The sequence below is a fragment of the Papaver somniferum genome, chromosome 6 (assembly GCF_003573695.1).
Source record: "Papaver somniferum cultivar HN1 chromosome 6, ASM357369v1, whole genome shotgun sequence".
In the NCBI taxonomy this organism is placed as follows: domain Eukaryota; kingdom Viridiplantae; phylum Streptophyta; class Magnoliopsida; order Ranunculales; family Papaveraceae; genus Papaver; species Papaver somniferum.
This window is the reverse complement of record NC_039363.1, coordinates 157080813-157133928: the sequence shown is the minus strand read 5'-3', so window position 1 is coordinate 157133928 and position 53116 is coordinate 157080813. Positions and strand designations below refer to the sequence as shown.

The window sequence follows — 53116 nt, the reverse complement described above, 5'->3', positions numbered from 1 at the left end:
GAATTGTGAGATTGGTGAAATGGAATCCTACAATTCATTTTTAGGATTGACTTCTTTGCTTGTGAATTTATTGGTTTTCTTGAGTTGGATAGTTGGAGTTAGTCTTATTCAACTTTCTTTTGTGCGTTTTAGCTTCATTTGAGACGATATGAAGATGTCTGGTCATGTTAGCAACAAGGCACACCAACTGACGTTTATAGTTAGTCAACCAGGACATCATTCTGAAGCATTTGAATTGAACTGACGAGTTCTTCTCTGCTCATCTTATCATTCAGGTGGCATACTTACTCTAAACTTCTTCCTGTCCAGTTGAAATTTCAAGGACTAAGGCCGGTTCCTATGGTAGCTGGAAAAAATTTCAAACTGCCATGCGAACTGGAGCGGCATCCAGTTCAAAATTTTGTGTTTGCGATGTGGTTTTGTAATAGTAATAGATGATTGGGAACTTTCAGCTAGAAATCAGTACAAATTGTTGCATCCCAAATGTACTCTACTCAGGAGGGTTGTATCAATCAATGTTGCATCCAAGTTGTGTAGTATTTTGGATGCAATTGGATATTGTTTGCTTTGATTGCTTCTCTTTGCATTCTTCTTTTGTTCAATTATATCATATGATGAAAACTATTTGTATCTTCTTGAACTTCGTTCCCTGAATCGTATATTATATCATGATGACTTTTATTTTGTGCAGAGAAACTTAGAACCATGGAAGGCATTAGCTTCAAAATGCCTTACACATTACTCTTCCTAAAATTGCGATGCCGAAAGAAAGCAAGTGACATAATTGGATCAAATTTTAGTTGGAAATGCTTAAAGACAGTGCTTGCAATCCCGATGACTTCTCCTCTCATTATTACTAGTAAGTTTCATTTTTCTCATTTTCGTGTTTTTGTCTATATTTCAGCTGTTTCTGATTTGATCCTTAATAACAGATTGCTAATAAGGATTTTTCTTTTTCCAATGAGTATTGATGTATTGTTCAACTTATTTAACTAGCCCGAGTATGTAATGTTTTGTGTGTACTCTAAGAAATTCTTGGTGATCTGAAACATAGAGCATGGGGGTGCTGTATTCCTTGCTGCTACATATAATTGAATTAGCATAAGATAGCGAAGAACAAAGACTTCTTATGATTTTCTCATTGTTCAGAAAATTTGTATAATCGATACGAAATTTATTCCAACTCTTTTCGTTTTTCTTGTTTCACAACTTTATAAGACTTCTGTTAGAGTAATGTGCTTGTATTACATTGCGGGATTCTGGGTGTAGCCTGTAGCGAACCTATCCTAAATGAACAACTTGTAATATCTTATATTGCATCCATTGAAAGTTAGCTAGGAGTTTCCAACTAGGCCATGTGAAAAGTTGACGCCACAGTGCACTAATGTCAATTGCACCAAACCTACTTAAATTCATTTTGCAATTCAGGGTTAAGTTTCCATCTTATTCATCTCAAACATATGATTTCTCCTGTAAATTGAATGTTTATTAATACGTCAGTTCTGTATTCAACAGGTGAATGCGAGACAAAAAGAAAAAGAAAAAGAATGATCTTATTAAATGCTGCTCCAATATGGTAAGAATAGTGAAAAGGGTAAGGCGCTAGAACAAAACACACCAAATAAAATTCAACATCTGGGGTTGTGTTGGATGATAATGTTCATTGTGTTATGTTTCACAGTGATTTGATCCATGAGTACGTATGTGAGATACTAAAATATGTGTTTTGATTCGGTTATATTCATGGATTCATCACTTCTTGACATGCAATTGAGTTTTTAGTTTATGAATCTGCAGTACGTATATGACGTACTGATAGAAACTTCTTTTGATTCTGTTTTGTTCACAGTTTTGCCACTTTTTTTTTGTTTGACCCATGAGTACGTGTGCGAAATACTGAAATAGATGGTAGCTTTGTTGATGTGTTTTAATATTATTATATTCTGATCACATTTACAGGTTCCATATGTCCAACGGATACACACTTTATATGTAAGCAGTGCGGCAGATATATACTCAGATTTGTAAGTAGTGCAGCAGATATGTACTCAGATTTGTAAAAAGTGCAGCAGATATGTACTCAAATTTTAAGCATGGTGGCAGATATGTACTCAAATTTGTAACACAAATTTAGCAGATATGTACTCAAATTTGTGGTATTTTATGTGTTTTAATTAAATTTGGACCTCCCGATAAATAAAATCTCGATTTGGTAGAAGTATGTTATTTCACACATATTTAATCAATAGGGTATATTAGTCATTTCCATGTTTTCAAAAAACTTTGGACCCTAGGATAAGAATAAAATCCGGTTGGACCCTCCTATAAATAACCTTATGGGCTTAGGACCAAACAAGAAATTTTCCTTCAGGAATTTCCTGTTTAGTCCATAAAACCCGACCCGGGTTAGTCTGTAGTCCATCCAGAAAAAACATTTAATAGGAGGTCCAAAAAAGTTCTGGTCTTTGCAAAAAGATCCGAGTAGCCTTTTTATTATACGTGTGAATACTAAAGAACCAACCTCTCTCTGCAATTCTTCCATTAAACAACTTTTCCCTATTACTTCCTTTCATTTTTTTTCTACCTCATCGTATTTAAGTAATCTTCTTAATCGGTCATCAACAAACAAAAGAAAAATCAACGACAAAACCCTAGATTTGATGAAATCATTACAAAAATCCGTTGAAACCATCACAAAATCAACTGAAAATAATCAGATCTAAACGAAAAATCGTATAAGATTGACAAAGTTGTTCTGATGGAGATTCATTTTGGATCTGATTTTATGATTCGTTTTCCTGTTACTCATAATTGTTTAATACTGGATTATTGTGTTTTGGCTCATATATGTCTAATACTTGTTGTAGTTAATGAGGATAATTTGATGATGCATTTGAAGTCTCTACCAGATTCAATTGGATGTTGCTTCTCTTTGGCAGAATTACAAGTAAATGGTTCAAAACAAATCCTTCTCTGCTTCTTCAGTTTTAAGTCATTCATTTTTCATTTCTATTTTTCTGTTTTGAGGACATATCAATATGTACTGCATACAAATCCCTAGAAGAAAAACTGCTGATTACAGAAGTAATTACAGAAAAATAACAATTACATGAGTAATTACATAAAAATATGTAGTGGTCAATGATAGCAAAAGGAATAAGTCCTAAAACTATGTTTTAACCTAAACCTGCAAGTATACAGGATCTAAAGTAGTGAGTGAGCAAATAAGGGGAAGTCCACAGGGACAAGGAGGGAGCTGGTGTTGTTTTCTAAATCTTTCTACTGATTTCTAAGTTTCCTAACTATTTCTAGTGACAGTGAATAAAAGCACTAGGGCATTTGAATCCACCTAATAATCCTAAGCTAAGGCAATACCTATTCAACTTATGTTCTTGTTCCTTTCCAGGGAAGGATAAAATGGATAATATGCTAACCATTCTCACTAACTCACCCCTAGCATAAACTGTCTTCTTACAGTACATCCTATCACAGGTTCATTTGATCAATTTAGCTAACTATCATCCCTAACAGGATAAAATGGATAATAATTCTAGCTATGTTATCTAATTCACTCCTAGCATGAACTGTCTTCTCACAGTACAACTCATCACAAGTGCATTTGAATGCTTTAGCTAGTAATCATCCTACAACAGTGAACATCATAAAAACATTAAATTGAACAGAAATTTTCTCAACATATGACTAAGGGTTTCATCTACACCCTAGCAAGAGTAATTAGAACATACTAGACATGGTGAACAAATACAATTGAAATTACTGAACTTGAAATTAAACAAGAAGTAACAGTAGAGAGCACTGTCTAGTCCAGGCCTCTAAGGTGGTGCTCTGGCTAATCCAGGCATGCCCATTACAACATCCCAAAGCATATATTTATACTCAATTACACTTTACAAGCAAAACCCCCAAAACAGTAAATTAGGGTTTCTGAAAATTGAAATTCAGTTTACCTAATCTTTGATAATGGCTTCTGTATGTCGACCCATCCCTCTATTTCTTCTCCTGATGCTACCCATGCCTTCAATTTGTGTTATATCTCAACCTAATTTACCAAACACACACGCCTAGGGTTTCTGAGAAGAGGCGAGTGAATTAGGTGAATTAGGTCTCTGAAATTAGAAGGGAATAGGTGATGGATGATGGGGTGATGGGGTTGTTGGTTATTTGAGAGCTCGGTGGTGGTTGTGGTGGTGGCAGAGAGTTGGTGATGGCAGAGTTTTCTCTGCAGACGATGAGGGAGAAGATGGAGTCGATAGAATTGGAGAAGGGTGCGTTTGTTTTGCGGGTATAGGTGTTAGGTGTTGTAGTGTTGAGCGGTTGTAGCAAACTCGATGTCCAGCGAAGATGATACGTTGGATGATCACATATGGATTGAATCGAACGGCTAAGATGGAACAGGCTTGCAGCGACCGTTGGATGCGTGATACAACAATTCTGACGGCTTAGATTGGAGTTAGGTACTATGATGTTTGACATGAGCTTCAAGATTTGATGCTCGGTGATGAGGCGACCGTTGGATGATGTGATGGATCCAATCTGACGGCTCTCATGGAAATGGGTATGGATATTGGAAATGGATTTGGGTAAGGGTTTTGGGCCTTGGGTATGCCAATCCCATATCTTCTTTAAGGACAATTCTTCCTCTTCAAGCCCACTTCTAGTTGATCCGGCTCTTGCAAACATCATTCTTCGCTGTCTTTCTGCGGGAGTCTTTGTCGTTTCTTTACTCTTTTCGCTCCGTGAGTTAACCAGGCTTTATTTAGTACCTAAAAATGCAAAATTAATTAATAAAAATATTTATTCTTGAAAACAATGAAAATACAGAATATGGGATAAAATGTAGAATTAATGCACAAAAGATGATTTAAATGCCAAGAAAAATATATAGAAATATGCACTTTTTAGAACTCATCAAATACCCCCACACCTGAATTTTACTTGTCCTCAAGTAAAACAAAACTAAGGAAATCCTAACTATACCACTGTCGCCGGTCTCTCGATTGCATTTAGCGAATGCAATAAGCCTTTTAAACCACTAAGTGTCCCTAGTGGACGAGTGAAGTCTCGTGAAGGTTTGCTTAGAACGTACCTACAAAGTTCTAGGCCAAAATATAAGCTCAGATTCCATGAAATGTGACATGTGCAAGACAGTAGAAGCTCACAGCAAAATGGAGATGTCAATCTAGCTATCAAAGGCACAATCCTAGCACTGCTAACAAATAAAGACATGTGATAAGAGTGTAAAGTGTATCTACACATGTGTAAAGAAAGATCGGATGTTATGACTACTAACCAAGAGATAGTTTCTCAGGCTAAGAACCGAGGTCGAAATCTAGCTAGGTGTCCGGACTTTACGAGAATTGTGAATGAGTTGGAGGTATTTCACAATTACTCGCGTTGTACATCAATGGCATACACCTTTCCTTGCTTATAACACAAAAACACAAAAGATGACTCTTTACATGACTCTTATTTACATTGACTACTCTCTTTTATTTTTGGAATAAGAGAGGATGGAATTGATAAATACTTGATTTTTTTTTTTGATAGTTTTCTGAATATATACATCGTTTTTTTTTTTGTTTTTTTTTGTTTTTTTTTTAACATGGTAACATTTTTGATACATATACAAAAGGAAACAAAAAATTACATGACTCTTAGCAAGAGGTAGCCCTTTTTGATGCACCCAGTTAAATTCGATGGTTGTCTTTCTTAATGTAACCTCCACCTTCTATCCCAACCAACCAAAGAACAAGCTAGTCAAGTTTCGTTCAGTATTCTAAAGTGATTGGCAACTAAAACTTCCGATAGAACACCTCAAGGATGAGGCTATACATGTATTGGTAGATCGTGCGCGTGCAAGTTTCTTATCACTATGTGAATTGTGCTAGAATCAGGGGTGCCTAAATATCTAGACTAAAAATCCTTATGTTTACATACATGCACATGAGTCAACATTTCAAGGTAAATGAGCTCCATTTTTATGTTTTTTTCAATTTTATATTTTTTATTTTCATTTTGGTTTTTTTTTCAAAAAGAAGGAGGAGTTTAGTTTTCAATTATAGCATGATATCACGGTATCTACTTTTCACCCCTAAACCTAAACTAAACATTGTCCTCAATGTTTCTAAAGATAAACAGATTTATAACTTGGACAAATCAGAAGAACATGTTGAGTTTTGAGAGAAAGGAAAGAGATTACCCGATTTGACGAAAGAAAGAACCGAACTCCATTGTTCATGGTTAGAATCCAACATATTTCAGCCGCAATCACCATGGAGTAGCAAAATATAAAGAAAAAGAAACATAAAATTCCACTAAAAACTACTTACCAGATTATATACAAGCATTTCACTATATACATAAAGTCTAAAGAGTTGAGGATCAACCCAAAAGACAAAGTGTTGAAACATAGACAGTTTCAAAACACCAACATTGGACTGAAAAGGGAGTGAGAGTGAAAAACCGAATGAATCACCCCTAAACCTGAATTTTTCAACAGATTTATTTTTAAGCACAAACTCTAGCAATTTTGGGGTTTCGGGATTCACCAGGTCTAACTCAAAATGGACTTTTTGCGGGATGGGCAAAGAAATGTATTCCAATTGTGGCTCCTTAAAGTATTGTATTTTGATGCAAAATAGTCCAAAAGGACTTGGGAGGCACACAATTCCAATCCTAGGTTGGGAATTTTCAGAAAAGTTGGTTTAAAAGTTTTGTTACAAACCAAATCTAGGTTGGGTGGAATAATCTCGATATGCGATTTAGGTAAGAAAGTTGGTACTTCTAAGTTATTTTCATGGATAAGATCAATAGTACCAACACATACTTCCCCTAAATCAGAAATTGGTAAATCATGCTCACATTCATCGAACAAAACATCAAGACCTAAATCGGTATCATGATTGTCCGTAGTACTCAAATCAACATCGGAAGAAATAACATTTTGTGACTTAGGCAAGGAATCAGACACATCAAATTTGTTTTCATGCATATTAAAATTAGTGTCTACAGAAGATTCGACTTCTCCTATGTCATGTTCATCTTCACAGAATAATTGTACAAGCCCCATATCAATATCAAGATCATATGAATTACAATGATTATTAGAAGAAACAACATTCATGAAGGTCGAGGGCGAGAAGCCATATGTTATTGAACCAAAAGGTTCCACAATATTTTCGGCAAAAACATGTTTTTCTAACATAACATCATCATAATCCTCATCATGGTAACATGCATATTGGTCCTCATTAAAAGTGATGGTGTCCTTAGTCTATTCATGTTCATCTAAATTAGGTTCATATTCAACATCATTTACATGAATGGGACTAGACGCTTCATTAGGGACAACATACATTTCCTCATGAATTTTCTTCTTTTGTAGGTGAAGCAAAATCTGATCTAACTTCGCCTGAATTCGTGATGTAGATCTATCAAAGTTTAGCTCACTGAGAGCTTCTATGGTGGAGTCTAAATTCATGGGAGTACAAAATTCTTCATGTTCAAATTGTGGTGATTGGTACATGTGTGCATGGTCATTAGGGTCTACAAAATATTGATCGCAACCCTCAAAGGATTGATTATGGTCCCAATGACTATCAGCCTCACAATCTGTGGGCATTTCATAAGTTGGATTTTCATGGTGTCCCCTAGATTGCCTAAATTCATGCAATATATAAAAATATTCATCAAGGTGGTCTAAACCACCACATAAGGTACAAGCATGCATTTCCGGTTGGCTAGGTTGATACATGGGTAAATAGTTATACGGGTTTGCATATTGAGGCTCATGACCTTGAAAAGGTCCATAATTATAATCCCTATAACTATTGACATCATGGTCTGTGGGTGATGAGTGCTAAAAAGTGCATATTTCTATATATTTTTCTTGGCATTTAACTCATCTTTTGTGCATTAATTCTACATTTTATCCCATATTCTGTGTTTTCGTTGTTTTCAAGAATAAATACTTTTCTTAATTAATTTTGCATTTTTAGGTACTAAATAAAGCCTGGTTATCTCAAGGAGTGAAAAGAGCAAAGGAACGGCAAAGACTCCCGCTAGGAGGAAGCGAAGAATGATGTTTACAAGAGTCGGATCAATTAGAAGTGGGCTTGAAGAGGAAGAATTGTTCTTAAAGAAGATATGGGCTTGGCATATCCAAGGCCCAAAACCCTTACCCAAATCCATTTCCATTATCCATACCCATTTCCATGAGAGCCGTCAGATTGGATCCATCTCATCATCCAACGGCCACCTCATCATTGTGCATCAAAATCCAAAGCTCCTGTCAAACACCATAGTACCTAACCCCATCTTGAGCCGTCAGTTTCGTTGCATCTCATCATCCAACGGTCGCTCCAAGCTTCATCCCATCGTGCCTTTCAATTACATCCAAAACTGATCATCCAGCGTCGTTCATTCGTTGTGCATCAGACTCCGATGTACCGCTCAACACTGAATCATCAAATATCTTCTACACCAGTCGAGCCAAACTCTCCCTTTCTCCCAAAACTATTTTCTCCCCGACCAGAGCTCTGCAACTCCATCTCTTCACCCCTCACCCTCTGCGCCACCATCTCCATACCCTATCCATCACCAAAAATCCCATAAACCCATTCCCTAGTTGCCTCTCTTTCTCGTTCTTAGCACCCACACACCCTAGGTGCTACAATCAAGAGAGAGATGAAACTAGGGTTTCATCACAGTTGAAGAGGAGACCCAAATCGAGGAGTTGATCGAGCAGACAATAGCAGAAGAGAGATGGGTTCGACAGAGGAGACAAATTCAGAACATGGGTTGGCGTCAATTTGCAGAGGGGACAACAATTCAGAGAAGTATGGTGAGATTGTTTTGACCTAAATTTCCAAAACCCTAATTCTGAAATTAGGGATTTCCTTGAGATAAATTGTAACTATAAGTAGCTTGATGTGGGTGTGTGTAGAATTATGCCTGGGCTAGCCAGAGCTTCACTCAAGAGGACTGGACTAGCCAGTTCCTCAACTGTGTTATCTTCAGTTCATGTTTTGTTTGAATGCAATGTTATTTCAAGTGTAATTTCCATGTTCTAAGCTCATAGCTAGGGTGATGAGGAAACCATTTGAGCCATTGCTAAGTTTCATTCAGTTATAAAAATAATTCTTGTTGTGCTTGAAATGTTTAGGATAGTCTTAATCAAAGCACTTTACATTTTGCTCTCACAGTGCATATCATGTATGCATTGTAGTTAGAACACCACTATGTGATTGTGCTACAGCTCATGCTTAATTGTCTGTTATGAATCCTCTGACTAGTTGTACTCTAAATCAGACAATTAGTACTTAGGATGAATACTTTAGTTGTGATTAGAACATCCTTTAGGTTGTTAAAACACCTAAGTGGATTCTCTGTGGGTAGTTGCAGTGTGAGAGCCCCAACTACTACTAGGATTAGAATTATCTTAGTGCCTTTAGCTTCCTTTCTAACCCAACCCTTTGATGAGCAGCAGGCATAGAACCTCCACTGCCATCTAGTTAGTCAGTTGAGCCAAGAAGCTCACTGATAACTATACAAGGGACAAGATTTATGTGGAACTAGGATAACTTAGTCTAGGTGAAATGGTGGAATCTAATCCCTAGTCTTCACCCAAAATCCCTCTTTCCTTCACTGTTTCTTGTTTTTATTTGATTCCCTTTACTTCTTTGTTGTCACTTCACTGCCTTAGGCTCATTGCCTTTGTTTCATTAGCTCACTGCCACTGCTACACTTAGAGATCTAGATTAGCTAGGAAACCTTCAATCACACACACCTAGTCTCTGTGGTTCGACCCTGACTTGCACACATCTACTACAACATACCCTGTGCACTTGCAGGTATAACAAGTAGGCTTCTTTCTTGCTCTTATTTTACACTCTTAAAAGCCTACCAAGTTTTTGGCGCCGCTGCCGGGGACTTGGCATTGTGTGGTTGCTGTTTTTCCTTGCTTTCTTTTGCTACTATTCACTTGCATATCTTGCATTTCGTATAATCATTTAGTGTAAGCATTTATCTCATCATAACTTGCATTCATTACTGCATATTCATCTTTGCATTGCATACTCATTGCATCTTGCTGTCCTGATTGCATATCATATTTGCATATTAGTCATCTTTACATTCTTGCAGTCAATCTTGCGTTACAGTTCTTGTTCACTGCCTTTCTTTGTTGTCCTTGACATTTTTGTTGAGTGACCAGGTACTGTGACCTTGCTGTGAGGCTGAGAACAAACCTCTGGTGCTGTTGTGCTGATGTGAAGCCCAAATAGAGCTGCTACTGCCAAGCCTGCAACATTGCCCCTGTTCAGCTACTGCTTGTGGTGCTGCTGAACTTGTGGTGCTGCTGTTGCTGCTGAGCTGCTTCTCCTGCTGCTGCTCCTGGTCCTGCTGCTGTGCAAAGGCAAGCTGCTGCTGCCTCCTGCTGGAGCTGCTGTTGCTGTGATCCAAAGCCCAACTGGGCTTTTGCAACCAAACTGAACAGCTGGGCTGTGCTTCAAAGGTAAGCCTAAACCCATTAAGAGAACCCAAACTGTGGGCTTCCATTTTTCTTGTGGGCTTGTAATATTAAACCCAATGTTTGGGATTATATTTTCTGTTGGGTTTGTAATTAATTACTTGTGGGCTTGTTTGTTTAATTTCTTGTGGGCTTGTGGTGTTAGATTGATTTGGGCCTGTAGTTTTAAATTAGAAAAACTGAACTTTTGAAAGCCCAACTGGGCCTCAGACCAAACAAGCAACAGTTGGGCTATTTCAAAAGCTACATTGGGCTTCAGTTTGCATACACACTGTGGGCTTAGTTCACCTTCCCTTGGCAAAGCAATTTATCCCACCAATGTGGGCTTGCTCCCAATACTAAAACCAAAATTTTTGCTCCCATTTGAAACCAAATTTTCTTTTCAAAACCCATAAAAAACCAAATGTTTTTCATTCCCATCAAAACCAAAATTTTCCCATAAAAAAACCAAATTTTTGAAAACCCATTAAAACCAAATAGTGGGCTTTGTGTCTTTTCAATATGGGCCAACCTCGTGCTCTCCATGAATACATGTATCCCACAATAAAAATTCCATTATCATGTATTGTCTTACCTCAAACCAATAACCCTTTTAAAATAAATGCAAGCATGATACAAATACTTCCTATATTTCGAGGGTTCGATTCTGAGAACCCCTATACTCATGTAAGAGAGTTTGAACAAATTTGTCGGACTATGCAACCTGATCATATGTCCGAAGACTCTCTGAAATTGCGTTTGTTTACATTTTCTCTAAAGGAAAGGGCCAAAACATGGTTTTACGGTTTGAGACCACAATCAATCAACACTTGGGACCAACTCACAGATCTATTTTTTCAGAAAATTCTTTCCACATCATAGGACCATCGCTATTCGTCAAAGTATCAATTGTTTTGTCCAATTGGATGAGGAAACTGTTTTTCACTATTTTGAACGTTTTAATGATTTGCTGAGCGAATGTCCGCACCATGGATTTGAGAAGTGGAGACTTGTCGTCATCCTCTATGAGGGACTAGACTTTAAATCTCGAACCATGGTTGAGTCTATGTGTAATGGTAAATTTCTTGATAAATCTGTGGATGATGCATGGAAATTTTTAGCTGAGATTGCAGAGAAAACCCATCAATGGGAATCTGTTAGGGAAACAGGGACAACGCCACATGGTATGAGTCACCCCCATGAGTTAGAGTCTTATTCTTGTGATAGCTCCGACCTTAGGATTGAAAATTATCCTAGATTGCAAAATCCCTATCATGATGATGATGATGAATCAAATTTTGAAAATGGTATTTTCAGTCCAACTCGTACAAACGATGTTGAATATGAGCCTCATCTAGAGGAAAATGAGTTGACCGAGAACACCAGAGTTGTTAATAGGGACGAGTATGCATATTACTCGGATGATGATATGATGTTAGAAGAGCTAGTTCTTATTGAAGAGTCAATTTCGGAGTCTTGTGACTCTGAAATTCCAGACCATAGTGAAGAAACTTCCATGAATGATGTTTCTCCTAATATTCATATTCATTGCAATTCAGATAATTTGGACACTGATATGAGGCTTGTACAATTGTGCTGTGAAGATGAGCATGACATAGGAGAAGTTGAATCTTCTGTAGACACTAATGTTATTATGCATGAAAATGAATTTGATGTGTTTGATTCCTTGCCTAAGTCACAATATGTTGTTTCTTCCGATGTTGATTTGAATACTACGGACAATCATGATACCGAGCTAGGTCTTGATGTTTTGTTCGATGAATATGAGCATGATTTACCTGTTTCTGATTTAGGGAAAGTATGTACTAGTACTATTGATCATGAAAATAAATTAGAAGTGCCTGCTTTCTTGCCTAAATCACAGATTGAGATTTTTCCACCCAACCTAGATTTGGTTTGTCACAAAATTTTTAAACCAACTTTTCTGAAAATTCCCAACCTAGGTTTGGAACTGTGTGCTTCCCAAGTCCTTTTGGACTATTTTGCATCTAAGTATAATATTTTTGAGGAGCCACAGTTGGAATTAGCATGTTTTCCCGTCCCTAGCAAAGTTCATTTCGAGCTAGACCTTGTGCATGATGAACCCCCAAAACTGCGAGATTTTGTATCCAAAATTTTATCTGTTGAAAAATACAGGTTTGGGGGTAGCTCATTTTGTTTCACAGCTTCACTTGCATGCCTATCATATTATTATTGTGTGAAGCTGTTGAAATGTCTACATTTCGTCTTTTGGGTTGATCCTCAACTCTTTAGATTGTTAGTGTATGGTGAATTTTTTGTATATAATCCAGTAGATAAATTTTTTAAAAACCCTTTTGTTCCTTTTGTATATATTTTGCTAATCCAATATGATCTCGGCTGAAATATGTTGGATTTTTGCCTTGAATAATGGAGTTCAAAACTTGCTTTCGCCAATATCCGGTAATCTCTTTCCTTTTTCTACACTTAGCATCGTTCTCATGGTATGTGTTATAATCATGTTTATCATTAGAAACATTGAGGACAATGTTTAGTTTAGGTTTGGGGGTGAAAAGTAGATACTTTGATAACATGCTATAATTGAAAACTGAAGTCTTTCTTTTTGTTAAAAAAAAAAAAATTAAAAAAATGAAAAAATCAAAATAAAAAATTGAAAAATTGAAAAAAAACATAAAAATGGAGCTCATTTACCTTGAAATGTTGACTCTTGTGCAAATATGTATTTTTATTAGGATTCTTAGTCTAGATATTTAGGCACCCCTGATTCTAGCACAATTCACATAGTGATAAGAAACTTGCACGCGCACGATATACCAATACATGTATAGCCTCATCCTTGAGGTGTTCTATCAGAAGTTTTAGTTGCCAATCACTTTAGAATACTGAACGAAACTTAACTAGCTTGTTCTTTGGTTGGTTGGGATAGAAGGTGGAGGTTACATTAAGAAAGACAACCATCGAATTTAACTGGGTGCATCAAAAAGGGCTACCTCTTGCAAAGTGTCATGTAATTTTTTGTCTCCTTTTGTATATGTATCAAAAGTGTTTCCTTATCAAAAAAAAAAAAAATCGATGTATATATTCAAAAAAATTTCAAAAATAAATAAATAAAAAAATCAAGTATTATCAATTCCATCCTCTCTTGTTCCAAAAATAAAAGAGAGTAGTCAATGTAAATAAGAGTCATGTAAAGAGTCATCTTTTGTGTTTTTGTGTTGTAAGCAAGGAAGGGTGTATGCCATTGATGTACAACGCGAGTAATTGTGAAATACCTCCAACTCATTCACAATTCTCGTAAAGTCCGGACACCTAGCTAGATTTCGACCTCGGTTCTTAGCCTGAGAAACTATCTCTTGGTGATTAGTAGTCATAACATCCGATCTTTCTTTACACATGTGTAGATACACTTTACACTCTTATCACATGTCTTTATTTGTTATCAGTGCTAGGATTGTGCCTTTGATAGCTAGATTGACATCTGCATTTTGCTGTGAGCTTAAACTGACTTGCACATGTCACATTTGATGGAATCTGAGCTTATATTTTGACCTAGAACTTTGTAGGTACGTTCTAAGCAAACCTTCACGAGACTTCACTCGTCCACTAGGGACACTTAGTGGTTTAAAAGGCTTATTGCATTCGCTAAATGCAATCGAGAGACCAGCGACAGTGGTATAGGTAGGATTTCCTTAGTTTTGTTTTACTTGAGGACAAGTAAAATTCAGGTTTGGGGGTATTTGATGAGTGCTAAAAAGTGCATATTTCTATATATTTTTCTTGGCATTTAACTCATCTTTTGTGCATTAATTCTACATTTTATCCCATATTCTGTGTTTTCGTTGTTTTCAAGAATAAATACTTTCTTAATTAATTTTGCATTTTTAGGTACTAAATAAAGCCTGGTTATGTCACGGAGCGAAAAGAGCAAAGTAACGGCAAAGACTCCCGCTAGGAGGAAGCGAAGAATGATGTTTGCAAGAGTCGGATCAATTAGAAGTGGGCTTGAAGAGGAAGAATTGTTCTTAAAGAAGATATGGGCTTGGCATTTCCAAGGCCCAAAACCCTTACCCAAATCCATTTCCATTATCCATACCCATTTCCATGAGAGCCGTCAGATTGGATCCATCTCATCATCCAACGGCCACCTCATCATTGTGCATCAAAATCCAAAGCTCCTGTCAAACACCATAGTACCTAACCCCATTTTGAGCCGTCAGTTTCGTTGCATCTCATCATCCAACGGTCGCTCCAAGCTTCATCCCATCGTGCCGTTCAATTACATCCAAAACTGATCATCCAGCGTCGTTCATTCGTTGTGCATCAGACTCCGATGTACCGCTCAACACCGAATCATCAAATATCTTCTACACCAGTCGAGCCAAACTCTCCCTTTCTCCCAAAACTATTTTCTCCCCGACCAGAGCTCTGCAACTCCATCTCTTCACCCCTCACCCTCTGCGCCACCATTTTCATACCCTATCCATCACCAAAAACCCCATAAACCCATTCCCTAGTTGCCTCTCTTTCTCGTTCTTAGCACCCACACACCCTAGGTGCTACAATCAAGAGAGAGATGAAACTAGGGTTTCATCACAGTTGAAGAGGAGACCCAAATCGAGGAGTTGATCGAGCAGACAATAGCAGAAGAGAGATGGGTTCGACAGAGGAGACAAATTCAGAGCATGGGTTGGCGTCAATTTACAGAGGGGACAACAATTCAGAGAAGTATGGTGAGATTGTTTTGACCTAAATTTCCAAAACCCTAATTCTGAAATTAGGGATTTCCTTGAGATAAATTGTAACTATAAGTAGCTTGATGTGGGTGTGTGTAGAATTATGCCTGGGCTAGCCAGAGCTTCACTCAAGAGGACTGGACTAGCCAGTTCCTCAACTGTGTTATCTTCAGTTCATGTTTTGTTTGAATGCAATGTTGTTTCAAGTGTAATTTCCATGTTCTAAGCTCATAGCTAGGGTGATGAGGAAACCCTTTGACCAATTGCTAAGTTTCATTCAGTTATAAACATAATTCTTGTTGTGCTTGAAATGTTTAGGATAGTCTTAATCAAAGCACTTTACATTTTGCTCTCACAGTGCATATCATGTATGCATTGTAGTTAGAACACCACTATGTGATTGTGCTACAGCTCATGCTTAATTGCCTGTTATGAATCCTCTGACTAGTTGTACTCTAAATCAGACAATTAGTACTTAGGATGAATACCTTAGTTGTGATTAGCACATCCTTTAGGTTTTTAAAACACCTAAGTGGATTCTCTGTGGGTAGTTGAAGTGTGAGAGCCCCAACTACTACTAGGATTAGAATTATCTTAGTGCCTTTAGCTTCCTTTCTAACCCAACCCTTTGATGAGCAGCAGGCATAGAACCTCCACTGCCATCTAGTTAGTCAGTTGAGCCAATAAGCTCACTGATAGCTATACAAGGGACAAGATTTATGTGGAACTAGGATAACTTAGTCTAGGTGAAATGGTGGAATCTAATCCCTAGTCTTCACCCAAAATCCCTCTTTCCTTCACTGTTTCTTGTTTTTATTTGATTCCCTTTACTTCTTTGCTGTCACTTCACTGCCTTAGGCTCATTGCCTTTGTTTCATTAGCTCACTGCCACTGCTACACTTAGAGATCTAGCTTAGCTAGGAAACCTTCAATCACACACACCTAGTCTCTGTGGTTCGACCCTGACTTGCACACATCTACTACAACATACCCTGTGCACTTGCAGGTATAACAAGTAGGCTTCTTTCTTGCTCTTATTTTACACTCTTAAAAGCCTACCAGTGGGAGGCTCATAAGGTGAATCTTGCCCGTAAGCTTCTCTAATAGATTTATTCCCAGTGGCAGACCAAAATCCATTCATTTTTAGATTTAGGGCCGAAGTGATGCTTTTAAATGGATGGCAATAAAATCAATGATGCCCATCCAACAAGTTATACAAACAAAGCAAACCCACAAAAACACAAAAACACAAACCCACAGAAAATAAAAACCCAACTGTTGGGTTTAATATTACAAGCCCACAAGAAAAAAAGGAAGCCCACAGGTTGGGTTCTCTCAATGGGTTTAGGCTTACCTATTTTTGGAGGGAAGCCCAGTTGGGCATTGGTCCCTTTTAATTGTGTTGCAAAAGCCCAGTTGGGCTTGGATCTTCCTGACCTTTGTTTGTTTGAGGCCCAGTTGGGCTTTTGTTTTCTTTATTGCACAGCCCAGCAACAGAAGCTTGGCAGCAGGATCACTACTGCAGTTCAAACAGAAAGCCCAGCAGAATTGTTCAACAGCAAGTGGGCTTGTTCAATTGCAGCAGCTTTTGTTCTGAACCCAACAGCAAGGCAAAAGCAAGAGCAATAACAAGAGCAAGAGAAAGAAGCAAGACAATGCACTAAAGAGGTAAGACAATGCCTAACAGGAAGTGCAAGAATAGGGAATACGCTTACACTAAGCTAAGCTAAAAGATGCAACTAAGTAAGCAAGAACAGCAAAGACGATGCAAGTATGACAACTGAATGATTATAACTACAATGATTTCTACAATAAAATGCTTAAAGAATTGACTAACATGTAACTAAGCTAAGATGCAGCTAGTATGAAATGCAAGATACAAAAACAGCAAGCTAACATGAGAATGAACAAACATCAAAGAGCAATGAAAGAAAAACAAAGAAATATAACAACAGCGCCGCCACCGAGTCCCCGGCAGCGGCGCCAAAAACTTGATAGCAAAAGGAATAAGTCCTAAAACTATGTTTTAACCTAAACCTGCAAGTATACAGGATCTAAAGTAGTGAGTGAGCAAATAAGGGGAAGTCCACAGGGACAAGGAGGGAGATGGTGTTGTTTTCTAAATCTTTCTACTGATTTCTAAGTTTCCTAACTATTTCTAGTGACAGTGAATAAAAGCACTAGGGCATTTGAATCCACCTAATAATCCTAAGCTAAGGCAATACCTATTCAACTTATGTTCTTGTTCCTTTATAGGGAAGGATAAAATGGATAATATGCCAACCATTCTCACTAACTCACCCCTAGCATAAACTGTCTTCTTACAGTACATCCTATCACAGGTTCATTTGATCAATTTAGCTAACTATCATCCCTAACAGGATAAAATGGATAATAATTATAGCTATGTTATCTAATTCACTCCTAGCATGAACTGTCTTCTCACAGTACAACTCATCACAAGTGCATTTGAATGCTTTAGCTAGTAATCATCCTACAACAGTGAACATCATAAGAACATTAAATTGAACAGAAATTTTCTCAACATATGACTAAGGGTTTCATCTACACCCTAGCAAGAGTAATTAGAACATACTAGACATGGTGAACAAATACAATTGAAATTACTGAACTTGAAATTAAACAAGAAGTAACAGTAGAGAGCACTGGCTAGTCCAGGCCTCTAAGGGGGTGCTCTGGATAATCCAGGCATGCCCATTACAACATCCCAAAGCATCTATTTATACTCAATTACACTTTACAAGCAAAACCCCCAAAACAGTAAATTAGGGTTTCTGAAAATTGAAATTCAGTTTACCTAATCTTTGATAATGGCTTATGTACGTCGACCAATCCCTCTATTTCTTCTCCTGATGCTACCCATGCCTCCAATTTGTGTTATTTCTCAACCTAATTTACCAAACTCACACGCCTAGGGTTTCTGAGAAGAGGCGAGTGAATTAGGTGAATTAGGTCTCAGAAATTAGAAGGGAATAGGTGATGGATGATGGGGTGATGGGGTTGTTGGTTATTTGAGAGCTCGGTGGTGGTTGTGGTGGTAGCAGAGAGTTGGTGATGGCAGAGTTTTCTCTGCAGACGGTGAGGGAGAAGATGGAGTCGATAGAATTGGAGAAGGGTGCGTTTGTTTTGCGGGTATAGGTGTTAGGTGTTGTAGTGTTGAGCGGTTGTAGCAAACTCGATGTCCAGCGAAGATGATACGTTGGATGATCACATCTGGATTGAATCGAACGGCTAAGATGGAACAGGCTTGCAGCGACCGTTGGATGCGTGATACAACAATTCTGACGGCTTAGATTGGAGTTAGGTACTATAATGTTTGACAGGAGCTTCAAGATTTGATGCTCGGTGATGAGGCGACCGTTGGATGATGTGATGGATCCAATCTGACGGTTCTCATGGAAATGGGTATGGATATTGGAAATGGATTTGGGTAAGGGTTTTGGGCCTTGGGTATGCCAAGCCCATATCTTCTTTAAGGACAATTCTTCCTCTTCAAGCCCACTTCTAGTTGATCCGGCTCTTGCAAACATCATTCTTCGCTGCCTTTCTGCGGGAGTCTTCGCCGTTTCTTTGCTCTTTTCGCTCCGTGAGTTAACCAGGCTTTATTTAGTACCTAAAAATGCAAAATTAATTAATAAAAATATTTATTCTTGAAAACAATGAAAATACAGATTATGTGATAAAATGTAGAATTAATGCACAAAAGATGAGTTAAATTCCAAGAAAAATATATAGAAATATGCACTTTTTAGCACTCATCAGTCAATAAGTAGCATATTAACATATTGAAACTACATATTGACATGTGAAAAACCTGTCAATATAGGTATGTAGTATGTGAAAACCTCCATCTCAATATGTAGTGTTACTTACTATTTTATGGTATTTTGTGTGTAAAACTTATCAGTATGTAGTGATCCATAAGTAGTCTATTAACACATTGAAACTACATATTGACATGTGAAAACCTATCAATATGGATATGTAGTATGTGAAAACCTTATTTACCCTGTCAATATGTAGTGTTACTAACTATCAATATGTAGTAGATACTTACATATTAATTGTGTCAATATGTATAACAACAAAAACCAAAAGAAAAACAACAACAACTACTTCACCAAAAGCAAAAGGAAGAGAACTGTAGTTTCTCAATCCTACAATATGTAGTTAGAAAATTTGAGGGCATCAAGAATGAAAGACAGGAGGATCGTCTTATCAATTTGAAGCGTCTGATACCCAATACATATTGAATATGTACTGAAGTTTCGCTGAGTAAATATCGATATGTAATGGGTTATCACCATCACATATCAATACGTACTAAAGACTGCTAAATTATATTTTTGGCAGAGTTTTCTTTTGCGTGCCAGGATTTTACACTACAAAAAGATATGTACTGCCAGTAGATAAGGATTTATATTTTTTCATTATTTTTATATTAGGTTAATGCATATGATTAGTATGTAGCAGTATTATAAGTATTGAAGCAAATTGGTATTTTTTACATACCTTTTTTGTAATAAAAAAGTTCTGAGTAAAAGTTGCGGTTTTCTATGAAGTTGATTTCTTCCAATATTCTGGTATCCGTTCTAATATGTGTAATGTGTTTATTTTTATTTTTTGATTCTTCATACAAATTTTCTTATATGATCTACCCTACATATCAGTACAAATCACTTCTGATTTCATTTTATAAAGAAACAATACATATCAATATGTATATTTGGATAGTTTGATTAGTGTAGCGTGTATGATATAACAGTACATATTAACATGTATTATGTGGAGAAAAAAAAGCCTAGTTTATGGTTGATATGTACTGTTGAAAGTACTTTGTTCTTGACTAGTTCATGTTATATCTAATAGATACAGCTACTTTGTTCTTGGAGTTGAAATCTTAAATACATATTGATATGAATGCATATCATTATGTAGAGTGTTGTCGAAGAGGTTACATATGTACTATTGAAAAGTACATATTCATCGGTATATATCGTCGTGTACCTGTTAAATGTGTTCTTGTTATTTTGTTTTCTTTGCATATTTTCCTGGCAGTACATATGAAAAGAGATATGTACTGAGTTCCGAAAGGACATTGAGTATTCTGAATATGATGTAATGTGCACTACATATTTTTCAGTAGATATTTTTGTTTTTGAAACTAATCCCAAGTACATATCAATACGTACATCTTGATACCATTTTTGATGCTGGTTGTGATGCTTGAATGCCAACAGTGTGGTTGAATATAAATTTTGTGATACTGGAAAATGTATCAAAACAAGAGTGCATATTGATATGTACTAGGTTGAAAAAAATAGTACATATTTATAGAAGCAACAATAGATATTGTTTCAAAACAACAGTGCATGTCAATATGTTTTGTGTGAAAACCTAGTTTATATCTTACATACTTTTCAGTACATATTTTGTTGTTCGGATACAGTTCCTTGATATCTACTCTGAAAGGAAATAATGCAACATATCAATATGTACTACCTTGCAAAAGAAAAAAATAAAAGTGTTCTTGTGCTTCGTTACTTAGGTTTCTAACGCTTGAATACCAACAATATATTACATTATGTAAAAAACTGATTTCTGATGATTGAATGCAAGCAAAATATTTTTGACATTATATATCCAATAGTACATATCTATATGTACTGATGAAAAGGTCCTTTTTTGTGATGCTTGAATACCAACAATATGTTTTTAACAGTTGATATCTACTCTTATATTACAATATACATCCATTTATACTGAAATAAATGACTTGTTTGTGTAGGTAATGTGAAGAATACGAAAAAGAATAAGAAAGCACCTGCAAAAGACCCTAGGAGAATATACATATCTAGTTTTAAGGGGTTGTATATTCTTGTGAATACGATTAAGAATGAAGACCAAAATTGACTGACGCGCAATTGCAAATGATAAGTAAGGCGTCTTATGGGAACTTATTCATAATTTTTTGGTATCAACACTACAAGACAAGAGTAGATATCTCCCTATACTGGAAAATTAGTTAACAATGGCCATTAGTATGTATAAATTTTGTTGTGAATACCTTATAGATATTGATATGTACTACCCGTATTTTGTTGTGTAATAAGAACAACTTGGTGCTTGAATTCCCATTATTTTGTTGTGTAATAAGAACAACTTGGTGCTTGAATGACCATCACAAATAAAGTGTAGTATGTCTTCATTCCATTTTTTTTTATTTGCAGTGTTGTATCGTTGTCTAATATTGTTAGTTTATGTTTATAGTTTTGCAACAAACTAATCAGTATGAATACTTGGAAAAATGAAAGTATGAAGCCTTAAGTACAAGCAGTACATATATGCATGTACTGTAAAACTTAACAGGATAAGAAAACCAGGACTGAAACTCAGAATTATATTAGTACATGAAAAGTTCGCAAAACAAAAATTGAATGTGTTTCAATACTTCTTATAGTACAACATACTAGTCGTATGAAGTTAATATAACAGACTAAGAAAAAAGTATGAAGCCTTAAATAATGGCAGTACATATCTTCTTGTAGTAACCTAGAGCCAAAAGAAATTTCTTCCAAAAACTATATAATTTAGCCAAGTTTAGTAAATATCGACATGTAGTGAGTTAAAACCCAGTACATATCCACATGTACTGAGTTAAACCATATTGTACATATCGATATATATCGAGTATCAGATCCTTTTAATTTGATGAGATAATTCCTCCAGTCTGTCTCTCAACCTTAATGCTTGCAAGTCTGCTAACCTAAACTGCTAGTCTGCCACCATAGACAAAGGTATGGTTTGGGAGGATGGGAGGTAGTCAGCTAGCTATGATGGATGTATGGTTAATTTGTTCTTCTTCCAACTGCAACTAATTAGGCATTTCTGGGGATAAATGACGATTCTCATAGACAAAGTTCTTGTGCTTCTCCGTCCATTCGAGGTGACTCCAAAATCTTGAGGGAAGGGGTTCTATGGTTCCATTGCTCTATTTTATTCTCATCCACGTCAACAAATTCAGGGAAGTAAGACTGCAAAAGAGGACACAAATGGTTAGAAAATAAACGGTCCACCCAAATGTAACCTCAATCAAACTAAAACCATGTGACACATCTAATAATACCTTTCCAGAAATTTTTTGACTGTCCTCCCAAATATGATCATATGCTTATCTTTTTTTTATCTTGCCTATGTAATATTAAAAAAAGACTCAGAAAGATGGCCTCTCACATGTACAGAGTAGACATTGAGTTTTTCACCATCAAGTGAGATAATGAAAATAAGGAGCTTTGGTTTAAACTCAAGAGCCAACAATCCATATCGATACGTAGTGAGAAAAAAGCTAGATAAAATTTTAATACATATACACATGTACTGAAGAAAACTAGTTTACTTTTATTTTTGTTATACAACCAATACCAGTAAATGAATAACCAGTAGGATCTTGAAAGATACTATCCAGTTAACTAAATTTCTTGCTTACGAGGGGGCGCTGCCCCCTCGACCCCCGTTAACAGGTCTTAATTATTTACTGGGTAAAAGCCTAGTTTATGCTTGTATATGCACAACAATATGACATAGTTATAGCTATGTCCAGAGAATGGTGTGAGGCTTACTTGCCGAAAATGAATCCCGCATTTTCTTCAATGAAAGCACATTCATCTGTAACTGGTTTAGTAATAGCCTGCAAGTAATAATACATTAATCAGTTATAGAAAAAAGAAAACAACATCCTTTAAGAACTCAACCAACAATTTTGGACATAATTTGTATAATCACGTAGACATTAACTTCAAAGTGATGCTCTCATAACACATGATAAACAAAATTTCATTAGGCATAGGTGGCATGAATATGTGAGCTCTAATCATAAGAAAAAGAACACCAACTAACCTTACTGGGAGGAAAAAATGTACTGCGAAATCAGCACATGGAAATATGTATTGCGAAAATTAGTACATGGAAATATGTATTGCGGAAATATCCTACGGTACATATTAATATGTAGTGCTAAAAAGCCTAGTTCATGGTTGATATGTACTGTTTAAAAACCCTTGAATTATATGATCCTACCTAAAATACATATCAATATGTAGTACGAACACGTCTAATAGCTATTAGCTGGGCTATAATAACTAACTTTTAAGTATTTGTCAATGTAATAAAAGAGATCCCCCCAGTACAAGCAAATATGTATTGTGAAACACTATAGACAAACATGTACTGTGAAATCACTACATGCATATGTGTAATGTGAAATCATTGCATACAAATATGTACCGCAAAATCGCTACAGATAAGTACAAGATCTAAATGATATTCTTTCATATGTATACTCAGAACGCTACTGAACTATCATGCTTCCTATGGATGCTTTCTCAGAAGCAGTGATAACTAACTAGTTCTCAAAACCCCAAATTTCCAATTAACAAAAAAACACACATTTACCCAAACTGCACAAATCTCAATCACATACCATTATTCTCAATTTTCATACAAATTTCTCTCTAAATTTAATAATTTCAAAAAACAAACAAATTCCTAAATTTCCCATCCACCAAACACAAATCCCCATTTTTTTTTCAAATTTCACAAAAAACCATACTAAAGACAGTACATATTTATATGTACGGATCATCAAATCTAGAAAAATATTTGAAATTGTGATTTTCTGTAAATCTAGAAAGAACGAAAATCATACATATAATCAAAATGATATGTTAACAAAAGAATAAGATGATCTAATCAACAGAGTAGCACGAGTTCAAAATCATATTCAAAAATCAACATAAAAATATTAGATACGAACAAAAATGGGATTAAATCATGCAATTGAACAGTGTACATCATAGAAAAATGATAACAATTACTATATCTAGAAAGAAAACAATGAAAAAAAACAACCAAATCATGAAATCGAGCTGCTCATCATGATTTCATTTGAAAAAACAAACATAAATTCAAAAAACATAACAAATATTAAGGAATGGAGAAGAGGTTTATAGAAATTACCTGGGGATTTAAGATTGAAAATCTGAAATTGAAGAAAACCAACTGAAGCAGAGAGAAAACTGGATCCGAGCTGTTGAAAAAAAAAGGAAAAGAAGAACGAAAATACTTTCTTATCCTCTATTCTTGTATGTTCATTGCAGAAAAGGTTATTTTCGGAATATAAAAACTAGGCATCATTTTACTCACACGTGGGATGGACTAGGAGATAAAATTTCTGGTCCAAAAACATGTTTTTGGATCAGCGATTAAAAACATTTTATGACTGGACTAGTCATTAGACGGGTCTCTCATTCTAGGACTAACCAGTAATTCCTAGAAATGACATTGCTAGGTCCAGAAAATCAAATTTTCTTCGGATCTGACCCATAATTAATAATTACGAATTTTAATAATACCAAGACTACCCTTTAGTATATAAACAAGAGGAATATCATAGAGCTGTCAACGGGGCAAGCTAGGGTCAACCCGGCCCTAGCTTGACAAGCCATGGACGGGTTAGGGTCAGCCCTAGCCCTAGTAATATTCATGTACAAGCCAAAAACCCCAACCCTAGCCCTAGACGGGTTGGCTCTAACGGGTTGCGGGTTGGCTTGTTAAATGGGGTGGTTGAAACGTAAAATCACTTAAATGTATAAAAAATTTAGTGGGTAGAGAGATCACTACTCCGTAACCCTAAATCAAATGAAATTTGGATTGTATTAAATCATTTAAGGAAATATGAACTTTGATTTCTAGCACAAAACCCTAAAATTCTTAAATTAGTAACTTAAAATTCCTAAATTAGTAACTCACATGAAATTGACGGGTTGGCGGGTAACCCGCGGGTTGACCCTAGCCTGGCTTGTTTTTACTAGGGCTAGATATGACAACCCTAACCCGGCTTGTTTAGACAACAAGCCAAGCCGAGCCGGGTTAAAACAAGCCAAGCTAGGTCCAACCCGCGGGCCGGGTTAGAAATTGACAGCTCTAGAATATCATCATATATTTTCATTTTCAGATTTTGTCTCTCTCTCTTCCAGACGAGTTTTTCTTCTGCAGAAATGGTTTCTCTTCATTTCCAGATCTGAAACAGTGTTTCTCTCTCGAAATCCAGTTCTCACACAGTTAAACATCGTCAACAACTTGTGTACTTGCGATTTCAGAGCGTATCGGTGAAGAAAGCTGAATGAAAATCGTCAGCAACAAGAAATGAAGATTTAATCATCAAATCATGATGACAAAGATAAGTTTGATATATCTTCATCTTTGCTTTCGATTTAAACTCCTGATTTGTTGATTTCCAACGATATCAGATGAAATTTTTTTGTTTACTGTTGAAAACCTAATCCATCTGATTTCATCTAGAAATATTTATTCAAAAGATGATCAGAATATAGATCCACAGTTATTTCATCTAGATCTCTGTTTTTAGTTAATGTAGCGCCCCCTAAGCTAGCAGCTGACTAATCCAAGAGATTAACTAAATAAAGAGGCACTACGAATCTAATTCAAATACTTAAACATTCAATTAAGAAATCTGCTACAAAACTTATCCCAAAACCAACCCCGCTCAGAATATATGTACATGAACTTCTCCCAAATGATACATATACAATAGTCAATTGGTTTACAGATACAATAAACAACATAATAAACATAACAGAAGTGAACTAATTAACGGAGTCAACACTTGTGGCTTTCGCTGCGCAACTCTGATCTGTCTCTGAAAACTGAAAGTGGAAATAATTAACATTTAACTTCTAAATAATCATAAACAAGATTAAGAAAAACAATAATGTTTTCCCAGACATTAAATAGTGACCAAGTCACTGAGATACATAAACACGAATATGGACAAGCTGTTTCTTCAAGCAATGTATACTATGGTTGTGCAATTCCGAACTCGAAAATCCACACCTAATCGTAAATATCGATGTCAACAATTCCAAACTCGCAAACTGTCGACCGATATAAGCATAAAATCTGAATTCATGTAGGTATAAATATGAAAGAGCATATCCTCACAAAAGTAAACAAACATGTATATGGACAAACTCCTTATTCAAACAATGTATACTATGGTTGTGCAATTCCGAACTCGCAAATCCACACCTAATCGTAAATATGGATGTGTACAATTCCGAACTCGCAAAATGTCGACCGATATAAGCATAAAAGCTGAATTCATGTAGATATAAATGTGAAGGAGCGTATCCTATATACCACAAGTGGAAATTCGTATTTCCCATAACAATTTATATGACAAACAAACATTACAAGTCCTTTCCAAACCATGGAAAGATTAACCAAAATCCAACAGAAGTATAGTAATGCAATTTAAACAAAACATGGAATGCACACTAGACAATGCATGAGTTTGTTAAGCATAAACTTTTGTAAAAGAAACAACAATGGTTACAAAAGAGTCAAATGTATCCCCACCTCTTTTGATGACAAGCCACGCCTACTTCGACATCCACGATCCACTGATTCATCCTTTGAATCGATCATTGTTAATAACTAACTGTTAATCACACAAGAATTTTAAAATTCTAACTAAAATGGCTCACACAAGTATTATACAAGTCTAACTAATGGTTCTAAGCCCATTTAGGACTTTACACCTTTCATTCTGTATCTTTAGCAAAACTAAGGTTTACTAATTGTATTAGGTTGATTCTATAGTCCATTAGATAGGTCTTATAAGTATCTACAACTTTGTAGAAGAAACCGAAAGCTAATTCGGACCATAAGAGGTCCAAATCATCGAACTAGTAAAACTAACCCTAATCCCAAATTCACTAAACTCGGCCCAATAATCTAAAGCCCAATCCAACAGTGTCAACGTCCAAGGTCAAATATTTAAAGTTTAGTCAACAGTCAATATACACTGAGTCAAATCGGGGTCAAACAGGTTAACTCAACTCAGTCAGAAGGACTGAGTCAGCTAAGCAAATCGAGTCAGCTAAACTGACTAGAAAGAAAGACTCAAGGCCAATGCCTTTGCACATGCCAAACTTCTAATGCAAAAACAAGGTACAACACATAACTTGCCAGGACTACAATTAGGGCTGCACAAAACCGAACCATAACCGAAACCGAAACCGAAAACCGAAAATTTTTAACCGAACCGAACCATAACCATATTCCTGTGGTTCATTAATGGTTGTCAGTTTCAGATAACCGACAATATCGGTTTCGGTTTAGGTTTTGAAATAAAACCGAACCAATAACCAATTGGTTAACCGATTAATAGTGACCGTAGGATTAAATGATTTTAGGCCGTGGATGGGGATATTTAACCCTAATAAGTAATAACTTACATCGCTCTTCTCTTCTTTCATAGATATCATATTATCAGAAAGCTTTCCCACAGACAGTTCCACTTCCAACTTCACTCGACTCGACTGATTTTAGGCAGCTGTGCTTATGATTTGTAGAGGAAATTGGTTCAGGAAGCTCTTTCTCGTGATTCTTCTGGTGCTGTTCAATCCAACTTCTCTTTGATTACTCCTACTTCTGGTGTCTTTCAGGTTTGATTTCTTTTTGAAACTTTGTAGATCTGGGTTTTGTTTCAGATTCCTTTAAATTTATTTTACTAGAAATGGAGATTTGGGGGTTTTGAATCTGCTATTGAAATTACTGATTAATTTTTTTTTTTAATTTTTCGTTTTGTTTGATTTTTGTACCTTTATTCTTGATTTACAGGGATCTCTGCAAGTAGTTTGGTTGTGAATCTTGTGATTGTTGTCATGTTCATATTTATGTGATTGTTGTCATGTTTATGATTTTAATTATGATATTAGGGTTTGTAAAATTGAAAAAAATTGGGGATTTCAAATGTAAAATTGGTCATTTAGGTTGATTTACACAGTGGGTTTTGCTTAAATGTATGGTTTAAATTAAATGTATGGTTTATCACATTGCAGACTTGCCTTTTGACAATGCGAGGAGGATCCAGTTCAACACCTACTGCCTCTGTTTCTTCTAATAAGCGGCCACCTCGACCTCCACCTAATGCAAGTTCAGATGGAGGTGCAAATTCAGCTGGAGGTGCAAGTGCTGCTAAAGATGCTAGTGTTGCTGGAGATGCTAGTGCAGATGGAGATGCAACTGAAGCTGTCATAAAAGTGACAGAAACACATAGCAATAAGCGTAAAACCCCTGAAGATGCAACTGAAGATGACACAGAAGTGAGTCAAGTGACAGAACCAAAGGGAAAGAAACGTTCTGATGTGTGGAACCACTTTGATATGGACCCCAAGCCTTCGAAATATGCAAAATGTCGCCACTGTAAGACAAAGATTGCAGCTCAGGGTACCAAGTATGGGACAGGTGGTATGAATAATCATTTGAAGATATGTAAAAAGAAGCCCAAGGAGGAAAAAGGACAGCAAACGCTTGATTTTCAACCGGCTAGGCTAGGAGGAGAAGGAAAATTGGTTGCGGCAACTTTTAATCAAGATGCATGTACAAAGGCAGTGATTTTATTTGTGATTTTAGATGAGCATCCGTTTAGAGTGGTTGAAGGAGAAGGGTTCAAGGAACTTTGTAGGGTACTTGAATCCAGATTCAAGATCCCTTCTCGTATGACCATTTCGCGGGGTGTGTTAAATTTGTACGAAGCTGAAAAGGAGAAGATGAAGAACTACTTCCAGGAAAACAATGTGAGAATTTGTCTCACCACTGACACATGGACCTCAAATGCCCAAAATAAAAGCTACATGGTTGTAACTGCGCATTTTATTGATAAAGATTGGAAGCTGCACAAACTGGTAATCAACTTTTTCCAAATTTTAGGTCATTCAGGTGAGGTAATTGGGAAGATGTTAGAGGAATGTTTGTTAGATTGGGAACTTCCTGGGGTTTTTACTATTACGCTTGACAATGTTAGTGCTAATGATTTAGCTATTGATTATCTAAGGGAGGATGGTCATTTAAAGGAGCAAGTGATTAGTTCAAATGGTGTACTGAATACTAAGTTTATGCAAGTTAGATGTGCTGCTCATGTGCTTGCACTTGTTGTGAATGCTGGCTTGGGAGAGTATCACATGGATATTAAGAGAGTAAGGGCAGTGGTGAAGCATGTGATGAGTTCTCCTGCTAGGTTGAGTAAGTTTATGGATTGTGCTAAACAAGAAAAGATAGATTGCAGAAAAGGTTTAGTTTTAGATGTGGATACAAGATGGAATTCCACTTACATGATGTTGGAAGCTGCTTGTAGATATCAGAAAGCTTTTGAAAGGCTAGCACGGGAAGATAAGGCTTTCAAAAAGAAGTTTTGTTTCAACGAAAGATCCATCCCTCCTGTATTTTCTACTTCTACCGGTGCTAGTAATGATGTTGACATGGAAGAAGCTTCTACTATTGCTCATAACAAAGGCAAGAAGAAGAACCCTCCTCCGCCTCCTATACATGCTCCATATATGGAAGATTGGGCCAATGCAAGATCATTTGGAAAATTTTTAAAGGTATTCTTTGATTTGACTGTCAAGTTTTCTTACTGTACTCGTGTTACTTCACATGAGTTCTTGTTTAACATAAGTGTCATTCATAGAACAATGAACACATGGGTAAAAAGTTCAGATCCATTTCTCTCTGGTATGGGCACTAAAATGCTAGACAAGTTTAATAAGTATTGGGGAGAATATGAGAAAATGAACACTCTCATGTTCATTGATGTTTTGCTTGATCCACGTGAGAAGATGAAAGGTTTAAATTTTATTCTTGATACTTTAGATATCACGGGTCCGTCATTACGTAAACACTTATCGACTTATGTGAAAACTGATTTTCAAGAACTTTTCGAAGAGTACAAGTGTCTCTATGCAAATGATGAAAACATGTCTAGTGCCACAGGTGATTGTAATAATGTTACTCAATCTTCTGGGGTTACTGATGATGAAGATTCTGCGTATGCTAGTCTAATAGCAGAGAGAGCAAGAGAAGATGAGGAGGATGACAATGTTGAGGGGAAAACTGAGTTGGAGTTATATTTAGAGGAGAAACGTGAACCGAGAATTAGCCCTAGCGGTGTTCAGTTTGAAATTTTAGGTTGGTGGAGGACTAATAGTACAAGGTATCCTGTATTATCACACATGGCGAGAGATATACTAGCCATACCAGTCTCTTCTGTTGCCTCAGAATCTTCCTTTAGTACTGGAAGGCGAGTTATTGATTCATATCGAAGTTCACTGCTGCCTAAGACTGTTGAGGCGTTGATTTGCACACAAAGCTGGTTACAGACACCGGTTGATCTTGATCCAAACACCTTAGGAACTGATGATGCTGAAGATGTTTCAGGTATTTTCTCTACTCACTTTTGTAAAATTCTGATTTGTTATTTTCTGTACTCACTGTTTGTCACTTATTGATGTAATTTCTTGCAGAATTTTTAGGTTCTCTTGCAACTTCTAAGTTCATCCGCATTGACATAGATGATGATGAACAAGAAGAAGATTCAACTTTGTTATCGTGAAGTTGATTATAAATGATTTAACGGGTTAGCGGTAAGTTTCTCTAGTTTGTAGTTTTATTAGCAGTTGATATTTTTTTAGAATAAAACTTAGATTTGTTTAAGCATATGAATAGCCAAGTAGAAACAATGAACTGTCAATAATGTGAGTACTCTCCTTTACGCCAAAATAGCTTAAACTCATGCCATTGCCTTTGAAGGTATATCATCTTAGTCAACTGTTATGAATGTTCAGGGCTTACTTTACTTGTAACTTCTTCATATCAGTACAATTCCATTGTAGTTTCATTGGTTGAGGTGATAATGCAACATTAAAATTAGAAATGCATATTCCAGTAAAAGGATCATCCTCAATTCCAGCTAAACGAATGCTTATTGTTTAGTGCTTCTCTACCATAGCGGTTGCTAATCTTGATGTTCTTAGTTACATTATGTACCATTGCACTGATCATGATTGAGAAATTCATATTTAACTCGAGTTTGTGTATGTGCAGGTTACCATTACAACCTCCTGTGGAATACCCAATTTCTACACATGCAAAGTGTATTCACTGTAACAAACTATTTCCTGTCGACCCTTTTAGGAATGAGATCTCTATGTTGATTTTCCATCTAAAGATGTGTAGTCAGTTATGAACTTGTGATTATGATTTTTTGATGTTTTTTCGTTTTTGTTATTAAGGAGAAACTAGACTCTTTAAGATTTAATGTTTCTATCAATATGTATTGGAAGTTGGAACATTTGATGTATTTGAAACTTGAGTGACAGGTTCAGAAAATTTGCCCGTCATTTTTGTGAGACTGACAGATATAAAAAATTTCAGTGGTTAACCAAAAACCGAATGGTTTTATACAAAACCGAGTTGGAACCGAACCGAGAAAAACCGAACTACCCAAATGGTTTCATTGGTTTTCATTATTGGAAACCGAGTAGTTCGGTTTCGGTTTAATTTTTTCCAAAAACCGATGAAAACCGAACCATGTGCAGCCCTAACTACAATGATGCAATCATAACAATTATTATTATTCTTAAACAAACTTCATAATTCAATTACAACTTTAAACTCTGGTTTCCTGCAATTGCAGTAGATACAAGCTTCCAAAGAGTCTATCCAACTTTGATTCTACATTCACGACTCCAACATAATTTCTACTCTTCCAACTCAACACACAATAATACTCTACACCACCAATAATCCATAATACCAGAACCACCACAACCCATTCAATTCTTCTTACACTAGTTCACTCACTACCCATCTCAGCTCAAGTCTAACTCCAACATCCATGTTCTGCACTTGCATCTCCCCTGCAATAGCAAGATTCCACTAAAACTACCATTAACTTCAACCATAACATCAAAACTCTATTCTGCACATCATTAGTACTCAAGAATTCAACTATTTCATCCATAAGACAGAACCTGCACCACCACATACATATTCCTCCTATGATTCCATCTTAATAGCATTATCACCGATTACATGAACTACCTCAACTCAACAGAAATTACATCTTAGTTCAATGCTTCAAAACTCAGCAGAACTCATTCCCACATATTAACATCCTAAACATTAATCCACATCCCCTGTACAACCATCCCCTATCATTCATCATAACCTAACTCCATCTACAAATCCCTTTTAAACACACAGAACAACTTCATAACTCTAATCTAGATTACAATTAATAGATCCACCATGCTTGATTAATATCCTCATTAATTCATCCACTGCTTCAGCTCAATCTCACAAAGAAACATAACAAGTCCTCATATCATTATGTAACTCAATCTCAACACAATCCCATAAGACAATCCATCAATTCATAATCGATTTCGTACAATTAAATAAACATCATTTAAGAAACACTAATTTACCTCTTTCGACAATCTCTGAGTTCGATTCCACCTCTGAATCAACACCAACAGTATATTCATCACTTTCTTAAACCGAGAATCAAACCTTAATCCTTCATCAGCTTCAATTCATAACTTCCAGAACCTTAACTTTCAATCTCAAACAATTCTTCGGACTAAACCTAATTCCTAACAAACCCATCTTTAATCTTTCATTTAAACTCTCAATTTCATCTTCTAATTCTTCTTAATCGTTACTCGAATCGAACTCCAATACAATTCGCTGAGAAACCCTAACTCTTTGATTCACCAACAAAACAACTCTACAACTTCAATTAACCTCTACCCATGATTCCTCATCTAACCACAGTTCTGTTTATCATGTTCTAAATCTTCAGAATCATAATCAAATCTAAGAACCCTAATTCCGCTTCATAAAACATCAGCACCACTTTCAACTCTTCATCAACCTCAACAGCTACTTCTACTGCACCTAATCCTCATCATAGATCGATTATCTCAAACGAATTCTCTAGCTTTTCTCTCAAAAAAATCGCCGAAGAAGAAGAACATAGGAGAAGAGAAGAGACGGAAGTAACAGAAGAAATGAGAAGAAAAAAGAAGGAAGAAAAGATAAGAAGAAATATTTTTCTTCGATTTGGTTTTGGTAGATAAGACCAACGGGGAACACTAAACACACACTATCCATGATAAGGGGAGCCCGGTCGATCTAATGGCAAAAAGACTAATTTTCCCTTTATGCTAATCTGATGATTTCTTTTTCGACCAGTATCCGAACTACACGTTCGGGTAGTCCATTCTGCGTAACTTTTCGAGACCTATCCAACGTTACTCGTATCTAGATCGTTGTTAGATTAATTCCTATTGATTAACGTTTGTGTTAAACTAATCGAGTTATTAGCGGCTAAGACGACTTTTGACTAGTCTAGTAGCGTTGACGAGCTTGAGGGTCCTTACAGTTAAAATTTTCAGAAAAATTTTGTCAACAAATTTTCTAGGGTTTCGAATTGAAAATCAATTTAATTTTTAATCTGAATTTCCGATAGAAAATTTTATGTTTATTTATGAACTCAGAGCATCTTAATCTCTGTTACCCGTCACATTTACGTTGTTGACTTAAAAATCGAATCCAATTTAATTGTTGTATACTGAGTTGTCTCAGGTCTCAAATTCGGGGAAGAAATGAGAAGAAGACCAGGAATTGGTGGGTTGCAGACAGCAGCAGCTGCTAGGGATCAATATTGATTACTTGGAGAAAATGTAGCTAAGATCAGAACATATCTTATGAAGGAACAACCCACCACTTTTCGTTCCTAATTAGAGGATTTCGCTCGCAAACATAAGGTCTCATTTATTTATTTTCTAAATATGTAAATATTATTTATTTTTGGGACTTAATTATATGGAGTCGTTAAAATTTATTGGTGTAGAATGATATCCGGAAGAATCCTGAATTCAGATCACAATTCCACGAGATGTGTGCAAAAATTGGGGTTGATCCCTTGGCTTAAAACAAAGGATTATGGGCTGAGCTATTGGGAATTGATGACTTCTATTATGGACTTGGTAATACTCATCTTCCACACTAAGAATATCTGTCTACAATGTCCGTAGATTCAACATGGAACTACTTTTTTTTTGCTGAGATGTTGCTAATTATTTGGTTAAGACAGGGGTTCAAATCGTTGACATTTGCTTGGCTACAAGGTCGCTCAATGAGGGTTTGATCAACTTGCAGGATCTTTGCACTCTACTTTGTCAAAGGAGAAAGGATGCTCGTGACTCTGTGTCTGAAGATGATTGCTTACGTGTTATAAGTAAGCTGAAGGTAATACTATGGGATCATCAGTTTTTGGCGTTTGTTAATAGATAAAATATCAGTGTTAAGATATTGTTTGCAACTAATGTGTATTGGTGTATGATCTGTGGTAGCATGTTTACTAGGAGAGGGAACAAAGAGACTTTAGGAAATAAATATATTATTTGGTATGCATGTGGAGACGATAATTACAGACACTATTAAGTCCATCAATGTGACGAGAATTACAGTCACTATAAGTCCACCAATGCATCTTTTAGTGCATTGTTTGAGGGAATGCTTTTTAATTACCCTAGAAGTGTAAAAAATGTCCTTTGATCTGCACATATATGAGTTGCGAAACCAATGTGCATCTCTAGTTCATGTTAGTTGTTAAGATGACCATAAAAATTGTATTATGCTGAAGAGCACGGGGATATGGGACTGTTGATGGATTGCCTTGATGTGATCCCTTGTGGTACAAAGCCTATTGTTCTTATAGCAAAATTTTGTTATTTACTTCTTTCCTAATTCTCGTAACAGCAAATGATGTATTTACCAAACGGTGAAAACTACATGACCTTGATTATTTTTAGAAAGGCATTTCCAGATATTGGGTAGTGGTTTTGAGGTTATTTCTGTTGGAAAGGAAAAGCTGGTTCGGTCAGTTCCTACGGAGTTAAACAAAGATCACTATGAAATTTTGGAGCTGGCCCAGGTTTGTCTTCTTTTCTAATATAATTTAGCATTATGGTAGTGTGTTTGTGTTATATCTACAGTAATATATTGATCAAACTTCTTTCCAGTTTTGAATATTACTGGAATTACTATCCTTCAAATTATATCTACTGATAAACTGTGTCATTCCCTTCTAGCTGCTCATACAAGGTCTTTCTCAATTCGCTTGTTTGAACATGACTGTATATTATTTTCTCAGACGTCTTTAACTTATTATTATCAGCAAAACTTGTCAACTATAATGAGTTGCATTGTTAACTTCCTAGGGATACTTAGGATGTGATACGGTCAGGAAACCTTAGAATTCGTTGAATGTGTAACTGCTAGTTACACTATCTAATTAGATGTGTAACTTCCGATTATATATGCCTATGCATGTGTAACTTCCGGTTACACAAGTCGTATCATGTGTAACTTCCGGTTACGCAAGTCGTATTACACATCTATTTAAGTTCTTATTGCAATTGATCTCTTAATTGTAATTTATTCACTTAGTTCCTGCAAATTAATAAAGCAGTTTATTTTCCAGTTGTGCATTTTTTTCCTTTTTAAGTTGCCTTGTTATTGGGATCCGACCATAAAACAAATTTTTCGTAGTGTGATTGTAATTCAGGAGATTTCATCTAACAAGAAGAGCAGATACTTCATTTTAATCTGATATGGTGGTACCTTTTTGTCTTAATACTTTGCAGGACAACTATATGCAGAACAAACTTGTGAGACTTGCATGCGTCTTTCTTCAGGTCCTGATTCGTTATAACTTAATTAATGGTGAGTTACCCTGTGTCATTTAAAACTTGTTTTTAGCCCTGACATGTATGATTTATTCTGCTGAGAATCTAGGATCAACTATTGTTCTTGTAATATCAGATAACTTGTCTTTGAACCTTGTTAGTATGATGCTTTGATGGAATTTTTTGCTAGTAAGATGCATTTTTAACTCTTGTGGTTCCAGGTATATGAAACCCATGGCCGTTTAGCTCTAGAAGCTGAGGACTTGCCGGAGTTTAATCAGGTTGGCTACTGATTTGTTATCAGTTATCTGACCTTTTTTGGATGTGTAACTATTAGTTACACATGCTAATTAGATGTGTAACTTCTAGGTAAACAAGCTAAATGGATGTAGCTACCAGTTACACATGCTAATTAGATGTGTAACTTATAGATACACATCGCCAGGTACACAGTCCCATGAAATAGTGTTTATGTTGCGTTTCAGTGCATATTTTTTGTTGTTGTTTTTCAGATTCGACACTAATTGAGAGTTACACTAGTCATTTCATGTATAACTGTTAGTTATATTTCAGGTTACACTAGTCATTTCATGTATATTTCAGCTTTTCCACACGTCATTTCATGTATAACTGCTAGTTACACTAGCCAGATGCATCTTCAATTTTTCTTCTCTTTTATTTTTGTTGTTCTCTTAAATACTGAATAATATTCGTTTGCATTATTGTTTTGGCATTGGTTAAATATTGAACAATATTTTTTTGCATTTTTCTTTTGACATTGATTCATGTTTGTTTGTTGTTATATTTCAGGTTTCCGATAAATTCATAAAATCTAATTGCTTGTTTGTGGTATTGGTCTCGCTGGAATTGAAGTTGATCCTGAATACACAAGTCAGATGCATGTGTAACTCTCAACCAGACTAGATAGATGCATATGTAACTCTCAATTACACTAGACAGATGCGTGTGTAACTACTAGTTACACATGCAAAGAAATTATTATAAATGAATATTAAAGCAATACATGTATTTTTTGTATGCGTTCTTTTTAATGTCTATTTTTTTGATGTGTAACTTTGCGTTAGACATGTCATAAGGATGTGTAACTTCTGGATACACATGTCATATACATGTGTAACTTCTGTTTACACATTTACAGTATACTTTAATAATTTTGGGCCTAGATTTAATAATCTTAGGCTTAAATTTAAATTTTATTTTATTTGGGGCTTGACAATATATAAAAGGGCATGGATGTCTTTTAATAACTCGGGACTTAGATTTAAGCTTCTTTTAATTAAGGACCTCATATTATGGGTTATCCATGGATTGGGCCTTCGCCTAATTTTCCCATTAAAAAAATAACTAGATGACAGCGAGCCGTGGATGGCCGACCGAAGATTCGAAAAAAGACACTATTGAAAAAAACTTGACAAGAATCAAGTAATGGTCACAAATTTCAACTTTGCTAAAGGTGGTGCATCGACCATATCCTATCTGCACGTGGTGTTATTTTTAGCGTACATGCTTCACAATTAAAAGAAACCAAAATAAAATGTTTTCGTGTAATTTTTTTCTTTTTTTCTTTTTGATAGAAAAAGAAAATTTCTTTACTTAAGTCAAAGTAGGACATTGTCCTTGACATAAGGTTTCAAAGAAACTAGCACTCTCAGCATGTGACATATTCAAACTTGAAAAAGATACTACTGTAGAAATCCTAATCCCTTTCGCAAGGGTATCAACTGGCTCAATAAAGTCTCTCCTAAGGAAAACAGAAAAACAGTTTTTGAAACAACCAAATAAAGACTGAACTCATTCATAATTTTCTTTGCCCTCCATCCTAAGTTGGGGTTAAAATCTCCAAGGGACTCCATAACATTCTTGCAATCTCCCACAAAAAAGATATTAGAAGTTTCCTTAAGAGACAAGGCCCATACAATAGCATCCTTTAGGGCAATACACTCCGCTTCTTCTGGACCTGTAGTTAGACCAGAGGATGCTCTGGCTTGCTTGCATCGTCCATTGTCATCCAAAAGGATTGCTCCTGCTCCATATTTCCCTGTAAAATAGTCAAAAGATGCATCAATAAGAATAAGCTTCATATTCCTCCTTAATAAACATTCCAAACTATTATAAACAGGATTACTGGTATACTGATTTGGGCTGGTATGCTTCTTACAGTAGTAAGAAATATAAAACTTAATATCATTAACTAATTTCAAAGGATCTGGTTTATGCCCATCAAAAATGACTTTACACCTATGCTTCCAGATAAACCAAGCAATGATGGTAGCAGTTTCAGGCCAGTTTTCAACCTGGGAGCAAAATAGACTACTAATCCAATCCTGTATAGTACGAAAATCATTAGCAGAATTTCTGAAATTTAGACCAAAAGCAAACCAAACAGCTGCAGAAAAAGGGCAGTTGAGAAAAAGATGCACAGGATCTTCTTCTTAATTATTATAACAGAGACAACATATGGGTGATGCTTTACGTGTGAACCTAGCTAGCCTGTTGTTAAAAGGAAGCACATTAGAGTGAAGTTTCCATAAGAACAGTTGCACTCTAGGTTGACATTTTAAACCCCAAATATTTTTCCAGATTGGATCAGAAGTCCCCAAATCATTTGTCAAAGTTCTGTAAACTGACTTGACTGTAGGAATTCCACCTTTAGTGTGAAGCCATTTCAACTCATCAAAAGCTGCATTAGGAACAGGGAGAGTCAATATTTTTGTAGCAACATCTTGAGAAAAATAAACATCAATAACCTCTTTATTCCATTGCCCATTTAAAGAAATCAAATCAGATATTTTTGTTGGAGTTTCCTCGTCAATAACAGATGGAAAAATAGGAAACCCCACCCCTGGTATCCATTTTTCAGACCATATATCAAGAGTAGAGTTCATAGACAAATCCCATATGCAATTTGGTTTTAAGATTTCCATACCCTTCCTTATGCTATCCCATATCCAAGATATTTTAGAGTATCTAGAGTTAAATTCTTGAACTGCAAAACTTGAACCCAAAGAGCTGAAGGGTTAGAAAGCACTCTCCATGCTAACTTGGTTAACATGGAAAAATTAAATATTCTAGGATTCATAAGACCCAGGCCTCCTCTAGACTTTGGTAAACATATTAGCTTCCAATCTTTTGTGTAAATCCGATGTTTAGGGTCAGACTTATTCCACCAAAAGTCTCGTTGAAGCTTATCCAATTTGTCTAAGGTTTTTACAGTGAACTCAATACAACTCATTTGAAAAGATGGGTAAGCAGAGGTGACTGAGTTAATCAAGATAGTCCTCCCTGCTTGGGACAACAGTTTGGATTTCCACCCCTTAAGCCTAGAATAAGTCTTTTCAAGAAGAGATTCAAAGTTCAAGGCTCTAGATTTCTGAAAAAATAAGGGAGTGCCAAGATATTTATCATCTTTTGAAATCTTTTTAACCTTCAACACATTAGCAATTAACTTACAGTGTTTAGGATGAACTCTAGGGGAGAAATAAAAACCTGATTTTTGGAAATTAATGGCTTGACCACTTGAGGAGCAGAAAATATTGAAAACTTCCATGAGTTGCCTAGTTTGAACAAGGTCAACTTTCCCAAAAATAAAACAGTCATCTGCAAATAACAGGTGACTGACTGTTGGACCAGCATTAGTAGCCTTTAGACCTTCTATTTTACCTTCCATTTCAAACTTAGCAAGTAACCTAGAAAAACCTTCAATACATAGAATGAATACATAAGGGGACAGAGGGTCCCCTTGTCTGATACCTCTAGAGGGAAAGAAAGTAGGTCCTGGTGACCCATTAAGCATTACAGAATAACTCACAGTAGAGATGCATTCATGTATCAAATCTCAAAAATCATCACAAAACCCTAAACTTTTTAACATGAACCTCACAAAGCCCCATTCTAATCTATCAAAAGCTTTAGAGAGGTCTAACTTCAGAGCAAAAGAGCCAAACTTAGTCTTTCTAGTCTGCATAGAATGTAACAGTTCATGAGCAACTATGATGTTTTCAGTAATTTGTCTATTAGGGATAAAAGCAGACTGGTTTTGACTTGTTAGTTTTTCCAAAAAAGGCTTAACCCTATTAGTCAAGAGTTTGGAAATTATTTTATATGAAGCATTACTTAGACTAATAGGTCTAAACTCGGAAGGAGTAATGGGTTTTGCAACTTTAGGAATCAAAGATAAATATGTGTGATTAATACCTTCAGGAAGCTTTTTAGAAGTAAAAAAACCCTGAACAAGAGCAACCACATCATCCCCAAGGAGATTCCATTGTTGCTTAATGAAACCTAGGGGAAAACCATCGGGTCCTGGTGCCCCCAAGGATTCATCTTAGTCAAAGTTTTATATACTTCTTCAGTAGTTGGCAATGCCAATAAACTTGCATTGTCATTATCAGTGATAGAAGCTGAAATTATATTCTGAAAAGCAGGATGAATATCATGTTGATGAGAAGTATAAACACCAGCAAAATGGTTTTTAAGGAGTTGATCTAGTTGATCCTTTTCACTAATCCAGAGGCCATGAGGGTCTCTAAGAGAATTAATACAATTATGCCTTCTTCTATGTGTAGCAACATCATGAAAAAACTTAGTATTTCTATCATAATCTTTCAACCATTTGTCCCTTGACAGTTGCTGCCAGTATATATGTTTAATCCTATACCAATCTTCTAGCTCACTATTCAAAGCATTCAGATTGTCAATAACATGTCTATCAGGGACTTTTTTGCTTTCAAAATTGATTTTTCTAAGAGTTTTTTTAATGTTTTGGAAAATATTTCCATACACATTTTTGTTCCAATCACAAAGATTAACTCTAATCATGTCAAGCTTATTGATTAGAGTATTGCTGTGTTGGTTAAGTAACAAACTGGCATTCATACAAGAAGCATTAATAAGACCATTATATGTGGCATGCTCAGACCAACATCTAATATATCTATATGGTTTATCATTTTTCATTTTAACAGGACAAGCATCCATAAAAAGAGGGGCATGGTCAGATCCAACCCTGGTCAGATGCATTACCTTAGTACCAGGATATTCAAGAAGCCATTTAGAGTTTGCAAGAACTCTGTCAATTCTTTCTCTAATGTTCTCAGTACCAACTCTCTTGTTACTCCATGTGTATGAGAGTCCCTCAAAAGAAAGGTCAGATAATCCTAGAGATTGAATAGCTTGATGTATGAATTTAGTGGCTTTTGAAATATTATCATTTCCCCCTATTTTATCACTCGAATTCATAATGAAATTCATATCCCCAATTATAAACCAGGGAGCAGAAATCATGCTAAGCTTATCTAAGATAAAACCCCATTGATCTAATTTACCATCCTCATTTGTTGACCCATACAGAAAGGTTATTATGATACACTCAGAATCATTATCGAAAATCACTTTAGCATGAACAATGTTGTGAAAATAATCAAGGACTTCAAATTTAATCACATCAGACCAAGCAATCATCAGACCTCCAGATCTTCCTATGGAAGGTATAGCAAATAAGTCATAGTAATCCAGATTCCTACATATTAATCTCATTTTATCCATAGATGTTTTTGTTTCAGTAAGGAAAATCAAATCAGGTAACAAAATATCACAAAGAAGTTTCAAATGATTTTGGGTAAGAGATCCCCCACTCCCTTGAAGATTCCACGATAGAATTTTCATTTTATCAACAAAAAATTGACTAAAACAGAAGCAATTATAAAAATGATTGAGAATGTGAAGATCATAATTTATCGAAACACGAAAAAATAATTGATTAGGAAAAAATAATAAGCTAATGTCAAAGATTGCAGAACTGATAATGATTTTTGTAAATACCCGAGAATTAGTAGCAGAAGCGGGTGTTGCAGAAACCATGCCCTCAGAAGAACAGTCCATTGCAGTTTTCTTCGTCACCCCAATCTCAGCATCAGTAAGCAAACGAGATTCAGCAGATACCCCATCTTTCTCCCCAGTTCCACTCTTCTCAATTACATCAACATTTTGTGCCCTAGTTTCTTTTGAGACCGAGTTATTAATATTGCCCTTATTTCCCTTCTTATTACCAGCAGTGAGTAAACCCAACCGGTTTTTACCCGACCCATTTCTAGCCTCCTTTTTCATATTCGGAGAAGATCTAGTTTTGAACCCTGATTTTGGGCATACCTAAATCTTTCTAGGCATACAAAGCAATAGACCTAACTTGGATGACCTTATAAGGGGTACCCTATGGGTAGTTCAATTACCTATATGCCCTTAAATATTTTAAATTACTAATATATCCCTAACCCTAATACAAAAACCTATAATCAATAAACCTAAAATCAGTTTCATTCACCTTCAGCCGAACCCGTTCATCTTCTCCAAAAAAAAATTCATCGCATCATCGCCGAAATTTGATCGTTGATTCGTGAAAAGTTAATCGACGATTAAACTCATCTATATAATGGGTCGTCGTAAGCAAGTATCTCGTTCTAATCGATCAATTGAACAACCTGTTGAAGAAGAAGAATATTTAGAGAGTGAAGAAGAAACTGAAAATCAACCACAAATCCAACCGGAGGAAGAGATTGAAGAAGAACCAACTCCTGAAATGAGAATAAGAAGGTTAGTTCTACAAACCCATCTCGTATTTGATGTTTTTGGTTGGTATGATTGGTTTAATTCGTCAAAAACATGGTTTGTGCAGCGGTTACAGGGTTGGGTTCGGCGTAAAATCAAGTTTAGATTTGCGCCGAACTGTTCTTCAAACTCAACCCTGAAACTGCATATGAACGATTCGGCTTAAAATGCGTATCAGTTTTGTGCCGAACCTAGTGACATAGAGCCTTGTATTTAGGATCAGATTATTCGATGGCATTAGATTTGCGCCGAATTTGTGTTGCGGAAATTTCATAAATTTTGCATGTGTATAGGATCGTCTTGTATGGCAGTACTAGTTCTGCGCCGAATAAATGTTGTTTCAATTTCATAAGTTTTGCATGTGTATAGGATCGGCTCATATGGTAGTACTAGTTTTGCGCCGAATAAATGTTTGAATTCATAATTTTAGGTTCGGCTTATTCGATAGTATTGGTTGTGAGATGAACAAATGAGATCGGCTTATAAATAGTTTGTGGTATGAGCCGAACCACTCTCTGTGTAAGCTATTGAAAATTCTAAGACATAGTTCGGCTCATATGTGTTATTTCGGGTAAGCCGAGCCTTCTTATTTGTTGACAAGTTTTTGGCATTTGAAATCCATATTTCATATAATTTGTATCCCTTTCTTGTTCGAAGTAGTCTTATAACTTTCATACTTGTGTCAGGACCGATGTAGCTAAAAAGAGGAAGAAGATGGAGGTAACACCTTCTACTTCTAAAACTCCTGATCCTCGAGGAGGAGGTAAGAAAAAATTGGGAGCGGGAGGTAGAGGAGGAATTTTAAAAGAAGAAGCTGAACAAGTAAGAGTTGAAAGACAAGAAGAAGGAATAGATGAATATGAAGAACTAGAAGGAATAGTTGGAGATGATAATCAAGAAGTTCATCAAGAAACACAACCGGAGGAAAACCCAAGAAAGACAAGAAAGGTAAGAAGGTGGCAGAACCCGAGAAAGAGAAGGACGATGCTGATCGACGGATCACTGGTTTACATATTCCTGATGAAGATGACGTAATTACACCTCGATCAGATGGTTTGCCTCATGGTCTTCCGGAAGAGAATTTATGAGACTCCTGATCACAACCGTGCAGTCCGAGTATTGAGACACCAGAGGACAGCGGAATGAAAACTTTCTGAAGAGGTTCCTGAGGTGATTGCTTACGTACAAGCCAGTATTTTATGGCCTGCTATCAATTATGGACATAAGGAATATGATAGTGTGTCGACCTCTGCCTTTACCGAGCGCTTTTGTCCAGAAACTTACACATTTCAATTACCTTTTGGAGAGATGTCAATCACTCCTGATGAGACTAGAAAGATTACAGGCCTTAAAGCAAGGGGTAGAAGTGTGGATGCTGATTTTTATGACATGAATTGGGATGAGCTCTAAAATTTGTTCGAGGAAAGTCTTGGTTGTGATTCAAACAAAACTGAGTTGGAGTTTTGTCGATCCGTTAAAGATGTCAATTCCGTATGAACTTTCAATGGAAGAAATAAGAAGAATAAAAAGATCAAGCTGACTAACTTGAAAAAGGAGTTTGAGAACACAAAGCAGAGAGTAATGGATCCCGTCAAAGTGAAGCAAGCCGGAACTGCCTACTTGCTTTATACTCTTGGTAGAGACATCTTTCCCGACACAACCGGAAACAAGGTAAATGCTAATTATCTCCAATTGGTAAAGAATCTTGAAACTTGTAACAAGTATGCTTGGGGAACGGCTACGCTCGCTTACCTGATGGAACAACTTGCCACCGCGTCTAGGTTGACAAGTACAAACATCGGAGGGAACTTCACTTTGCTCCAGGTAACTTTTGGGAGTTCAGAGTATGGTTCGGCTTATAACCATAAAATCGTATAAGCCGAACTTGTTATTTATTTGGTTCGGCTTGTAATACATGATCCATATAAGCCGAACAGTTCTCTAAGTTTGCAAAATTTATTCTTACTTTGATGTTTCCAAGTAAAAATTGTTTCTATCACTTCAATTCCTTTGATTTTTGAATGTGTTTCTTTGGATGTAGGTGTGGATATATGACCATTTCCCAATTTTGAACTTGGCCAAAGTATTTGAGAAGGATGTCGATTATGTTGATACAGATCCAACTGCAGCACGGTACGAGTACGAGGACTCGAAGAAAAGGAACAAAAAACATTTGGTGGCAAGTTTGAGAGAGACGTTAGACCTACTGGTGTTGATAATGTCACTTTTCAACCATATGAGAAGGAAGATGAAGAAGATGAAGTTGTTGAAGATGAGGATATGCCGGTAGGTATGTATCATAGGCCATTGTGGTATCCCGGTGGTTATGTTATATACGATCCTCAGCGAGTACTCCGTCAATTAGGATGTGTGCAAAAGGTTCCTTTGTTTGATGAGAAATTCAGGTTGTTACCAAAGAGTGGTACTGGAACTAAAAGCACCACTTCATCTTGGGAACCAAAGTATGATCCTGATCCCACCCTTGAGTTTTGGAATAACTTAGAAGATCACACATTAGATGTGTCCAAGTTAGCACCTTTACTTGATGATCCATGTGAAGAGGATTCGGGCTATATGGATTGGTATAACCAAATTTCTCATCCCTTCATTATCAATAAGAAAAGTCAAAAGGTAGCTGATAAGGGGAAGGCAAAGGCAATCAAGATCACCAACAAGTCTACTTCCGAAGATGTAATCAACGCTTTCAAGATAATGGTAAGAATGACTTCACTTTATACTATTTTCATATATTAGTTATGGTAAAAATGTCTTCAACCTCACGGTTATAAGTTGTTGACAAATGAAAAAATAGGTTGCCGCGGGTAGGGAGATGTTGAAAAAAATGAAGGCCAAACTTGGTTGCAAAACACCAATGACCGTGGAAGAACAAAAATACCTCTACAAAAAGTGGGATGCAATCATCAACAAAGGAGAAGGACCCGAGGAACCCACACAAAAGATTACCACTAAGAGGTATCAACAAGTTGGTGAAGGTACAAACCAAGATGGTGCTACCGGCCAACCCGGTAATGATGCGTCGGAAGATGAAGACCAATGTGGAAGAAGAGGTGGTCTTGCAACTAAGAAGAGGGGTCGTGGTTAAATGCCCTTTTATGTTTCCAAGTTCCTTTTAATGTTTTCTTAAGTTTTAAGTACACTTTTATGGTGTTGCAAACACCTTTGGTTTTAAGTGCTGAACTTTGTTTTTAATGGTGCTGGGATTGTGTTACGGACACCTTGGATTTCATGTTCGGCGTATCCTGTAATGTTAGTTACGCGCCGAATCCTTTGTCCTTCGGGTTTGGCTTAGATCTTCAAACTCGTATAAGCCGAATCTGTTAGAAGTTTTAAAAATTTAAATTCTAGACGTTACATAAATGGATTCGGCTTATGTTCAAACCTTCTTATGAGCCGAACATTGTCTATTTTTGCACAAAAATCTATGAACGACTCTTTTTTGAAATATATAGCCGTTGTAACCTGTATTATATATAGGCATACATGGTTTTTCATAATCTTCAGAGAATATACTAAAAAAATGGCACCCTCAACTCATGAGTTTACTTTAGAAGAAGATTTGTCTCTTTGCACTAATTACATAGCATACTATCCAAAGAAGGGTGAAGAACGACGAGTGAAGGGATTGATGAGTATGTACTACTTGGTTAGAATTCACGAAGCCTTCAGCACCGAAATGGGTAATCCTCACAAACGGGATAGTGCGGCCTTGTTTTGCCTAATTGGAACTATTAAAGAAACGGTGAAAGACTTTATAGCTTTAGTTCGGATTGTGAGTCTATATCGTCTCAAGGGTGAGACAAACTCTGAGATTGAAGATCGAGCTCTATAGGAATGGTGAAGATGGAAAGGAAAGAATTTCGAATACAAAGATCACTACTACATTCTTAGAAGGTTTCTCATTACCCGTTTAGGATATTAGAAGAATTCGATTAGAAATTTATTGTAACGCTATTATGTAACGGGTGTGTAATCCACATTTTCTATGAATTTGAAAAGTATATTTGGAATGATATAATATTTTTTGTGTTCATGAATCATGAAAGGTTCGGCTTATCCTATAATTCCAGTTATGCGCCGAATGTTGAAATCATTGTTCAGCTTTCTTAAAAAATATAATATAAACCGAACCTAGCCGAGTAACTCAGGGTTTTTTTTTGTCAGGTTCGCTTGCAATGAAATAATATTATAAGCCGAACCTGACAAAAAAACTCTGTTTTTTTTTGTCAGGTTTGGCTTTCATCAAAATAATACTCTAAGCCGAACCTGACAGAAAAACTCTGGATTTTCATCACTCTGTCGGGTTCGTCTTTCCTTGAACTAAAGTTACAAGCCGAACAATCTCCTGTGTTCATGGTTCCAGTTTCTAGAAAACAACACGTTACATAACCAAAAAGTAAATCATTCAAGTATTTCGTTTTGATGGGTACATGTAATTGCAATTCTAGTCAAAAAATATCATCCTCATCATACACGAAAATCAAAAGACACAAAATACGCGGATAAATCCATGAAACATTTTTATGGAGATCCTAAACGAATCTCATCCTCTTCACTGACCTCTTTCTCATCCTCTTCACTGACCTCATTCTCATCATCTTCACTGACCTCTTGCTTATCATCTTCATCCTCATCACTTGAAAACGTAATTACTTGTCCACTTGGAGGCTGCACATTCAAAGATATCCAAAGATCCATTTCCGTCGCATAATTTGCACACCAATCCATCGCAAAATTATTTTCAAATCTAGGCCAAAAGGCTGCACTCATCAAGGGTGGTAATGGGCAAGCGGGTCTAAGTTTGAGGCCGGTAAAATGACAATTTTGAACCAATCCAAGAACAAGTCTTCTATCCTTTACACCTTCATTGCAAGTTTTTGTTGGAGGCGCGTAAGTAAAGCTACTACCCGTCCATGAGAAACAATGTACGACGCAATCGAATGTCTCCGCTATTAAAAACCCACAAATGGGCATTGACATCCAATTTTCTTCGGTAATGATAAAATCCCCATGCAAACGACATTCGAATGCAATGTACTCCGCTGCCACCCCTGCATCTCCTCTTGCACCTGTTCTCATCATTGTATTATAGAAATCTTTGTTTTTACGTAGGGTTTGTAACATTCATTGCCGAATATAGTTAACTTCATTTTCAGGGGGCACGAGATTGTTCTCTTCCTTAAAAGGACCAAGTTATTCCGCCGTGACGTGATATCCACAATTTCCATCACCTTGCACGTCGTCCATTGCTACAATATGCTCATGAATTATTGGCGATAAATCTTCCAAGTAGTTATCGTATATAAAATTGATAGGCTTCAAATACTTACCGGACTTATCTCTTCTAGGTCCTCTCATCCTACCAATTTCATGTACGGTCATTTTCTCCTTTATATTAGTTTGTGAAGGATACATCTTAGCCTTCCTCTTGACATCCTCTTTACTATCCTTTGCTTGTGCCGAACAATCATTATTATTCACCTCTTTGTTACTTGTTTCGTCTTTTTGAATACTTGGACGACCTCGTTTTTTTGGAACTTTGACTTCTTCCTCCTTCATCAACTTCTCAATTTCCTTTTTTTCCTTTTCAATCCTTGCATCATGGTAGTCAACGCCGGATGGATCCCTATTATTATCCAATAGTTCCTTGTTGGCTTGTCTAGTTTGAAAATTATTCATTTTATTACTCTTCCTACCTTTTGGTTCACTCTTCTCCGGCTCCAAAATATTTTCTTGGGTGAAAGGCTACATGACCGGCATCATGTTGTCCCATAGGAATTTCTTTTGACCTCGGCCCATATTCCTATACATCTCCGCCAACTTTTTGCCATTTGTTGTGTCCCATATCTCTATATCATCTTCGTCGTCTTCGGTTGGGAGAGGATCGAAGCTTAATTGTTTCCAAAAATGATCAATATCCTCAAATTACATGATATCATCCTTGTACCGAAGTAGGTCGTGGCGGCATGGAAGTCCCATAGATGTCTTCATTTTACAAACACACTCTTCCTCCAAGTTGGCGCCTAATGTCTTAATCAAATCCACTTCTTCCATCAAAAAGTCGACGCATAGATGTGAGACTCTATAAGTTAATTACCGTAGCCATTTACTACCATAATTCTTGTGTCTGAACATAAGGTTATGCTCGAAGGCGGCTTTAATTCTCACAACATCACTTTTGAAATATTCATCAATTGCATCAAAAACCGTGACAAAAGTGTCAACACATCCAAAAAGGTTCTTCTTTAACCGATAATGAGCCGACTCTACCATACTTGTGGCTTGGTTGTCGAAGTGTTTGTGCCGATTTGTGAAACAAAACACGAACCTTTCTTTATTAGGTTCCAACACATCTTTAACCAAGTAAGTAATGACATCGGGGTAGCCGGTCTTCCAATGCTTAATAAGCATTTTAAATTTTTCTTCGTAGACATCCTCGGTGATTGACCATATCAAAGCTTCCCATTCGCCTTGGAAAGAAGCCCACAACATCCCATTATTTTCAAGAATTCCTTCTTTTTCTTTGCTCGTGTCTCCTCCGGTTGGATTTTAGCAATATTCTCTAATTCCTTCAACTTAAGTGGTTGAATTTTCGATTGGCAGTTTTTCCTCACATTGCACCATATGTGAAACGTACAAAGAAAATTGAATGCATCCGGAAATACCTTCTTAATACCATACATCAACGATGAATCTTGATCGGAAACGAACACTTTAGGAAGAGCACCCTTCCGGAAGATTAACTTCAATTGTTCTAACGCCCAAACATAACTCTCTTTCTTCTCGTTTTTCAAGAAACAAAAAGCCACGGTGCACGGTGCCTTTGTCGAAGTATGCCCCACAATGTTCATCAACGACATCTCATATTTATTAGTCTTGTACGTGCAATCCAATATAATAACTTGTGGGAAGCATAGAGCCAATTGGACGCATTCCGGGTGGGCAAGGAAAAGGTGTGTGACTTGACCGAACTCATCCAACTTCTTTTGGCAACCGTAGTTATTCTTCACCCCTAACCACATTACTTGTCGCATCACCATCCTACCTTGCAAATTGAGTCTTCTAATCTTTTGTCTTGCATTGTAGATAGTTTGCATAGTCGACTTGTTATTCTTGTTGTCCACCTTCAATTTGCTAAGAATCCTAGACGGTGGCAAACGTGCTCGTGTCATTTTATCCACTTCTAGCATCTCACCGGGTTTGAGTCGCGCTACTTTCGCATGTCCATGCAGGTCTTTGGGACGTGGGTGGTTATGACGACAATCCATATCTTTATTCATTATCCAATATTGATCTTCTTTGTTCAAGGACTTATTCTTGAGGTTTAAAATGATCCTGAAAGGGAAATTTCTTTTTTTCGTCTTCGTCCTATTCTTTCTCCCGGTCTTCCCAGCGTATACAGTACCCTTTCTAACCTTGCTAGCGCCGATTCCACTACGCTCATAAATCATTTTAAACCGATCCCATCGGCTTTGTTGTCCTTTAACTAGTACACAATTTATCTTCATCGCGTGTTTCTCAAGCCAATCCAGAACTTCGGGTTTAGTTTTCCATCTCTGCGTTCATTCCAAAACAAGTAATTAGAAAGGTTCATTCCAAAACTTTGGAATATTCCGACAACATTCCGACAACATTAAGTTAACAAAAGGTTCTTACATACCAAATCATTTTGGAAGTGATCCTTGGTATCCTCGTGAATTATGTCTGCTGGATCAGGTTGATCTTCCATGGGTACGATATACAAAGAATATCACAAGGTTCGAATACTTGAAAGGAAAAATAATAGAAATATTCGGCTCATACGATAATCATAGTATGTGCCGAACCCTGAACATTTAAAGGTTTCGGCTTATACGATGTTCTCAATATGTGCTGAACCAATACAAATATTTCAACCCAAAAATTAAAAATTAATGTTCGGCTCATACGATAATCATATTATATGCCGAACTATGAACATTTAGAGGTTTCGGCTTATACGATATTCTCAATATGTGCCGAACCAATAACAATATTTTGACCCAAAAAATAACAAATTGATGTTCGGCTCATACTATTTGCGAAATATAAGCCGAACCGGTAATTGTTTTTTTTCCGGGCTATTCAGGATGTTGTTCGGATTACTATAAAACTTTCATATAAGCCGAACCGTTCATCAATTGGTAGATTCGGCTCATAGATGTGAGCCGAACCTCAACCTGTTTCGCCGAACCATGATCCAAAAAACCTAACTTTTGATAATTAAGAGCTATAGAAGTGAGATTAAGCATATAATGGAAGTGTACCTGTGTATCAAAAGCATTGGGTTCCTCATCAATGTCTCCATCATCAGTATTTGGCTCATAAAAATCATCATCTTGAGTTTGATCTTGAGTTTGAGCTTGAGTTTGAGTGGGTGTAAAATCATTCTCATAATCTAAGAAATCAGCCATTTGGGAATCATTGGTGTAGTTGATGTGTATTTTTCTAGGTTTTTTAGATGAATTATGACCCTCCTCATCCTCCATTGAACCAAGAATTAAAATTTTCTTACTTTCTCCTTCTCTTTCTCTCATTCTCAATAAAAACTTTGATTTTTTTTCTCCAAAATTTTTCATCTAAGCAACCTTTATAATTCTGAAAATTATCTTAATCACTAAACGAAATATTTAATCACTAATCAATATTACTAACACTAATACGTAAAGGGCAGATTTGTCATTAAAAAAATTAGGTTAAGGGATTATCTGAATTTGCTATTTCACAACCTTTTTTGTCTTTATTTAGTATGCCCAGATCGCTTTCAGTATGCCCAAATTCATAGTTCCTAGTTTTACCAAATGAATCATTAACCACACCAGCAGAGAAAGATAACGACCCAAGCCCAAGAAAATCAGAGCCCAACTCCATTCTAGCCTTTTTCTCAACTCGATTGCATTCTAAATCATCATACCGTTTCTTGCCAATTATAGTAGAAGAACTCTTACAAGCCGTTCCACTTGACTCAACTGCATCATTTTTCACCATAGATTGGACTGACTTGTGCTGATCCATACCTTGCAAAATCTGATCATCATTTTCTGCATTCAAATTATCTTCACTTTTTTCACCTTCTTGAGCAGCAACACTATTATTTGATCCGGCGGCAAGGAGAGGGATGTTTTTTGCAGACTTTTTTGAAATAGCTAAACATTTTTTCTTGCAATGGTCAATAACCGAACAACTTTTGCAAGTACCATATGGCAGATTCACATAGAAAATTCTAAACTTGTGTCGATAGCCACCATCTACAGTGAGTTGAACCTTCTTTGTGAGTGGAAATCGAGTATCAACCAAGACTTTTGCAGATTCACATAGAAAACGTAGTACAAAAGTAAAATCCGTGGAGTATCAAATGAACGTATAGTACTGAAATGTAAATAAGACTCGGATTTACGTGGTTCAGCACTAAGGCCTACATCCACGGGGTTATCGTTTTCACTATGCATTGATGATTACAGAGGTAGTCGAATGACTTTGGAGTCTACATTGGTTTGTGAATTGTAAAAGATAAACTTACACTTACAATTATTCTCTCTCTTTTCTCCACTCTTTTTTCCGATCCCCTTTACTCTAGGTGGAGAAGGGGTTTTTATAGGGTTAGATTGTGGGACCCGTTTCTGAGGGCCATTGGAACCTTATCTTCTTGTGCTTTGTGTCCATCACGCGGAGGTCTTCGTTCATTACTTAATCACGCAGAGTAATCCTCGTTCGTTCCACGGGTTGATCGACACGTATATTGCTCAGAGTGTTTAATGCGGGTAGTTGAGACCCATGCTCGTGTCAGACAAGTGACTTCTGCCCCTGTCACGTCCATGTCAGTCGACCTTTTCTTCACCGTTGATCTTGGCTTCTTTTGGGGATGAGATAAAGTAACTCTTCGGGAGTTATTTGGCGCTCCGCAATACATCGTGTTTTTGATACATCTCTTATCTTCAGCCCTTGGATTTGTTCGAGCAAAGATCCGACGTCCACGGGATGGGCTTCTTGGCTGTGGGCGTGTGTCATCATGTTTTGATGGCTTGGTCCGCATGCTCTCCACGTGTCTTCCTACATACACGTGTTTGATGGTGAAATATGTACACACAATTTGCCCCTTTTCTTTGGGCTTGAGTGTTTAGTGGAAGCATTGAAGAAAACAGACGTTACATATTCTTCCTCTCTCCTAATAACTTCTCCTAGATACTTGGGCACGTTTCTCACTCGTGCATTAACTGCTCATTTAATGGGCACGTTTCCCATTCCTCCATTAACTTCATTCTCTTTCTTTCGAGTATATTAAGGAGGGGAGAAAAATTAATTTCATTCTCCTTGAAAATTAATTTCATTCTCCCTGTCAGTCTTCATTTTTTGTTCTTCAACCATTAAATTCTCTCTGCCCTAGCATTAATCACGCTCGTTTCTTCTTTGTTTCTGGTTTGTTGTCTTTTTTTGGGATTTTATTTGTGGTGGTAAGGTTTCTTTTCTTCGTCTCTGTTGTTTTAAGTTGTGTTGATTGTGCTGAAACAAAATTTTCTGCTGCTGTCGTACCTTGTTTGTGATGAAGAACACCTTTT

General features: G+C 36.5%; 2 protein-coding genes and 1 pseudogene across 2 annotated transcripts; 2 read left to right on the top strand and 1 right to left on the bottom strand.

Annotated features, from left to right (window-relative positions):
* Positions 1 to 27694: 27694 nt before the first annotated feature.
* Positions 27695 to 31355, top strand: LOC113291705. Its single transcript, XM_026541205.1, has 3 exons — positions 27695 to 27809; positions 28206 to 28611; positions 31246 to 31355. The coding sequence occupies exons 2-3, from the start codon at positions 28221 to 28223 to the stop codon at positions 31353 to 31355; spliced, it is 501 nt and encodes a 166-aa protein (XP_026396990.1). The 5' UTR covers positions 27695 to 27809; positions 28206 to 28220.
* Positions 31356 to 33812: 2457 nt separating this feature from the next.
* On the top strand, positions 33813 to 36193 carry LOC113291704 (annotated as a pseudogene).
* A 1250-nt stretch (positions 36194 to 37443) lies between these two features.
* On the bottom strand, positions 37444 to 42026 carry LOC113291703. Its single transcript, XM_026541204.1, has 2 exons — positions 41742 to 42026; positions 37444 to 37959 (listed from the first exon to the last, which is right to left on the bottom strand). The coding sequence occupies exons 1-2, from the start codon at positions 42024 to 42026 to the stop codon at positions 37885 to 37887; spliced, it is 360 nt and encodes a 119-aa protein (XP_026396989.1). The 3' UTR covers positions 37444 to 37884.
* Positions 42027 to 53116: the final 11090 nt, after the last annotated feature.

Excerpts from the sequence above, each read along its gene's own strand:
- LOC113291705 (XM_026541205.1), top strand. The coding sequence starts at position 28,221 with ATGCGAGGAGGATCCAGTTCAACACCTACTGCCTCTGTTTCTTCTAAT. Across the intron at positions 28,612-31,245 it reads GGGTACCAAGTATGGGACAG|GTTACCATTACAACCTCCTG; the intron begins GTGGTATGAATA and ends GTGTATGTGCAG.
- LOC113291703 (XM_026541204.1), bottom strand. The coding sequence starts at position 42,026 with ATGAAAAAGGAGGCTAGAAATGGGTCGGGTAAAAACCGGTTGGGTTTA. Across the intron at positions 37,960-41,741 it reads CTTCTGCTACTAATTCTCGG|GGAAATATGGAGCAGGAGCA; the intron begins GTATTTACAAAA and ends ACTATTTTACAG.